At 38.1% G+C, this 72,089-nt stretch overlaps 2 long non-coding RNA genes across 2 annotated transcripts in view; both read right to left on the bottom strand.

Annotated features, from left to right (window-relative positions):
• Window positions 1-29,266: 29,266 nt before the first annotated feature.
• Window positions 29,267-51,697, bottom strand: LOC120616233 (uncharacterized). The gene is made up of 4 exons (XR_005656536.1): window positions 49,627-51,697; window positions 48,996-49,071; window positions 46,369-46,598; window positions 29,267-29,416 (listed from the first exon to the last, which is right to left on the bottom strand). It is a non-coding gene; the product is annotated as an uncharacterized LOC120616233 (long non-coding RNA).
• A 17,420-nt stretch (window positions 51,698-69,117) lies between these two features.
• LOC120616229 (uncharacterized) overlaps window positions 69,118-72,089 on the bottom strand; it is an 11,672-nt gene continuing 8,700 nt past the window's right edge. The window contains exon 3 of the long non-coding RNA XR_005656531.1: window positions 69,118-71,652. This is a non-coding gene — a long non-coding RNA (uncharacterized LOC120616229). The remainder of the gene's footprint in view (window positions 71,653-72,089) is intronic.

Raw genomic sequence — 72,089 nt, 5'->3', positions numbered from 1 at the left:
TCTTTTTCAGAGAAAATAAAAATACTTGAGGTTAATACAAAATTATATTTCTAAAATAAATCTTCAAAAACATGAAAAATCACTAAGTACAATATTAATGCACATTCTGGATAATGCACACAATTGAAAATAATGCAAACAGAATTTTTATAAACAATATGAAATTTTTAATGGTTTAGTCAACAGTTTTCACTTAAAAGTATGTCATTAGTATTTTAATTATTATGTTAATGGTTGAACAAAGTTTAACAAATTTTGCCAGAATTTATTGTTTCTCTATTTTTGGATTTTTAAGATTCTATCCAAATGTTTTCTATACTTAAATAGATTTCTATGCTAAAATAAAATTGCAAAAACACTATAGTTTTTTTGCTTTGATTTTAATAGACCACGTTTTTCTTTTTTAACTATAAAAGAAAAATGCACGCTGAAGAAAAATTAAAAGACATAAACAAAAATATTTAAATCATACATATTCCCACAGTCCAAAATAATTACTATTAATAATTTATCAAATGACTTGCCATTATCATATGCATGCATATGAATGTTTATAGAGATACATAATTTTAAGAAATTTTAGCTTTGTTGGGGGGAGCGTACCATAAACAAATATTTCCAAGTTTAAAAAACTTCCTGATAAGCGAATTTTGTACTTGTCACTCATTTCCAGAGACCTAACACTTCTGTCAAGAACACAGGCTTCTAAAATTTGCAAATAGAAAATTTCATATTATCAGATCTTTATAGCTTATTCTCAAGATTATTATAAAGAATGCATATTTTCTTGCTAATCTTCTTTAAACTGAAGAATGAAAATTTAAATGTCTTTATAAAATAAAAATTTAATTATACACACTATTTTCTCAGTTTTTTCACATAGTTCTGTATGCTGAATATTTTATATGTCATTTCTACAAATTATTTTATTAGTATTCAATGGCTATGTGATAATCTCTCAACAAGAGTCCTAAACTAGGTTTTTAGACATTATGAATTATTATGACTAATTCTGGATTAGCATCCTTGAGTTAAACATTTGTCCATATTCTTGATGGAATTCTCAATGTCTAAATGAAGTTCTGTGCATTTATACTACCTTCCTTATTTAAAGCATAACACATTTATTTAATTAATTAAGCATTAACATTCGACATTACACAAGCAGCATCTTTCTAAATAGCCACAATATTTATACAATTAACAAATAAAAATTTATGGATTTAACAAATTAAATTTCCCCATTGCAAAACCACTTAATCAAATTCTTCAAAAATTTAATTAAAACTTTAAATCTAGCATACCCATTTCTCTCAAATGCTTTAAACACCATAATTAATAGAAAAAAGCACAAATATTATTACATGGAAAGGTTACAAACTTCTTAATGTTAGGGGGATTTAATGTTTATTTTCATTATTTTAATTGTTTTTACTAACATTGGCTTTTTACATTTTTCTGGAGTTACCTTCCTAATAATGCAGTAATTCTACCAGACTCAAAAAAAATTCATACCATCTCAGAGTAGCCGATGCTACAGAATCCTCAGTGCCAACCTGTTGATTCTTGGTTGGGTAGGAATGTGAATGCAAGGTCTTGAGGCGATGCACATCTGAGCCTCTTAAACAGAAGTCTCTGGTGCTACCTCGTGGGACCTTTAAGTCTGTGCCTTTCACACAAAATTTAATTTTTAGAAGCTTGAGGCCTCTGAAGTGTTGCTGTAACTTTTAATTTTTTTTGACTGCCAAAACTAACTCATTGTTCTGCCCTATGCCATGTTGGTCTGGCTTGTTAGGATTATTGCAAACTTACCATGCCGTATCAGTATCTCATCACCATTTTCACCGACTGTGATGTTAGCTGTAAGGTTTTTGTAGATATCTTTTATCAAATTGATGAGGCTACCTTCTGATGTTAGATAGCTGAGGGTTTTTATTACAAACGAGTATTGAATTGTAGCAAATATTTTCACTCATTTATTGAGATGACTTTATGGTTTGTTTTTTTTATCCTGATAATGATATATATTACACTGCTCATTTTTTAATGTTTTATGGATCTTGCATTTGTCAGATAAAACCAGTCAGTTTGTATTGACTCATAAGAGCCAATTGTTCAATTTTCAGAAAATCTGCTAGCCAGTTTTTAAATAGAGATATCGTTAAATATTAAATTATATGAACTTATAAATAGAATATATTAAAAACACAGAACTAAATATTATATTTTACTGTTACCTATGCTCTTGTTTATTTATATCTATTTTTTCCATATGATGGAAATGCAGTATAATAGCATGCTTTACTATTCTGGTTCAGTGATGCCACATAGCTTAAACTCTCATGCTGAGAGTATTTATAGCATGAAAATAATGCTATGAATCAAAGTGTAGTTTACTGTTTTACTGATTGTCTATACTCATGAAAATGAGGGAGAAAAAGCTAATTGTGCTGATTTAACTTAAAAGTGTTTGTGGCCATTATATTATGAACAAGAGAAAAGTTGATCTAATTCTCTGCCAGTATTTGAAAACTATTAACTGATTCAACAAAACGTTGCCTGAATGAGTAAAGTCCAACTATTTATTTTTTTATTTCACTTTCGTCTTACTCATTAACATTTCAACCAAAGTATCAACTAACATTCATGGTGAAACTGTACTTATTCATCAATTGCAACCATAAATTGTCTGCAAATATAATTCATTGAAAATCAATAAAAGAATTTAATGAGACTAATTAGTTATCTGAAATTGACAATAACAAGTAAACCATACTTTATGATGTATAGATCGTGTAGTAAATGTCCATTTTATCAGTAATTACATAATGAAGTCAATGAAGTCATGCACATGTATAGAAAGAGCATACTTTTTATCTTTTAAGATGTTAAGTATTTGCCAGCATACCGCTGGTAAAACCCGATTCATCATTATGTATTACTGTTCTGTTAATGCAACTGGACTTTCTTGATTTTGGTATCATATTTATATTGGTCTAATCACATGAACTGGAAATATTACCCTTTTTATTTCTCTTAAAATATTAAGTGACCTTGTTATTATTTCTTTTATAAATGTACACTAGAATTAACCTGTCCAGCCACTAATGCCTGGAGTTTTCTTTGTGGAAAAGATTTTAATTATGGATTTAATTTCTACAATACATATCCATCTACTAACTTAAATTTTATATATCTTGTTGGATCATTTTTAGGAATTATTTATCAAAGAATTTGTCAATGTTATGTAAGTTAATAGCATCAACTTGCTCATAATATTCTTCTATTATCTTTAAGGTATAGAGTAATATCTATTTTATTCATTTTGGGGGATAAATTCTGGAGGGCCTTTTCTATTATTTTCTTGGTTAGTTTTCATTGGAATTTATCAATTTTATTAATCTTTTTAAAAAAACAAATGCTTGCCTTTGTTGATTTTCATTTTATGTTTGTATTTTACTGATTTCTGCTTTTACTCTTATTTATTTTCTATCTACACTCCTTTCATTTATCCTTTCTTTTCCAGTGTCTTGAGGTGAAAGCTTATCATTTAAAACCTTCCTGTTTTCTAATAGAAATATTTAAATCTTTATATTTTCCTGTAATCACTTCCTTAGCTATTCCCATAAATTTCGTCATCATTCAGTTCACATTTTTTTAAATTTCTATTGTGCAATCATCTTTGACTTATGTTAGTCTTAAGTATGTTGTTTAATCCAAGTATATTCAAAGTATTATTTCATTTTCCCCCAAAGCTACTAGCTAATAGATTTATATCTTAATCGCAATAACATCTCAATACAAAGTAAATACACCATACTAAAGTAATAAGATATTACAATCTTTTTCAATTATCTAATTTTCTTAGATATTATTCATTTCAAATTTTTAGAAACTCTGTGAAATTTCAAGTCCAGAGATTTCAAAGAGCAATTTGAGAAAAAAGTGTTTATTGGCTAATAGTAGAGATATTATATCTAGGTATGTCATATATTACCTTTCAAGTTAAAGAGCGCATATCTATAATAACACGCAAGATGTGCCATCTTCAAAGTAGCATCTCATTTAACCCTCACATCATTCTACATTTATTGTTTCCTACCTGTGAGTTACATTTATTGTTTTCTTCTGTTTTATTACCAAGAAAATTGAGATTTAGGGGAAAAAAGCGACTTTCTCAAGTGATAGATAGTAAATGACAGAACCAGGATTTACACCTGAGCCTTCTGAGTGCCACATACTTACAAACCATGTTGTGGTAAAGGTTACTCGAGATAATACATGTAAAGCAGAGCGCCCACTACATAGTGTGCGCTAAAAATCTGTTGTTGTTTTATAGGCATTCTGCCTTTTGTTTTTTCCAAAAGATGATTCTTTCCCAGAAAGCCATGAAGATAAATGCCTCAAGCTTTTAAGTTGTTATTTTACTTAAATCCGTATATTTCAACTTTTTTCAGGCCCAGTAGTCGCTTCTTTTTTTTTTTTTTTCGAAGTACAGTATCCACAAGTGGAAATTCCAAGTGTCACTGAATCTCTTTTAGTGTCAATTGCGTGAAAGAGAACGATGGGAGGGAAAGCACAGTGCATCTCTCAGTCAGAAGACAAGATCGTTGAACATTTTGATTTGACAGAAAAACTCCATAAAATATCTCCTAGCGAAAATAACCTCTGAAGAAATTGTACATGTACAAGAGATTTATGTCCGCGGATAGGCCAGTGGGAAAAAGTAGCCCACAGCTGGGGATCGAATTGTGCCCTCCCCACATTCATATACTGAAGCCCTGGCTCCTAACATGACTGAGTTTGGAAAAAGAACTTTTAAGGAGGTAACTGAGATTAGACGACGTCATGAGGGTGGGTCCCTAACCTGATGTGACTGTGTCCTTATAAGAAGAGAGGTACCAAAAATATGCATGCACAGAGGAAGGACCATGTGAGGACACAGCTAAAAGGCGTTCATCTGCACAGGAAGGACAGAGGCCTCAGGGGAAACCAAACCTACGGACACTTTGATCCTGAACTTCCAGCCTCCAGAACTATGAGAAAATAAAAATCTGTCGTGTAAGCTGCCCAGTCTTGGGTATTGTGTTAAGGCAGCTGTAGAAGCTAATACACCCCCCAAATCTAAAGTACATTTGAAATTAATAACAGAAAATAGTTTGGTTGAGTAAACATACAAAATGGGTTTCCTGTTTTGGGGTTAAGATTCCCTATCTTGTAATTAATCTTTACCATGGATAGATCTTTTGACAGGTCTCAGTATACAGATGATTTATGGCATAAGAATGTAGTAGCCAGGGACTTGGATTTGTGGCTAATTTAAATAATCAGTATTGACAAACTAACATTTCATCCCAATTCCTCATATATCTCAAAGCCTAGGCTTTTTTTTTTTTAAATCTTTAAGATATATTATTTTAACATGGATTCCCAGGTGCAGGATTTCTGATTTGAAGGATAAGTATATATTTCAAGCCTTGGCCATTACTGAAAGCAGAGTTATACAACCATTTAGACTGCTGAAACAAAGGGAAGATAGTTGGGCAGAAAATACTTTTCCTGGTGGCCAATGGCAATGGGAAATTGTCAAGCTGTTCTCTATGTGTCCAGCCCAGCAGGTGGCCTGGCCTAAGGCTTCTAGGCTTCCACATTGTCTGTTTTCAAAGAGAACAACTCTCTTTTGCAAAGGGCCCCAAACTAGCAGAATTAGGCCCCTTTGATGCATCTACTTCCTCTGGGTCATATCTACCTCAGAAATTTTATGTACAGAAAGGAAAGAACAAAGAGGATATTCAGCTACAGGACAAGAATGAGATTTGTCACTTCCTTTTAGGTACCTTAAAACATAGCTGAATGGAGAAAGATTATGGGGCAGTAAAATAATGTTTTAAATATTCAGTGAATGAATAGTATGAGACATTTATCATAAAAATAACAGTGAGCCAAAGAAACAATTCTTTCACTGAATACAATTATATTACCCTTACTACCGCTGTGAGCAATCTGCTAATAAATGGTGCTGTACTGGTCATAAACCTTTTTACTTGTTTGAATTTTCAAAAACTTTCCCTTCATAAAAGTAGTAATTATTTGTCACAAGCTTTATTGTTAACACTTGGCAGCAATTTTTTAGAAAAAGTCATTATGGTTTAATCATCTAACTTTAAGGTTTTTTATGGTTAATATAGTTTTGAACGTCTAAATCTTGAATGTGTTGATTTTATTCTTTAGGTCCAGAGAAAGCTATCACTTTTGTTATGAGATTCTAGTTTTCAGAGTCATGTCTGGGCAAGGTATGGATAGTATTTGGATTAGGTAGACTATTAGCCAACATACAAGAAGTAAAGAAGCTGTATGGTTTGTAATTTAAAAAAAAAAAAAAAAAAAAGAGAGATCTACAGTTAAAAACCTTGGATTCAGATCCCAAAGCACTTACTACCAACCAGATGGCATTAGAAAAGTTACTTCACTTCTTTGAATGTTCTTTGCCCATATATAAGTTTCTAGGATTGTGATGTCAATCTGCTGTGAAAACTTATCCATGTTTCGCTCATGGGAGAAAGCCTCACTAACGTGTTTGTTGAAGGAATGAAGTATATGCTGCTGAGGAGAAAGTGGGGTGAGCGTCTACCCTGGATCAAGAAGATGGGTGTTTGGCGAGGCAAAGCCACCAGGAAAGCTTTGCTACATATGACCCAAGAATCTCTGCAGAAAGAATTCCTCCTAAGAGAAGAGAAAGGCAGGTTCCTGAGGGGGCAGGACTGATCTCTCAGTGGGCATAGGAGACAAAGTCTGATTATATCTTTTCTGTCCATGAACTTGCTTCTCGATCTTAGCTGAAGAGTAGGCTATGTGGAAAAAACAGACGAAAAATGGTGGTTCCTCTGAAACCCCTGTGAAACATTTATGCTCTAAGTGATGTTTGTATGAAATAAGTATGACATACGGAGAAAGAGACACTTTCCCCCACTTCTGCATGAAAAATAGCATGGTTACCATGCACAAATGGCTCCAGCAAATACAAGATTGCTTAGTACACCCACAGTTCTGCCCACCAGCAGCAGCAAAGGACATGGGACATAGCCCAATGAGAACATAGCTTCCCTGGCATAGATACTCGGTTCTCATGGTGGACTTCCAGCGAAGTGACTTACAAATAAAGCACTTCAGGCAAGTGGTCTTAGAAAAAGCACTGGGAACAAGTTCGTTACACAATGTAGTTTTCCAGATATTTTTCAATTCTGAGTCTCAGAGCCAAGACAGGTGGTAGGGAGCAGGGAACAGGCAGGCATATCCCACCTCACAGAGCAGTTATGCTCTCGATTTCTGTTCCTCAAATTGTCTTCTATGGAGCATTAATTTCCCACAAATTAATGATGGAAAATTTAAGAGTTTGCCAAAATGTTAAGAAAAGACAAGAGGTTAAAAAAAAATCAAGATAAATGATAGACCTAAAAGACAGAAGAATGGAGAGAAAATTAAAAGGAAATTTTAATACCATTGCTGCCAGTGGAAATGAGGAATAAATTTGAGGGCAAGAGAGATGAAGAAAGGAGAAACATCAGACTGAAAATGTTCTCTACTTTTTAATGTATATATATATACCTATATGCTTCGGCCTCCCCTTCTGAATATTTTAAAAGCTGGATTATTCATTGAATTCCTCAAAATCTCTCTAGTTGGTTTGTGATAGTGAGAGATGTCAGTTTAAAGCAGAGGGAAAATGAATATAGGGAGATCTATTAAGTAGGTACTCACTCAAACTTCCTGCTCCACAACACTCATTAGCTGAGAGAATATTCTGTGTGTGATGGCAGCAAGTGATGACCATGATATTGACATTGATGATATGTGTGTGTGTATTATGCATGAATATTGAAAGAGCTTACCATAGACTCCAGGAAAAATTATTTATATCCAGATATAATTCAGTCACATTTTCATATGACTACACATAAAAGTAGTCAGAACTAGTATATTTATTATCAAAATAGTGGGCTGTCTCAAATGTCTTCTGTAAAACACAAAATACTAGAAAACAAATGGAGCAATAATTATGTAGTTTTGAGAGAAAAAGACAATAACCAATGGGTCTTTTGTATTTGAAGGCAACATACATGCAAAGAGTCATAAATATGTGACACAGGTAGTTTTTTAATATATGAGGACCTAGAGATGAATGAAAACTAAAAACTGAAGAATATGAATGATATATTTAAGAACAGTTAACCATATAGATGAATCTAAACAATTGTAAATCTAATTACAAAACTAAAAGCACAGGTTTTAAAAGCATATTAAAATAGAAAATACATAATTTCAAATTTAATAGTTTAGTATTCATCTGGATTTAAAATAATAAAGTTTCATATGTCATGTGCAAAAAGTCTAACCCTAATTTTTTATAGCACAAATTTCTTAAAAGTTACAGAGTAGTTAAAAGTTCAAGCCAGAGAAAGATTTATTAGTCAGAGGCAAAGGTTATGAAATCAATGCAGACAAAAGACATTTCAAGGTAAAAAATATATATGTACATATATTAAACAGGACAAAGGGGATTATCTAATACTGATAAGAAGAGATATAGCTATGTAAGTTTACAAGTAGGATAATATTTTTTAGAGATATACAAAATCAAAACTTACAAAATGAAATAAAATAAACTGACAAATATTATAGTGGCGACTTTAACATATATTTAAATCTTTTATGTTTTAAGTAGGCCCAAAATAAATGAAGACATAGATCTCTATATAATCTAAATAAGGTTGCTTCATAACAGATATGCATAAGACAGTACACTCCAAAGTGAATAAACTATTTACTGAGGTCCCATGGTACATTAAGAGATAATAGTCTATCACAGGAGAAAAAGGAAACCACAAATCCAAAAATGCTGAAAAAATACATATTTTCAAATAATACAGGAAAAATTTTAAAGTCATATATAAAATATTAACAACAAAATAGGCTGATACATATATTTAGAATTGAAAATAGTTCTCAAATAACTCGAGTGCAAAGGAAGTACATAAAATTACAGCTGAAATATATTTAGACACTAGGGTGTGAGTGCTACATTTCAGACGTATGGGTTACCTAAAGCTGTGTGGAGAGCTGAAACCATGTAAACGTTGGCTATTAAAGAACCCCTTGAATGGACAAATCCCTTGCAGTCCTGTTTCTGGCCCACTCTCACTCCCACCTCCCGCTGACTAGGTGATCCTCGTTGTTATAGGTAATGCCTTAACACCCGGATTTCCACTGAAATGTCATTTTCCCAAGGAAACCCCACCCTACTTCCCAAACCACTATCAGTTCTTGATTTTATATATTTTCATACCATTATTTGTAATATATTTTATTTATTTTGATTACTGATTCATAAAATAAGAACAGGTTACTATGAAAAAGGAGCAGGAAAAAGAGTCAGTAGAAAACTACTGCTACCAAAATGTAAAAGTAAACACAAGGGCTAGAAGATATGTTTGGGGGACTCGCTTGCAACAAAGAGCAAAAGGACGAAGTGAAAAAAAAGAGAGAATTCAATTCAGTTCAAAAATCTAACAATTGAGAGACCCTGAAAGAGGGAAAAGAAGAAAAAGGGTGGGGGAGAGGGCTTTATTAAAAGAATAATAAAACTGAAATTTTCCAAAACTGAAGAGAATAATTGATCTTACACTTAAAGTATTAGATGATTTCCTCTTGAGTGAGGAAAAAGAATTTTCATTTTATTTTTATTGTTCTGTATGATTTGATTTTTTTTCTCACACAAGATTAATTTTTAAAGTTGATTTTATATAAATTTGAAAACAACATGAATAAGAACATTAAAGATGAGATGAAAATTATGTACAGGAACTTTTTTGTTTTTTTGTATTTTTCAAAAAACTTTTTAATGTTTTCCAAGATGGTGCTTGGAAATTCCTGCCTCTCTCCCCTGCTCCAGTCCAAACACTCACCGTTCCCCTGAGCTCGGAGGGGCTCCAGAGCTGTGGAAGCAGGCAAGACCTGGGCAGAGCCTGCACCAGAGTGAGGCGAGTGAGGCCCTTACCTCAGGTATAAAAGTTAAGTAAGTGCCAAAAACTCAGTAACCATGATACCTAATGGTTAATGCATATTTAAAAAAATAATAACGATTAGCACATCAAATCCATGCCGAACAAAAATATCAAAAATTTTAATAAAGACATGATTAGTATTACTGAATTTTCTTTTTGCTTCAGGTTCCAATAGGGTTCAGCACAGCACTGCTGGTAAGCATGAATGAATTTTAAAACCTGTGGTGTCTCAGGAATGGGTTCAAGCTCATTACTTTCCTCACCAAATGGGCCTGAGGTGAAGGTCAGAACGGAGTACATCCTGGAGGGAGACTGGTCTGAAGAGATCTGTGGCCCCATGAGAGGAGGCAGGGTGCCGCCCCTTCCTGAGAGTTTGGTGAAGAGCCTGCTCCTGTGTGTGCCTCTACACACACTTTCATAGGAGTCTGGGCGGGTTGATTGAGGCAAGGAGAGTGTGAGCACTGGCAGCTATGAAGAACGAGGAACAGAGAGACTTCCTCAAGGGGCCTCAACAGTACACTGACCCATTCCTGACCAGCACATCACCTACCTCAACAGAAGGGACGGCTACCAACAGCCACAAGGTGTCGGCCACTCGTGGATCCAGCACTACTACGCCTGATGCGTAGGCACAGAGCACCTAAGGGGACCTAGGTGATCTTTGCAATGCACCAAAGAGGACACAGTAGCCAGCCAGAGGGAGAACTAGCACAGACCCTGAACAGGAGTCTCATACTGTCGGAGGAACTGTTGAGATGTTGGAGGAAAGAGAAGACAATTGGCCCATAAAATAATAACAAAAACACATAAAAGTTAATGACAGCATGTGCGCGCGCGCGCACACACACACACGTTCCAACCTTTCTGGGACTTAGAAAGCAACAACATGATTTTTAAATTTAAAGAAAATGGTGGTGAACTAAAAAGGGAACAATTAAAATGAAACTGAATGATCAAGTTGGGGAGAGATCTGATCATGTAGAGGAAGAAATACAAATATATGGCAATCACACAGGAAAATATACAAGAATGTGATGACAGATTCAGGAGCACATGACTACTGTGTTGATAGATATCCACAACTGGATAACTGACAGATCAGGCACAGAATCAAATAAGTTGTGTCTAACTAAAGGGTAGAGAAGAACGTCAGAAGAAGCAAGAGTATACAGCAGAGAGATCAGTAACATTCTCCAAAGAAGATGCAAACCTCCTGACCTCTGAAGGTCTTACTAAAGCCTACACAGTTGCAGTTAATGGCATCTGAGTGAGTCAAGTTCACATCAGACTGTCTGAGAGCACACCTATTCTCGCCTAGGCCTGGCCTGATATGCATAAGCCTAAAGCATTCCAGGAAGGACCTTGTCTGGCATGCCGGAGACCTCTTCACCTGTGCTGAGTGCACCTCATCAGTCTTGAGGCACACGGTGCACGCACGGTATGATGGCTTCAGCACCACACTCCATACTCTGGCTTGAAACAGCTTGTCACACATGTTCACGGCCACCACAGATCTAACACAGCTTGAGCGCATCACTTCCTTGAACACTTTGCAGTCACCCAGGGGTTTCTAGGAGACCCCAGCTACAGGGCCCATCCTGCAATGAGACCTAAAATAGGAAAGTGGGAGTTTCGGAAGGAGAAAAAGCAACAGCTCTTGGAAAGGAACTCATTAAGCCAATAACGTGGTAAATGTTCTCTGAGCAGAAGAAAGACTTGAATTTTCCTATTGGAAGGGCTCACTGAGTTCCAGGAAGGGCTCTTCAGAAAAGGCACGTGTTAATGACAACATATATCCTGATACAGTTTCTGAATTCCAAGGAGACATCTTAATGAACTTCCAAACAGAAGTGGTTCTTTGCAAGAAAAAAAAAACGATTACATGTAGCACTGAAATTCTTGTCTGTAACACAGGAAGTAAGAAGAGAATTGATCATCTGCCAATGTGTGTGTGCATTGGGTGGGGGGAAGTATGTGTGGATGTGCATATGATGCAGGAGTGGGCGAATCCCTGGGTGGAGACTCGAGTCCTACCCCAAGAGAGGGAGGGTCCTTGACTGTGCGCAGGAAAGAATTCAAGTGTAAGCCAGAGTCAGAGACAAAAGGAAAGCTTATTGGAGAAGGAACGACACTCCACAGATAGAGCTTGGTCTCTTCTCAAAGAAGAGAGTGAGAAAGACTCTGGATGTTCAAGGAATTCAGTTCATATGTGGTTCTTAGTTTCTATGAATTACAGTTTAAAGGCTTTGTTTCCACATTCTTCTTTGTTGGTATGGGTTGCTTCATGAAAGGTATGGCCATGCAGCATTAAAGGCGTGTTAGTAATCTCAGCCTTTGTTCTATAGGTTCCCTATGGCCTGGCCCTAAGGGATAAATGGTTATTTTGTGGAGGGCACAACTTACAGTCAGTTTTCCTGTTCTCCTTTAATGGTATGGGTGTCAACATTAAAGGTATGGGTAGATAGTTGAGATCTTCCTTTGTTCTGTAGGTTCCTTGCGGTCTGGCTGTAGGGCTGATCAGCATGCCGTAGGCAATGAATACAACATGGTTAAACATTTAGTCAATTTCTGTAGTTCTTATGCCTCTTCTTTGTATTACAAAATTATATTCAAAAAGTATAAAGGTGTACTCTATTGGAAGCAATTACTAGACAAAGGATCCTAACCAAACCAAAATATCAGAACAGAAACCCCAAGATAGGAGAAGACAATAAGAGAGAATTACTGAGAGCATGAACTCTGAAATTAGGGGTGGCTATGTTTAACTAAGTTCAGGCCATTAGGGTACAAGAAATTAAGATGTGCTCAAGTTCTGTGTCATCTTTTTAGAGGAAGTTACTTGCCCCAGGCCTCATCTTTCACTCTGCTTGATGGCTAGGAAAAGGCAAAAGTTAGAGCAAACTTGAAAAATGTATGTTGAGGATGAGAGAGTCACTCTATTAACCAGCAGCTGATCACATCTGACTGTTAAGTGATAGTGTTTGATCCTCTGCACATAAGGTCCCTTTGAAACAGCAGCTTAGCTCAACTAATACATTAGGTTTAACCATATGAAATTGCTGTTGTTCATTTAATACTGGTTGACCTTGGTGAAAATGTCAATTTTATGTAGTTTAATCTAATTTCTATTTCATAAATCAGTTGAATTCCTTTATTATAAACTCAAAAGGCTCCCAGTATGTCCCACTGTTTTCCTCAAGGAGGAAATAATAAGGCCCTAAATCAACTTTATACTCGCAGGACGGAGAATTTCTTTGTAAATAAGTGATTGAACAAAAAAAGTGATGAGAAGGAGGATTACTATGATTATGTTCTGCCAGAGGGTATAAAAAGTTAAGACAGGAAGCCTCTGAGAAATGCAGAGGGAGGGGGCTTACAGAAATGACCGAATCAGCCAGTTATAGATTAGTCACATCCTATAGATCTCTGAATGGCTTTCTGGAAACTCTTGTCATACCTACAAGAGAAACGATCTGTAAATAGATAGGACTGGTGGTCCAGGAATTCCTTCCCCCTTGCAACCCCCACCTGAAACTCCCCCTCCCCATCCTGAGTCAGGAGATGCACGTAGAACCTCAGACAAGGGAATCACTCGCCCCTTGCATGGATGCTCCAGGGTATCTAAGCTGTACAAAATCTAACCAAGGGGAGCTTGTGCTTTGGTGCTGTTAAAAGCCCCACACACTCCGCTGGCAATAAATTCTCCTTCCTCTAACAAAGTTGTCTGAGCATCCAATTTCCTCCGTAGAGTGTCGCTTCCTGCAACAGAGTAAGGCTTAGAGGATTCTTTTCTTTCTCATATTTGCTTCCAGAGGAGTAAAGGTGTTTTTGTACGTATCTTTGTGTTGTCTGTTCTTTCTCTTTGTTCTGCTCATGTGAATTTTTTTCCATGTATGCTTATTTTTCATTATGCGACATGCTCTTTTTTGTTGTTGTTTGTTTTTTTTTACTTTGTGACAATTTTAAAGCCTAAGCTGACGGTAGATTCCTCCAGAAAATATTCACATTTGCTTCTGCCAGGTACTTTGGAATACCAATCATTTTAAAGATTAAAGAATCATTTATAATTAAGTTCACAGTTTTAGTTGTGTCTGATAACACAGGTAGTATTAATTGGTACTGCAAATCCATGAGAGAGCTGGCATGGGGTTACAACTTCTCAAGGAGTTGTTTTCTCCTCTAGCTTGCCTCAGGGTTGAGGCAGATTCTTTGCATTTTTCTGGGGGGTAAAAAGAAAAGGAAATAGTTTAATTACTCTTCACCCTTATCCTGAAGACATAGCTTTTGGCTTCTGCTCTTTCCTGGGCAGGGCTGCCCCTTGACTCTCCACTCCAGGAAGAGCCTGAGCCTTGAATCCAGCCCTTTCTGTCCCAGTGCAGATCTCAAAACTGAAGGTTAAGTTCATCTCATTCAACAAAGGCCTTCAAAGTAAAAGTGGCTTCAGTCACTGACTTAACTGCTCCCAGTTCCTACCTTTGATTAGAAGTGTTCTGAGAATTCTTCTTATTTTATTTGGTTATTTGATGATTTTAGGAATTTTAAAAAATATACTTTACCCAGCATTTTTACTTTTCAGTAGGAGTGCTATTTCAAATAACTTATTCATATTGTCAGTAATTAAGGTCATCGATAAGTGTAAAAAATATTTTCAATATTAAATTTGCAAAAGTATCAAGGGAATTAGAGATGGATTTATCTGGCACACTAATGCTTACTTCACCTGCCTCTACCTCTCTCCCCACTATTTTATTTATATTCTCTAATTTACATGGGACTGATGAGCCAACTTGAACCATGTACTCAAAATGCAAATTGTGTTTTTTGAATTAAAATTCTAATGGCGCTTGATTTCCAGTCATTTTATTTGATACCTGAATATCTCTTCTCTGTAGCAAAATATTCCTTGATATCAAAATAAATTTTCAAAACTGTGTCAAATGCATTTTGCTTGATGATTAATATCTTTCAAAGACAAGAATTTGACAAAACATATGAGGTAATTATAACAGGAAAAACAATAAAATGAGTATATATCTCAAGCCATAAATACCAAAGAAAATGAGGATCCTCTTCTCAAAAATTTGTAGTGCAAAGTCAGATATTTGTCAATGATCAGGAATGCAAAATAACCCCGGTCTTTCTATGAGTACAATGTGAAGTTGTAGTATTTGCACGCCCTGTTTGTATCCTTTCTCATTAGTTCTTCCTTTGAGAACACTTACAAAAGAAATTCTTCGTACGTGATGTCTCCTTCATGGGCTCTTAAAAGTATTGGCACGATACATGCAGAATGTACCATGAAACATTCCTTTGTATTGTACAGAGTTTCATGGGAAAGAACTTATGCAAATTATAGTCACAGACAAAACATATCCTGGTGACATCATGAGATCACTGAAAACTTTCCAACACTAAAAAAAAAAATCTTTCTTCCATCTTTACCCTCCCCCACCAGTGGCAACAGGCACATCCAGCTGTTGTTTTTACAGAAGGGAGTCTGTTGCAGCACCGCCCTATTTTTGCTGGTCTCATCCTCCAGCATATTTTCAGAGGGCTAAAATCAGCTCCTCATGTTATGGTCTAGGCTGGAGTGCTTTGTTCTATAACTCCTTTCTGATTAAGATTTTCAAGAAGTTAGTAAAATAATAAACAAAGAATTTAGAGCAAATGTTGTTAAGGAATACACATATTCTTGCTTCCCATCCTGACAAAATACTAAACAGTTTCAAGCTGTTATAAAAATGGATATATAATTAAAATCATAAGCCAAACAAATTAGAACCATTAAGAATTTCATCATAATAAGATATATCAAATTCAAAACAAGATTTTAAAGTGATTTTGTTAGGAAATTGAAAATGTCATACTTCCTAGCTTCATCTTTGTGGTTTTAAACAAGTTATTTTGGCCGATGCAGATTTAAAAGAGTGAACGCAATTTTCTTCTTAGAGGAAAGTATTCCTACCAGTGCCATCACTATTATAGTACCTAGTAACAAAATCTTCACCACTTTGACCCAGAATCCCGAAGAAAATTAGTAGAAATGCAGAGAAATGTTTTCTGATTATATGACCAGGTAGTTGGTACTGCACCCTCCCAGGCACAAAAGAAATTTCTGAGCTCCCCAGAGAAGAGGCCACAGGCACCTGACACAGTGTCTGGCAGTTACAGTTTTGCAATACATGTTGTCACATAATAACACCCTACTTTGAATATGTAGGATTCTTGGAGAAATAGGTAAAATGTAGAGGTACATGTTATTTTTCAGTAATCTTTTGGCATGAACAAAACCTCAGTCTGAAATAACGTCTGTTGTGCAAAGATAATTTTAACTAAATATATATTATATAATAATTAATTAGACTAAAATTCAGGAGGAAAATTTCTAGTCCAAGCCCCTGAGTAGGGACATTTCTTTAAAGAACAGCCATAGCGATAGCTTCTTACCAGCCTGTTGAAGCTGAGTGGGTCGATGACTGGTGGGAATACCACGAAAAATGAATAAAAGTAAGGTTAAGCCTTTGATGTTCCTTTGAGCCTTCAGTCAATTTTTCTAACTTTTGCTGGGTTTCTTTCTCTGTACGATTAGAGAATTAGAATTAAATTGGTGGTTTTCCAGTTTTTTTAGCCATGCGACAGTTATTCAGAATGTCCTGATAGAAACCCTCACACGGCGGAGCTACTGTGCTTGAAGCATCGCCATGCTCAGAGCCTGGCTGCGGGTCCTGCTTCCCCGTGGCGGGGGCTGAGGATGCTCAGAACCCAGTTTGATAAGCCACGTGCTAGGCAATGAAAAGAGACAATACACATTTATATTTTAGAAGAAAAGAAGGAGGAGGGCAGGAAGAGAAAATGTGTGCCCGGTTAGTGCCTATCTCCAAGTTTAAAATGCTGCCATAAGTTTACCCTTTTATAATATTTTGAAACAATGGTTGAAATTTTTTATTGTCACTTTTTATAAATTACATTTTCATAAAATGGAACTGGAGGATTTTCATATTCTCCGAGTGGTAGTGGTTTCTTCATATCCATCCCAAGGAAGTAGCTGTGATAATACTGCTTGGTGCCAACCAACATCTATTCCTCCCTCTTCCTTTCTGGTAAAACTCTGACGTTTTTCAGGATGACAATGTGCCCAGTTAAAACTAATCACTTCCCAGACTCTCTCGCATGTTGATATGGTCCATGTGGCAGAATTCTGGCCAATGAGATGAAATTAGAATACTAGGTGGGGGTTTCATGAAAGCTGTTGTGTTCTTGATTTAAAAAAGACTCATTTGTGATTAATTTGTTGAATGAATTGGTGGCATATATCCTTTGCTCTCCAGCCTTCTTATTTCTGCATGGACTGTGGGCATGATGCTAGAGGCACATCAGCCACCCTGCAACCATGAGAACAAGAGTCATAACCTCCAGATGACAGACAAATGGAAAGAGCTTGGGTCCCAAAAGGCATTGTAGATCTACCACACTAGCCATGTTCTAGGTGAGAAAAATAAACCCTAACTATTTAAGGAGACACAATTCCTAACTGATATAGAAGTCAAGCTTTTCTTTACCCTCCTTCCTAGAAAAAAAAAAAGTCCTTGGGTGTGCTGAGATAGCACCACTGAAACCACTGGTTAATAACTTCTGAGTTACAGAACCAAAGCCGGTCACTGAAAGATGACAACACTCAGCCTTATATGGAAGGAAGTCAGAGTTGAGTGAGGCAGAGATTCACAAAGACAAAGGGATCCAGGTAGGTTGTGGGGGAAGATGGCAGTGGGGCCAGTGACCAAGACACAGTTGTGTATGGAGCCCCGTAAAAAAGACTTCAGCAGGGGTCCATAGATTTTGGACACTAGGAACTGTGGCTGGTCAAGAAACAGTGAAAGCAGCTGTGAGCACATCTGTAGGCGAGGGAATGGGTGACTCAGATGAGCATAGGGAGTACGAGTAGAGCAACTGCTTGAGGAATGGTCGAAAAGCAATAAAGGAGGTATGTTCAGTAGCACAAGGAATCAGAGAGAGGACAGGAGCCTCCAGTTATTACGGATTTAGACCTATTCCTGGGCCCTTAATAGTAGAAGTTCAAGATTCTCACGTGATTATGGAAATTGAGTTTTCAATTAGGAAATTAGAGGAAGCCTCAGAGAAAACTAAAATAGATTTTTTTTTTTCAAATTAAAGGAATGCGATACATCCTTCACCCTAGAAGAAATTCGTACATATTAGGCTCAAACATGTAACATGTAATTACTTTTATTTGCAAAGGAAATGTAGCTTTCTTATTTCTCTTTAATCCAACTATCATCTCGCTTTCCTGTGCAGCCTCCCTGACAGTCAATTGTTGGATTGATATTAATTATCTAGACAATGCTACTTCATAGAATTAGCTTAAATTACTGATTGGTCTTTAACTGTTTCAAATTCCCTAGTGCCTGGTCAGGTGTCTGTACAGTTTTGTCATTGCCAGTAATTCTTTGCTCTTTTTATTCTTTTTGATCCAGAGTATAAAACATGTGCTTTTTGTATGAAATATAATTCAGGAAAAGTACAAATGTTTACTAGCTTTATTCTATTCAGAATAAATACAGCTTTTTTTTTTTTTTTTTTTTTTAATTTACTCCCGGAAAATGTCGAATCTTCCACTATGTATACTGTCTACTTTATTCAATGGAAAAATTCCATTGAGAAGAGTGACAGGGCTTTCATGCATCATAATGTATTTAGCATTTTATTTGAGAATGAAAACATGAACACCGTGACGTAATATATATGTATTTTATATTGTATGTTATTTTATTATACATATATATGTAATTCCATGATTATGATTATATAACAACTTCCCATAGTCATAGAAAAAATGGAAATAAATTCATCAGATTTTTTTTCTGATGAATATAAGGCATTTATATTTCCTATTTTACTTGGCATCAGGCTTGGTAAGTTGTATGTTTTAAGGAATTTGTCAATTTTATTTATGTTGCCAAAAGTTATTCATAAATTCACATAAAGTTATTCATAGTATTGCTTTAAAATCCTTTCAGTTTCTATAATATCTATAGTAATATTCCATCTTTCTATCCTGATATTAGAATTTTGTAATTTCTCTCTTTTTATCTCTATTCATCTTACTAAAATTTATAAATTTCATTAACATTTTCAAAAACTGCCTTATGGTTTTGTGAAATTTTTCAGTTCTCTTTTCTATGTCTTTGATTTTTGCTCTTAATCGTTATTCTACCTTTTGAATTTAATTTTCTAATTTTTTTCTGGCTTCTTAAAATAATCTTATGATTATTTAAGGTAATTACAATGGCTTCTTAATGAGGAAACTTAGATCATTAATCTTAAGCTATTCTCCCTTTCTGATATAAGCATTTAAAGGTACAAGTTCCCCTCTAAGTATTATATTAGGTGCATGCCACAAATTTTGATATGTTTATTTTCATCAACATTCAGTTCAGAATATTTTAGAATATTTTAATGATCTCTTCTTTGATCTATAGGTCATTCAGAAGTTGGTTGTTAAATTTTCAAATATTGGAACTTTTCTAGATATTCTGTTGATTTACAACTCAATTCCATATGGTCACAAAATATAATTACTAGTATTATCTAGTCCTTTGAAATTTATTGAGATTTGTTTTATGGTTTAGTACATAGTACATCTATCTTGGTTCATAGTTCATGTGAACTTTAAAGAATGTAAATTCTGAACTTGTGTTAAATGTTCTATAAATGCCTGTGAGGTAAAGATGGTTGATTGTCATAATGGTCAGTTTTATATGTCACTTTGACTGGGCTAAGGAATGCACTGGTGGCTGGTAAAGCATGGTTTCTGGATGAGCCTGTGAGCATGTCTCTAGAAGAGATTAGAATTTGAATCAGTGGACTGAGAAAACAAAATCACCCTCACCAGTGTGCCATCCAATCGTTTGGTGACCCGAACAGAACAAAAGGCAGAGGAAAGGCAAATTTGCTTTCTCCGCTTGAGCTGAGACATCCATCTTCTGCCCTCAGTGTTCTGCACTTTCTGTTCTCAGGCTTTGGAACTCAGACAAGAACTTACGCCATCAGCCACCACCACTTTCTTCACTCCATCTCAGGCCATTAGAAGTGGAATGAATTCACCAGCTTTCCTGGTTCTCCACCTTGCAGACAGCAGATAGTGAGACTTCCTGGACTCTATAACCATGTGAGCCAGTTCCTCTAATAAATCTCTTCTCTCTCCCCCAAACCCCATCCCATAGGTTCTGTTTCTCTGGAGAACCTCGAATAATGCAATAATATTATTTAAATTTTCTCTTTTCTTACTGTGATTACTTTTGCTCAATTACTATAATTACTGGGAGAGGTATGTTAAAAATCTCCAAATATGATGTTGATTTGCCTGTATCTCCCTTTTTATCTACCGATTGTCACTTTATATATGTCAATCTGTTTTTAGGTACCACACATTTAAATTAGTTATTTCTAATGTATTCACCCTTGTGACTGATGTTACTTAGTTATTCAGCTTTATTATTAATTGTATCTACATGTATATAATTTTTTATCCTTTTTACTTGCAAATTATCCATGCCTTTTTTGTTAAAATGCATCTTTTAGAGACAGCATATAGTTGGGTCTTTCTGCTTTATACAGATTGACAGTTTCCCTTTTAACAGGAAAACTTAGTTCATTTACATTTAACGCAACTGTTGATACAGTTAGATCAACATTTTGCGCCTTTTTTATCTTTTTTTCTCATGTTTTTGTTGTTGCTACTCATTTGCTTCTTCTTTCTGCCTTCTTTTGAATTAATCGGTTATTTTTAGTATTCCGTTTTTATTTCTCTACTGGCTTTTCAGTATATCTCTGCGTTTTTTTAGTAATTGCTCTAAGAATTACAATACGTATCTTTAAGTTATTATGAACTGAGTCAATATTGAACTACTTTATATATAACATATAGGAACTTTGTAACAATAATTCAGTTTACCACTTTATGTTCTTATGTTTATTGACTTAATTTTTGCTTTATGTTTTCATATATCTTTCAAAGCAGTTGTATTCCACCAAAAGCTAGTTTGCCTCCCAGGAGATATTTCACAATATTTAGAGACATTTTTGATTTTCACAACTGTGAGAGAGACACTGCTGACAGCTAATGGATAGAGGCCAAGGATGCTGCTAAAAATCTGACAGTGTACAAGACAGTCCCTCAAAATAAAGAATTATCTATTACAGAATATCTATAGTGTGAGACAGTGAAGTTTAAACAGATAGAGCTTACTTCAGTTACTTAGATTTTCAGCTAATAAAGGACATTTCTTTACCATAGTCCAAGTTCCTCCAAACACCACATTTATATGCAAACCTAAAGTGTTAAACTCTCTAAATTCATACTAAGTACTTTTAGCCGATGATCAATCACCGAGTTTATTGCATGAATTAATCATATTGTGCAGCTCCACATGAAGCATTTAAATGCAACTGGAAAGGAGCCAGAGCCGAACAAGGGGTCTGCCTGACCAGCTGTCTTCCCTCCCCTTCCCCTCTTGGTGTGCAAATACCACCCCAGGAATCGTTGTTGGGGTGTCTTCCTTCACGAGAGAGATGAGAGGAGAACATAAAACTCTAACAAATTATGCTTGCATATTAAATAAACCCTAATAATTTAAACCCTTTTCTACAGAATTATTACACATTTCTTAAAGTACGATGTATGGTCGTTTTTCAAATGATCTTTATCAGCTTTATTAGACATACTGATAAAATGACAAAAATTTCAACTTTGACAAAGAACACAGGATTTCAAGCTAGGTCTGGGTATGAATCTCTAGATCTATCACTTTCTAAATTCACAATACCGTCCTCCCAGCCCTCCTCCAAGCCTCATCTTATTATCATTTTTTTAATCTGTAAAATGGAGATAATACCTATCTTGTAAGGTGGTTGAGAAACCACCGCGTCTAATGCAAAGAAAGAATTTAGCGAGTCTCAGGCCTTGCTCTGTCTCGGAAACTGGTTTGTCGGCCCTGTGACTTGGCACCGCTGCATGAAGCATATGCCCCTAGTAAAGTGGAGCCTGTGCTGAGCTGTGAGCTGCAGGAGACCGCACTCGTGTCCCTAGACACTCCAATCAGCACTGCTGAAAAAGCGGCCAGATGCACCCTGTCACAGATGACTCGTTTCAGTTAGCTCACGGTGAGCCTGGGATGGTGAGGGGCGGCCACTGTGCTCTTCCGCCATCTTCCAGGGAAATGCCATGAGTGCATGCTTAGGAGGGGCTGGGTGAGCAACAACCTGCTCAAGTCAACTCCTTTTCCAGGCGCCACTGAGACCTGCAGCTCCCAGACCTGATTTGCTCGAGGAAGGCCTGGCTGCCCAGGCCTTCTGAAGTCTGCATGGGAACATGGAGTCTAGGCCCGGGCAGTAGGCCCTGTGTTTTACATGGCAGCCTCAAATTTGGCAGCAATACTTAAGTCTCTTATTTTCCAACCAGCCTCAAAGGTTGATTAGAGGGGCCTTCTCTAGTCCCGAGAGAACCATCAAGTCAAAACACACACACACACACACACACACAGTCTCTCTCTGTCTCTGTCTCTGTCTCTCCCTCTCCCTCACCCTCTCCCTCTCCCTCTCCAATAAATGGCCTATCTTCCACCTCGTGCATTGACCGCCACAGCTGCCGTCCCGACAGGGCCTTCAATCACGCACATGTCTTCTGTTTGAAGGCCGTTTCCACCTCCAGTCAGGCAGGTTGTTTTCAGCACATCTGACAAAATAGGCCAGACCCGCACAGCAACCTTTGAGAGGAAGTGCAACAAAAGACATCCAGCTGTGCTGAATTAACCGGTCTTCATTCATCACCCTCAGTCAGAAAGCAAAAGGAGACTGACGTTATTTGTAAGAAATTTAAGGGTGTTATTATTCACCTGTAATTAAAAAGAATGGTTTGATTTGGCTTATAGCCTGGAGGAGAATGAATGCTTTCATTTTGCCAGGTTATGAATTTTTCCAAATACTGCATAGGCTCTGAGAATGAAGCAATGAGATGGAGAAACTTCGTAAAGTAGAATTGTCCTCAATCTACATTCACTTGCTTTTATTTAAAAAAATTCCATTGTTTTTTTTTTTTTTTGGCGAAGGGGGGGGGCGTTGAGGGATGTTTTTCATTGTTGCTGTTGTTGTTGTTTTAATCTTTGCTCTCTGCTTTAGAGAAGTGCTCCTAAGGAATCAAAATCAAGTGGATTTTGAGTCCATCAGCATAAGGACATTCATGTAAAAGATTTTAGATGTCCCAAGAAGAACAAATCTGAGGAATTTTATTATAGAAGCACATAGTTGCTTTTCCCAGATACGTTACATATCCAGAAAGAGTAAAGAAATCAGGGTTTCTGTGGTATATAGTGAAAAAGATATTCATGGCAAGAAAACTAGAGATAAGTCTTTAAATATTTTTACACATCCAGAGTTCTGGGGGACGGATATAAGGATTTGCCAAGTAATTTTTTTAAAACAAATTCTTCTCCAGCCATGCTCTTTATTCCAGGAAGAGTTTAAGGCAACTTGAAGATACATTAAGACATAAAGTTAAAATTCATTGGATGAGAAAAACAGAAAAAAAAGGAAAACAAAGTAAGAAATATGAGGCAAAGCTAGGATTGACCAGGGTAAGCCATGCAAATGGTAAGCTGCATATGTCGCCCTGAGTTTCCAGCAGCCAATGCAAAGAGGGACTGAAGACCAGTCATTTGATTTATAATATCCACAACATTGAAACAGGAGAGGCACGCACGTTTCTCAAGTATGCTAATTAGCGTGGACTGACAGGCCTCAGCTTTGGGGGAAAATAGTTCCCAAAATTATATGCCAGGAAAGTTAAAATTTTTCGGTAACAATTATGTTTTTGTATTTTTAGGGTATTTATGTTTTTATTCTAATATCAATAATGATGAAAACAAAATTTCCTTCTTAAGTGCCAAAATCGTTGTTGGAGGTTCATAGAGTATGCGGTCCTCGGGCGGGTCTCGTGAGTGTGAGCAGCGGTGGAGACAGTTTGGGGCAAGGGCCTGGGGGTGGGGGTAGCCATTTGGGGTTTGACTATAATCCGCCACCCTGAGCAGTGCACACCGAAAAGGATGAGGCTGCTGAAATTTAAGCTGCCTGGATGCTCTATATGATATTTGGTATTTTGAAAACACTTTATACTTGCCAGTAAGTCAGTCCAGATGGGATTCAAATAAGTTTAGCTGATATTATTATCCTGGCTTGCTGATGTGGAGTCAAGTCTGATTGATTTGCCTAAGGCCTTTTAATTCCTATGGAGCCACCATACAGCTTTTACCACTTCCTATACTCCAGCGGGCCAAAGAGCCCTGGAGGGAAGCAGAGACTTTCATATTTCCTGTCCCTGGCTCAGCCCAGCAGGTCGCAGAATCTTCCAAACAAAGGGAAAATGTCTGTCCTTATAGCCTGGCTGCTTCCTCTTTCAGCAGTTTCTTACAAAGCAGTCTGTGGCCAGTTTCTTCAAACGTACTGCCTAATTTCTGTTCAGAGGTTGTGATTAGTCTCAGGTTATTTTCCTGAACAGTTATGAAGAACAACTTTTCCTGATTTACTCATCAGAAAGAGAGCTATGTAAGAATCTGGAACCCAGCTCAGAGCATACACAATTTTAAGTTTGCATAGATGTTTTCTCATTTCTAAGCAAAATCAAAGTAAGTTGTTGTTTATTATTATTATTATTATTATTATTATTATTATTATTATTATTATTATTTTGCTATTTCCAGGACAGACATTATACATTTATTCCCTGTAGTAAGTTTCTCGAACTTTCCTGATGAGGAAAATCACCTCATTTGGGCTGTTTGTTAAATACATACATACATACATACATACATACATACATACATACATACAAATTCCTTAGCCCCACTAAGACTTCCTGAATCAGAATATTTCAAGAGGGCTGAGATCTGTTTATGTGAAATGATGACATCAAAGACTCTGGAACCTCGTGTAGCCGCTATTCAGATCTCACTCTGCTGCTTAACAGTTCTGTGACCTTGGGCAAGTAGCCTTTTCTCTCTGTACCTCTACCTTTCCATACGTGAAATGAGGACCTGCTCCTTGAGAAACCCCAAATTTAAAGGCTGCTTAATAAGGAAGGACCCAGCAAAGGAAAATTGGGAGGAGGCAACGAGAGTCTTTGGATCAGTCTATTTCTTAAAAAAACCATGTTAAAAAGTGCCTACCTTTTGATTAGATAGATACAGGCTCTAAAATGGCTGAGAACGAGACTAGTTTTCAAAACAACGGTGCATTCTCAGACTGCTTTTAGGAAGAAGATGACCGTCACCCCCAGTCACACCAAAATGGAACACAATTTAGAAAGAAGCGATTATAAATAAGTCACTCTAGCATTGGACCCTGTTCTTGCTCACAGATATTTCTAATTTTAAATCTAAACACCTAACAACAATGGGACTTTATGAAATGTTTTAAGTCGCTCATTTTTAAATACCTTACCAAATTACAGGAAAGATGTCCATTTGTTTCACATGAAAAGAATCTTCTACTCAAACGTACTGCAAAATTATCTTAAGTGGAAACTTTCACAGAAACGACATACTCAAGAAGACACAGGCAGGGTTTTGATCTTGACTAAACAGTGAAAACATTGGGTAAATATATCAAAATGAGTGATAGAGCCAAAATACATAAATAATGACTACATTTCTTAACAACTTCACTAAAACTGGCTGCTGACAAGCCAGATGGCACAGGTCATTAGTGCCTTTTGGTTTTGGTGTCCCCACTAAGGGAACTCAGGACTGCAGACTCTGGGCTGGAAAAGCACCACTATTGTTAGGGACCCTCAAAGCAAAATACACTAAAAGACCCTCCTGTAGCTAGGGAACAATGCCTCAAAATTCTTTTGTTATTCTGCAGTGCCTCAAAATTCATGTTAAGTCTTGTCCTCTGTCACCCTAAGGCACTTTAGGGACTTAAGTTATTGTTTGCAGACATGGGATAAATTCAGTCGCATCACAAAAGAAATAAATTTAGTTCCAAATGTTAATACACACCTCCCTCTAAATTGTAAATCAAGATTCCTGTTGTTTCTGGAACAGCAATATAATTGTAGGGTCTCTTTTTAAATAAAGGAGCCAAAATAATACTTTTTTGAAAAAGCAGGAATCTATAAGTTAACTTTATTATGCAACTTGTTTACCAAGCTCTGATAACTTCTGTTTAAAGTATAAAAACAGTTGATAATTATTGGCAAAATAGAAGGCACTTTAAGTGCAAGATAGTTAGATCCCAAAGGTAAATCTTGGGATCAGGGCACCCTTGTCCCCATCTTAGTGAAGTCTCTGCCCTAATACTGAGCCTCCTTTGGATGTCCTCCAGAACCCCTCGTGCTCAGTGCAGATTGCACTGCTAGGGAGCTCTAAAACGTATCAAATCACTACATTATGATAAAGGCTCCTGTTCCTCTTATTAAGTTAGCAATAAAATCTGCACTCTGATTTGAGAGAGTTCATTCTTTGTGTCTTGAAAAAATCTCATGCTGTAGTTCGTTGATGTGATGAGCAAACCCAGGGCAACATGGAACTTTGGTGGGAAGTGAGGCTCGGGCGAGTGCAGGTCTCATGAATCCCAGGTTATTCTTTCCCGCTTCCCTCTGTCGGCTGCAAAGTCAGGTCAAAGCGGCCGCAAACAGTGCCTCCTACCTAGCGCTGGCACTGAAGTGTCCTGCAAATTTGACTGGAAAATGTGGCAAACAGCCAACAGTGCCTAAGCCTGTTGCGTCTGTGCAAGAAGGCTCTCTGTATGAACTCCACGTGGGCTCATGGATAGTCACATATAAACCATTTGAAACCAAGTTTATACCTTGGCTAACTCAGGTCTGCATGGTCCTTGCACATTTTCTCAGGCCACCCCAGCCCTCTCAGCTGATGTTTTTTCGTGCCAAAGTTCTGAAGACCTTCCTGTGTTTGCATAGGCTTGCCCCTTTCTTGAGGCCTGCTCCTTCGCTTAAGGCCTGCCACCTCCATGGAGATTGATACTTGCCTGTAAAACAGTGTCACTTAGCATAAACTACAATAATCTTTCAAGGTGAAAATCTTATAACGCTTATGCCTAAATCCTAAAACCACCTGAAAACCCAGCCATGCTCCGTAACACAATCCAAATTATAGGTGTAGAGTCTCTTACTCAAATGCGAGGCTCGAAGCTCTGACTCTTCCCCAGCTCTCTCCATTTGCACTTTTATCTACAAATTAAATGCCCCATCTTCTATTTCACAAAGTTCCAAATGAATGAATCAAATATGCCAAGATGGGGTTAAGGTGGTCTGATAAGAAGCGTCCTTCTCATCCACCTAGCTTCTATAGCAATGGTGAAATTAGACAGAAGACTTGGCAGATGAGACCCAAACTCTTGTCATATTAATGTTAAGCAGGAGGCAGTCGCTTGGTGAGGCAGAGCTGGCTCCCAGTTTGACTGGTTTGGTCTTGAAACATTTATCCAAAGGAGTTTTTGAATTTATAGAGTAAACACGTTCACCCAGGCCATTGCCCCTCTCTCGACCTGGTAGAGCGAAAAGGGGCAATAAGAGACCAACCCCCCTCCCACCCCCCCCATTCTCAAGAATCTAACAGATCAGTCCCATCCGGCTGAGAAGCAGTGTAGCAATGACAGATGACCGACAATTGGGTAATCCCTGTGGCCTCCCTGGGTTGGGCTGAGGTTCTAGGAATGTGAACCAGTGGCTGTCCCTCCACTCGGATAGAAACATTAAGCATCGGAGTTAAGTATTTCTGCCCAAATACTTAAGATCCATTTTTTTAAAGTGTTTCTTTGATTCTAATTAGAGAATTAGTTCTGCAGTCTATTATATTTTAGCATTTTCCAGAACTTCTGAGAAGCTTAAAGCTAAGTGTATTTGCTCAATTATAAATAATAGTTGTTTTTATCCTCTATGGCCATTTGAACTTAAATACAAATAATGCATCAGATAATTTAGAATTATTGTTTTCTTTTATAAAATTTAAGCCTTCAAGATCTTATAAGACTTGTTCCACTCTGAATAATCAATCAAATGTGTGGTTTATTATGATGGCACATTACAGGATAACCCTTCAGGGACACGGGTATTTTGTCGGTACAAACAAAGCCCACTGATTTTCATAAAAAAAAAAAAAAAAAAATATTGATATTGACAAGTCTTAAAATAAATAGGTGCTTTTTTTTTTTTTGAAATTTAGACTTCGTGTTGTCAGGAATCAAGGAAAAGTCAGAGGGGTGATCAACAGTGATGAGTTAAAAGATAGTTTCAGAAGTGTTTTCTGATTTGAAATATCTGCAAAGTTTCTCTGAAGATGATAAGAAACACGCAGGTGAATCAAAGATACAAAAATACTTTTTCATCACAGATCAGTTTTACACACCAAAGCTCATTTTTTTCTGAGAATGGCTCAAATTATTTGATTAAAATCAGCAACATAAATAGAGGGGATAAAAAAGGAAATTGTCTTGAAATGAGTATATTTTATTTAAGTCCTTCATATTGGTCAAATGTCAGCGTAGATAGCAATATTTAGTCTTTTTAAAAATCTTACAGTTTGGTCCACCAACACCACAGTTTTCTTAATTTCCTGACCAATGGCGCTGTATGGGATTGCTCTGCAAAGCCAGCAGCTTGTGCCTTTAACCCAGCAGATGTTTTTGTGTCTCAGTTGAAATCATCCTATAGGCAGAGGCCAGGATTTTGTTTTTCCTCACACCCTTCTCCCACATGCAGGAACTTCCTTCAGAAGACAAAGGGAGTGTGCATAACGCACACCACAGGGTGTGGATGAGTTTAATAAACTCCATCTCCGGTGTATAAAAAGCCCAACGCTCTCCTAGTACAGTAGGATTACTCAACATCCACTGAAGTAATTTGAAATGGTTCCTATAAGACCAAAACCCACAGCCAACAGAATCACATAATCATCGAATATTGAACTTGGATAGGACCAGTACAGTGTGCGTCAAAACTGAGTAACATATGGGCACTTTTAAAGGAAAAAGTTATTTAAGCACACTCTCCCCCTCATGTTGATTTACACTATTTTTGTTTAAATGTTGCTTAAATATGTGCCACCAGAAAGCAAAGTGTAAACTTCTCATGCCTCTAGCTGCTTCACCTCCTGATGGGGCAGAGATTATAATAAGTTTCACTTCCTGTAAGTTGCGATGATCTTTCAAGGTGAACATCAAGCCAAGGTGACAGCATGCCTTGATGTGGTCTCAACCTCACCGGCTGTGTCACTTCAAACAGTTGCTCAGCCAACATGGTCCTCGTCTATAACAGGAGACTCCACCTGATAGGTTGTAAAGCGAAATCAATTAATATATATGTAACAGAACATACCATACAGTTAGTACCCAGTAAGTGACAGCGATTGTTGTCATTATCTTTGTTTTCAAAATCACGCAACTACCTACATTCAAAGTTTAATTTAATTTTACAAACGATGTGATCTTTTTAATGAAAGTATATGTAGAGAAGGTGGTTCACATACCATTTTTTTAACAGAACGGTATTAAGAACTTCAAGAATGTATTCTCAAGTTGAGAAAAACCAGACCCCATATACAATCAAGACTCTGCCGCTTAACAATTTTAAAACCAATTTTAATAAAGTGACACTCTAAAGTTGTTTTGTCACTTGAAGTTCAGGTAGATATCATCCCATTATTGAAATCTGCATTAAATGTATCGTTTAACTATTTCAAGAGTGAAGAGGAAAATGACATACTGCATGTTTAGTGTTACTTTTAGAGCCCAAGAAAACAAAAAATCTGGTAGATTTTTAAATTAGACTTAATAGAACGAAACTATCCATGATGTCAATATCTGAGACCTTGAAAAACCACCAAAAAAGTTAAAGCATATCTGATACCCCAAATCCTTTCTAAAGTTTTTTTCTTCTATGAAAGGCTGAAAAACAATTTGATAACTTTCTGATATGTCGCAAAATAGTCAAGTTGGCTTTCTTCCTGTGGTGGTGAAGGAAACTTTCCTACCTACCACAAGGTGGTAACAACATCTTTTTAAATTAATACTGACCTCTGTGTCTAATGTTTTCTCCTGATAAATCTTATTGTGCATGAAAATAAACCATTCACTTATTTCAGACTGTACATGTGAGATCTAAAACTAATCGGAAAGCTAATATGAACACAATGCCTTTCCTTATAGTCAGATATATAAAGCATCCCTTACATTTTCAGCAGTTTTCGTTATGTCAAGTTGTATTATAATGTTCAGATTTATAAATAGATGTTTTTAATTAACAATATGCATCAATGATTCCCACATCGAAGCTTTCCAATTGTGAAATCTCTCCCTAGCTACTTGGGTATATCTATTGCTTACATTTTGAAAGCATTTCCATATTTCTAATCACTGATATGTACATCTGATTTTATTAATGCTCTTTAAGCACCAACTAAGAATACCAAAAAAAAAAAAATTCAGTGAAAAATTTTCAATAAATGAAGATCAATTAGAAAATAAACCTTAAAAGAAAAACATGTTAGGCTAATAGAATTAATGCATGCTTACTGCCTTACAAGAAGATGGTCATGCAGTCATTTCAAAACACAGATATTATTGAAGCCCTTGAAAAGCTTTCCCTTATGTAAGGATAAAAACTCAAGTCCTTACTATGGCCTATGAGGCCCCCTGAGGTCCATTTCCCATACTCAAATATATGTGGCCTCCCACAATAGTGAGTAAAAAAACATACAAAGGAAGGAGGGCATGTGTCTAGAGACCTGGCCCAGCCTGAAAGGTTCTCTCAAAAAAGGAAATTCAGGCTGAAGTTCGAAAGATCTGTGACTGCAATGAGTCGAGAAAAGGGGGTGCATATTTGCATCAGTTGTAATTTCACATCTATTTGCCTGAATCGTTCTTGTTGAAGGCTGAGATCACATTTGTTTTTCTCACGATTAAATCCTTGGTGCCTAGCAATGTGACTGGCGAGTGCTTTAGCCCAGTGAGAAATTCTAAGACAAGATTAACTTCTGGACACCTATGGAAAAACTAAAATGTCAGACCTGTATGAACATTGCAATATTTCGGAATCACACTTAATGTGTGAAACCATTATGTTTAAGACATATGACATATGTTTCTGGGTTTTATATCAGGGTCAAGGAAATCAGGGTTCTAGGACTAATTCGCCCCCGACCCATCTGTTTAACATGCATGGCCTCAGTTTCCTCATCAGTATAGTGAGAAAATCTGTGGGAATGGTATCTAAACGTCCTTCCAATTTTGTAACGTTACGTGACGTGATTCTGAGACTTGAAATAAGCAGAAAATTTTAGCATGGGGTACTCTCCTGTCAGAAGTGAACACATCATACATTTATCTTTATTTTCTTTATATTTATAATGTGTCTTCAATTTAAGTAGCCGGAAGATATAATTATATATATAAATCAAATTGCTCAAAACGTTAAGTGTAGAGACTTTTTAAAAACCCAGACAAAATAAAAAACAAAGCATAGAAGAGTAAACATATAACATATAAACAATAGAATGAAACAAAATTAAACAGCAGTCTCTTCATCCCAGCTAATAGACTAATGGCCCTAAATCTGGGAACTTCTTAGATGCCTCACATTGAGAAATATGCTGAATTTCCACAAATTTTAACACATGGGACCTGCTTATAAAGCGTCTGCAAAATCCCAAAGTCAAAACAGGCGCTCGCTTCAGCGGGAAAGTTTCAAAAGAGTATATAACCCAGAGGCTATGTCCGCGAGCTGAGTGCGTCAGGAAGTAGATGTGCCCCTGCGTGTCAGGACAGAGCTTCTGTGGCACTTCTCAATAGGACATTTAAAAAGAGAAAAGCAAATAGGCAACACAGCAGTAGGTATTTTTTTAATATATTTCAGATTTTGCTCAAACAAAAACAACATATGGGATTCTGAAGTGATTCTGTAATGAATAAAATAAGAAATTTTGAACCTCTTTATACCCCAAATAATGGATTTTATCTTCATGATGTTATGAGGCTTCTGAGGGAAGTTCCATTTTATTCAGGAATGTACCTGACCTGGGGCATCAGAAAAGTAAGGTTCAAGTTCAGCTATGTGATGTGACCTTAATTTCTCAATCTGCAAATGGAAATGGAAATAGGTGTAAAAGAATAAACTCTGGAGGCTGACTGTCTGGTTTTTAATCCCAACTCCCCCTCAGAAAAAAATGTACTGAATAACTTCGTCTTTGATAAATGAAGTGTCAAGAATTTATTAGAGTAGCCACTAAAGAATAAAAGGTTATAAATTCCAACTAGAGTATGGGGAAAAAATTCAATGACAAAAAATAACACAATCACAAAGGAAAGCAGAAAAATAAGAAAGAGCAATATGAAACAGGGTATACAATCACACAAAAAAGATGGTAGAATGTAAGACAAAATATATCAGTAATTACATTAAATATAAATGAGCCATTTGTTATAATTAAAAGGCAAAGATAGATTAAAAGTGCAAAAACAAACACTTTTTAGTAAAGAGGCATATTAAAATACAGAAAGAATAAAAATTTTAAACTTGGAAATATTAATTCCCCTCCCCCTCAAAACTTGAGTTTTAGTTACAGCAATGTCAGAAGAAAAGATGTTATGACAAATGCATGATTGTATTTCAACAGGGTCACTTCACAGTGAGAAAAGATATAATAGACCACAGATCACCAAGAGCTTATAAAAATTTTAAATTTTAATCCATCTGACAAAATGGACTGGAGTGCTTCATGGAGGAGCTAGGCTGGGAAGGATAGAGAGAGAAAGATGTTCTATGCTGAGGTGTGGATAGAGGGCCAGAGGTGGGGCAGGCGGGCTGGAGTCTGGCTGACAGAGAGGGATGGTGCTGTGAAGAGCATCACGTACTCTTCGCCTGACCTTAACTTGAAGGAATTGCAGCATCCCACAGCAGTTGTTTTGTTTATGTGGTCGGTGCGCACACGTATCAGTTTCAGCTGACCCCTCCCAACAGTATGCTGACCTCGTCTTGCCCAGCTCGTCGGATGTCTGAGGAGCGCCTCCTGGGCCCAGAGTCCCCCCAAACCCTGTAAATCAGGGCCCCAGAGTAAGAAATAGGAGTGCCTTCTATTAACATGGGGCCGAGCGTAGCACACGGAATTTGTTCTCATAAAATAGAAAACAAATGTTCACTACAGCAATGAGTTTGATCTAACCAGCTTAAAGGAATGGAGGGAAAGCCAGTCCAGGGCGGTGGTGACTATCCTGGACTCTGCAGCCATGCTCCGGGCTTCAGAACGCCAGTGCTCTCACTTCCGGAAGATGTGACACTGGACAAATCTCTGTGCCCAAAGGCTCTTGTCTGTGGACCTGAGGTAGTAACGGCACCTCACAGCGTGGCTGTGGGGGTCGAAGTAGCTAATACCGCCAAAGCACTTCGAGCAAGTCCATGTGAGTGGCTGTAATATTACTATTAATAATCTGAGTTTTATTACTGAGAGAGCTGAAAAAATAGTCATATGGCTTATACAAAAAAAAAAAAAAAAAATTTCATTCCATCAGAACTTCTTCAGTTTTTAACATTTATTTAAAATTCATTTTGTTTGCCAAAGGTAATTACTTTAACATGAATCTTCAGCACATGCCAGCAAATAGTTAGAATTCACAGAGACCTTCAGGTCGCCAAAAAGCCGAAAAGCATCCTTGCCCTGTCTGCAGACCCCGGGCAGGCCTGGGACTCTGCTCATCGCCCACGGCTCTGATCCATATTCAGGGCAGAAGACACTCCTATGACCTTTAGGCAATTGGGAATGTAAAGATTTTTTTACTGTGCCTGAAACTTTGGGAGTAAATATGCTTGGGACTTTTCTGGCTGCCCAAAATGCAGGTCCACCGAACGCTAGAGACTTATTTCCAAGGTGGTTTGTCACGCGAGTGCACACGTCATAAGTGCCTGTAGCTCCAGAGTTAAGTGTCACACAGAGGTTGCAGAGAGGTTGCTAACTGCCCAGATGTCTATGCTTCTCCTCCTTCGTGAGCAGCTGGTGCTGAAGAAGCTTTCTGGCAAGGAGAGACTTTTCCAACACCTCTGACGTTGGGCAGGGCCCTGAGACTCAGTTCCGATGTGTGGAAAGTTGACCGAAGCGGTATTTTTTTTTTTTTTTAATTCTCCCGTGAGATTCTCCACTCTCTCTTCTCTTGCTTGAAGGCTGGATTTTGAGGCTGAGCATCATTCTGGACACTGAGTGTTTCCTAAAGCTGATCCCTATGTGCTTCAGAGAGGGGACCCTGACTGCCACATAGACCTGACATGAGTGAAAAGTAAATTTCCATTATGTTAAGCCACAGAGAATCTGCTGTCCTTGTTTCAGCTGCTCACATTACATTGCTAATAAAAGGGTAAAAAGAGAGAGCAGCCCTGCCCAGGAGCAATGACGGTCTAGCCGCAAGGCCCAGCTCCGCACTTGGCCACGGTCTTAAACAAACAATGAACATGTCGATGTCTCATCAGACAGGATGAGGAGAAAGCATCAGACTACTATGAAAAGTGACCAAGAGGTCTGGTTTCATTGTCTCCCAAAGTGACCCAAAGCTACAAATCTTTGCAAGAAGCTACAAAAGGATCACGAATTTAAGTGTCTTCCAGACCAATGAGGTTCAGATAAACTTTGAATAAACATCCAAATGTCTGGGTGCTTATTTAAAAGCGAAATAAATCTCGAACCCTTTCTAGGCCTTTATGTTAATAACAACTATTATTATAGTGGTTATGGGATGAAATCATCTATAACTAGAGGAGTTATAAAGCGGTAGCTATACCATTTCTCAGTAGAGGGGATGTCGTTGGGCTGTCATCCTCAGGTCACTTTCTCTTTGTAATTATGTCTAAATCATTACCTCATGTCACCCTTCACTACAACAGAAACCCAATTCTGCATGACTTTAAAAGAGATAGAGTACTTGTCAAAAACAATTATGGGGGTTGAGAAAGAGCAAATATCTGATTTTAGTAAGAGAAAATGTTTATGAAAAGGGAAAAGACTATAAGAATTTAATAGATTTAGTGCTATAATAAAGAATGATTATACAAGACCAATGTCTGCAAAATCTAGTAAAACATGTAGTCCCCCTTCCTTAGTAGACCCTGTCTCCATATAAATGCTTAGTAAAAAGTCAAAGCACTTGAAAGGAAAGATCTTTACTATCCTCCTGCTAAATCAGCTTTATGAGCCATTTGCTGGGCTTGTCCTGTGTCTTGTCAGGTGTGTATCATGTTCATCACACTTGTCAGCGTTTCTTCTCACCTTTCACTCAGTCGTACCTTTTAATGCAGCGACAGCTTCCTTCATCAAATTTAATGGCTTCTTTCAGACAAAGGGGTAATTGACTAATCAGATCTTCTTATTCGCAATAACCCGAAGGAACTAATTTCTTAGCAGTCCCCCAGACAGTTAAAAACATGCCCCAGGCCTATAAATGATGGCGATGCAGAAATCACCAGGTATTTGTCACACCCTCAGAGCAGAGGCCTGCACACAGGGGTGACCCTTGATTGAAAAAATGCTCCCTCACGCCCTCCTGCTCTTTGTGGTCCCCTCGTTATTTTCACCTGATACAAATATCTTATTTTATTGCAAGTTAGTTGGTCTTTTTCTTGAAGACTATCATAAGATTTAATTATTACAATGTAAAAAGGCAGCCACCTTACAAATATCATGTCAATATATGTATTCGGAAACGTTTCAGACTTAAGCTCTATAACATTTTATTTCTAGAGCACAAGAATGCCTCAATTTCCTGACAATGAAGACTAGAACCAGGCCTCTCCCACTGCATTGAATGGCCATTTGTTGGTTCATGCTCCCCAATTCTGCTAACAATGTTCCAAATGTGTCCTAGATTAATCACACCCCTCCCCACTCCCTATCCATGGAATGCACATAAAATTGACACTATTCAGTTTTAAGGATAGGCTGAACAAAGCGTTCTTTCTCTCTAGGAATAAAAACTGGTTAAGGCAACACTTTCCAAATATCGTCCATAGTATCACTCACCAAAAAAAAAAAAAAAAAAAAAAAAAAAGATAATGACAATAATAGAATGCCACATTGAGATAAAAGAATGAAGCTGTTCACAGCAGTGAAAGATGGAAGAAAGACATTTAAGGAATAGTTAGATTCCCTACAGGCCAAGATGCCTTCATCTACTCCATGACTTTGGGTAGCTGCTCTTTCTGCATCCCTGAAGAAATCCTAAGTTTTAATGTCTGAAGAAGGTAAAATGGAAATCTGAAAAGGAGGATTCCAGGTATAGTTAAGCACCTGAGTCCTTAATAAAAACATGGAATTACATGACATATAAGCCATCATTAGTCCTTCTAGATCACCTTACAGTGGGAAGTTCAAAACTGGCCATCTCATCTACATGCCCAGTTCGATGAATCCCATTTTACTCTGCCATTTGTAATCATGACTGGAGACCTAGAAATGCCATCTGAAAAAAGCTTCTCCCATATAATAAGATAGAAACGAAACCAACCAAAGGAATAAACAAAATTTGGAAAGAATGGAAAATACGCAGCAATATTTTTAAAAGATAGTTCTTAAAATAACTCAATATCAGCAGAGAGATAAAATAATAAATTATATCCATGAAGCAAGGTGGACATCCTCGAAGAAAATAAATATTTAGAGAACAAAAACGAACTCGTAAGATGTAAGGCACTATAGAAAAAAAGTGTTTTAAAATATATAGACAAACAATTAAATAAAAAAATTTTAAATTTATAAACAACACGAAGTTAAGGAAATTATCCCAGAATGCAGGTCCCGTGCAAAGGATGGAGAATCAGAATGTCTTCCGCTCTCTAACATCGCCACCAGGAGCTAACGATGATATGGCAACGCTCTCAAAATACTGAAGGGAAATTACTTTCAACCTGGATTCCTATCCTCATCCAAAATAGCAATCAAATAGAGGAAGATTAGAATAGAGGTATTTTAAGACCTAAAACTTATCCTCGAAAGGTTATCTCTCCTCCCTCTCCCAGGAAGCATCGGTGGGGTGCTCCACCTAAACAAAGTTGACCACGAAAGAGAAATACGTGAGCACTAGAACGCGGATTCAAGAGAAGAGAGTGGTAAGGGAAGGGGACCAACACCCTGGAGGACTGTAAAAGGAGCAGTAGTCCAGATGGCATGTCAAAGCCACCCCCTCTTCGTACATGCCAACATTCGAGGGCATGAAAATCGATAGTCCTCGCTGTTATTGACGAGACTCACATTGGCCATGGCCTAAGACTGAGACTAAGTAGTGGAGAATAAAGGGTGGAGTTGTGCCTGCTGTCTCTCTTTTAACCAACAACTTGGCAGAATCTTTTGATCCCCAAAGACTACAACACAGAAGAAAACACAAATCTTCCCACTGAATGAAATTCTCTTACGTAGCACATTACATCCAATCTAAGGGGCTGAGTCATCAAATCCCTACATCTTCGCTGAACAGTAAATGTTGGTTCCCTTCCTCACCACTCTCTTGAATCTGCGTTCTAGTGCTCACATATTTCTCTTCGGTGGTCAACTTCATTTAGGTGGAGCACCCTGCAGCGATGAGCAGGAAAGCCAGCATGTCTCGAACTTGACACTGCTTGGACAGAAGAAAAATGACCTCCGCTTGGCATTCCAAGCACAGACCAGTACTCATGCAGGTTTGCAGGGTGAATCCACATTATCGGTGCAGTTCAAAAAACAGACATCACCTAGATCATTTAATTTGGGGCAGTCTCAGGCTGGAAGCGCTTCAGGTGATGGGCAGTAGTGCGTGCAAATCCTCTAGAATAACTCAGTTTTAAGAACCTTTGATTTTAAGATGTGTCCCAATTTCACAGTTAAAAAAGGGCAGGGGGGTGGGGAATGCACCTTAGAACCCATGACACATGGTACACAAATGCTTGTAAATTCAAAGCATGTCTCTGAAAGCTGAGAAGAAGCTGAGAAATGGTTCCATCTGCTGAGAAGAAGGAGTTAAGAGACTTAGGAGAAGGGGCGCATGGGGAGTTACTCTCCTTTTGCCCCCTTCATTAGTTTTCTATGCCGCCTTAACAAACTGCCACAAACTTAGGGGTTTAAAACGACACAGGTTTATTATCTCATGATGCCGCAGGTCAGAAGTCTGACAAAGGTCTCGCTGAGCTCAGGGCAAGGCATCCAGAGAGAATCCATTTCCTTGCCTCTTCCAGCTTCTAAAGGTTGTACATGTTCCTCGGCTTGTGGCCCCCTTTCTCCATCTTCAAAGATAGCGTCACATCTCTCTGGCTCTCCATCTGTCTTCACCTCTCTCTTACTGTAGCCGGGCAATGTTCTTCTCTACTTCAAGATTTATATGATTGGACCAGACCCATCCAAATAATCCAGGGTAATCTTCGCATCTCAAGGCCCTGAACTTTAGTCACATCTGCACGTTTGAGGTTTCAAGTAAGGATTCTCTTCAGTTCCTCCTCCTGCCTCTCTTCCACTCTGAAAAAATATAAGGAATGCAGATTTCCCGGCAAGAAAATACTTAGGATCCTAGCCCTTTGTCCAAAATGCACACATACACCCTTAACTGAGAAAGCTGCTTGGGAAAGCAGTTGGGAGAAGTTATTGGTGTACTTGTATTTGTCTTTGAAAGTCTAAACTTAAGATAGCAATCCAGTCCTGAGGATTCAATAATTTTAGGAAGTGTGCTTAATAGGCTACTGTGTGCCCAATCATATTGACCAAAGCTTACTAGGAATTCATGCCAAATGTGATACAAAGAAAGAATCTAATAAACATTGAGTGCCTTTCGTAGTTCAAGCAAAACCCTAATTGCTTTTCATATCTTGTCTCATTTAACTCTCAAGAAAACTTTTAGGTCCACTTGACAATTGAAGAAACCGTATGTTAGAAAACCTTTAATCCGCCTTAGGGTGCAACGATAGACAAAGCTAGAGATTTTAACCCCATTCTGTTTAAGTCCAAAGCCTGTATTTTTCCTTCTTGAATCAATCTCATATTTATTGTCATTTTTAAATACGTGTTGCTTTTTCCATCAGTCATCTTTTTTTCTAGAGAAGCTTCTTGTTTTTTTAACGTATTTTATTTATTTCATTCTATAGACCTTGATTAGGGCATTTGGTCTCTTAAGATCCCTACTTTATCTCTCAGCTGTTACTAAGATTTATTTCCTGTTAGAAAAGCAGAGACAGATGTCAAAGGGCTTCTGTGGTGCGTGCTGGCTGTTTCTGGAGGGAAATAATTATTGAGTGCCTTTGCGATGCATTTCACATCTGTTTATAAAAGTAAAATTGCAGTAATTCTTGTTTTTAAATGGGCTTTCTTTCAACAAATGATGTGTTCTAGTCTGTTTCTCCTTTCCTGAGTTTTAATGGCCACATCCTTCAAGAGACCAATGTAGAATTATGCTCCAAACTCCATTTTCCAGTCTATTGCCAGCTTCCCTGCCTTTTCTTTAGCTCTGCAGAAAATGTGATGTGTTCTCTCTAAATCCTTAAAAGTCTCAAATAATTTCACTTAGAGGATATCCAAAATGAGGGATGGATGATAGATGGACAAGATAGATAGACAAATGGATGGACGAATCTGGTATACATTCACAAACTATTTTGACCATGCACAAAGATTCAAGATTATTAATGAAAATCTAGCAACTATAAATATTGAGTACCAATACAAAAAAATGTTCTATCTTAAATATATTTTTTCTTCAAGTGTAGGAAACATATGAACTCATGAATATATTTTGATAAATGACATGGAATTTTTATATTGAGCCATAGGTTCAATTTTCAGTGTGCTGTGCACGTGAGAAATTCTCACTCTGGAAAGCAACTAATCTTATTAATATAACTAAAAATAAATGTGTAGCTGAGACTATGAGTAAGTTTGGCTTTTTAAGTAGTGTCTTTCCTGTTTGGAAGAAATGTTCCCTCCATTAAGGTAGAGACAAGAATCTCTTTTTCAAGGATTGCTTTGAAAACCATTTCCTCAACAGCTTGGTACAGGTGTTAACAGGAAAAAGAACATTGCTGGAAGCAATTCTCCACTGAACACGGGGAGGTGTAACAGGATTCTTCGTAAATAAAATATGGTCTTGATCCAGCGGCAGGAAGGGAACTATGAATCATCGAAACCGCAGGTGAGAAAACTGGAATTTGCTCATTAAGTTGTTGAAAAGTGGCATCATCAGACAGGCCAATCCATGATGCTAAAGCACTCACAGTTATCTCATTGTAAAATATACACGCGTGTTTTTTTGTTGTTTTTTTTTTTCTAGGGCATTTTTGGTACTAAACTTAAGCTACAATCAGCGAGTGATGTTACGAATTTCCATCCATTAGGGTAACAACTGAAAGCAATTGACATTTTAGAAAAAACAGAAGCAATTGTGAAATGGCACATCAGGGAATTAAACATGTAAAACGATGTTAATTGAGTGTGGTTTCCTCGGGAAGCTGGGATGGAGAGGATATTAAGTATATTTGTTTCAAAATAGATGTTTATGCTTTTTTGGTTTTATTGCAATGAAAAACAGCAGGAATCAGTATAGCATCTCTAATAAATGCAGGTGAGACATAATTCATGAATCTGGTGAAACTGGCAATATTTGGCCATTTTGTACCTACAAAAAAGGCAATTTCTGTAGTAGCCTAATGTATCTTATAGTGAATTTTATAAATACAGAAACGACATGCATACCCACTTCTAAAAAGATATATATTAGTTATTTCTATTTTGGGTGGAAATTCAGTAACATTTTTCGTGTACCCAGCACCCGTGGAAGCACTGGACGGGGGGAAATCTGCATTCTATGACGAACTAGGATAAGAATTATAGGCATTTTACTTGCCCCAAGAGAAAGAATCAGGGATAAAAATAGAGATAAGAGGAAGAAGGGGAATAAGAAAATCAGAAGAGTTTATGGACAATAACTTCATCTTAATATATAAGATTTTTATAAATATAGGAAAGGAAGAGCTCATGACTGGTGTTGATACTAAGATTTAAAGGAAACTCAAAAGAAAGTCTCAAAAGAACTTTGAAGGACATTCAGGAGCAAACCTGGACACTTAGGCAGTGATTCTTTTCAAGCTGTGTCCACTTGTCCCTAGAGAATTTTGGGGTTTGTGACTTAAGGCTATTATTTCTTTACAAGCCCCATGAGATTAAAATATAATCGAGCCCAAGAAAGAAGAAGCCTGAGAGATAGGAATACGCCCTCATTCCCAGCCACCCCAACGGGAAGAGCGCCTGGATGTTTGAGCCATTTCACAGAGCACACCACAAAATACGGAATTATTAAACCAAATAAGCATTGAACTTAACCTAAATGTGTGTCTGTGCCAAATCAAATACTGCATTAGATTTACTGTAGAAAAATGAAAAAAAAAAAGTTATTGCAAAAAGCAAATTGGAAAAAAGTACATTTTTGATATTGCCTGTTCTTTTACTTGACTTTCACAGTAAAAAAAAAACAGACTTGACCTGTTTCTATGGCATGTGAGTTCCAGAACAACTACCCCAAAACATCCTTCATAGGATTGTGTGGATTTGTAACATAATAATTTGTAAAAAAAAAAAAAAAATGCTTTCCATCTTTAATGGCCTGTCATAGATTTTGTTTAGAATTTTGCAATCTTTGTATTAATTGCAAAGAAGATTCCCCTGTGAAAATATCACCTTTTAATAAGGTTTTGAGTTCTAAACAGATATTAATCATAGAGGTATTTTGATAGCTAACTGTAAGACAAAAGCAAGGCCCCCTTATGATATATCTCTTCCCTTTGCGGACTTTAAATTGGATCAGAAGGTTTATTTTACTTAGAGGTTCCATTCTAGTTTCTTCTCCATTCACTTCCTAATTTATAGCCCTACTCTGAAAAGCTGGCTGCTCGACTAGCTATTTTTAATGTGAAGGAAACTAAACAAAAGCCCTCACAGTCCTGCTCAAATATCTAAAATATTAAACAAAAGTCTATTGACACAGAAAAATAACCAAACAACTGCTAATGAGTTTCCTATAATTTCCGTGTTTTTATCCTGGTTTTCCTAAGGCACTAGCCAGATTTTGGGGGGCGTTTGGGTGCACTGGCCCGGCCATTGGACCGGTCCGGGGGTGCAGCTGCTGCTGGTTTTCAGCGGGGTGTCCACACACCCTTTGACCGAGCAGGGGCGCTGCTCCTCCAAGATTTTTCTGGAACTAGTTTAATCAGCACATGAAAAAGCAGCTCTCCTGGGGTGGTTGTAAGGGGGCGGAATGGCAGTGGTCTGTGGGCAATTCTCTGAGACACGTGAAGGATCTCCACCGTCCCGCGGGGGTTTACTGCTGGCTGACAGCAGTCGCCGTGAGCCGAGGCACATGCGGAGCAGTGGGACACATTCTCACATCGAGGGGCAAAAGGCAGTCATGCTGCAGTGTCCTGAAGTGGGCACCAACGTGTCTTGATTTGGCAGATACACGTAACCATTCCTATTTCTAATTAAGTTTTGGAAGAATCAAAGCGCTCGCCTTGAAGCTGACTCTGTTTTCCTTCTTTCAAGTACCTTGCAAGCCCGAGCCTAAATGTTTTCTTTTCTGCTGTTCTGCTTTGTAACAGTAAATGCTTCTCTCTGCGGACAAGGGCCTGCATTTCAATGTGTCATACCAAAAAAAAAAAAAAAAAGAACAATCTCACTATTGTCACCTGGGTGTGGACCAGACGCTCTCTGTACCCAGTTTTGACTCCTGCTCTCAGGCTTAGCCACCGTCTTCAGTACATGAACCGTAATGGAGAAGGGGAGGTGCAGAACAGTCAGGAGTGTGGGTCTGTCCTGCTCTCCCCACAGCCTCAGCTCTGCTCATTCGGCGGCCCGGCGGTGGCCCATCACCAGCATCGTGGCTCCCGCAGCACCGTCCTTGGTAGAGCCTTACCATGGCTGCTGGCCAGCCTGTGGATTGCAGCCACATTATGGCTGACACTGGGTGCCCTCAGAGAAACTTCACATTAATAAAACCTACAAAGCACAGTTCTGTTCCTTTGAAGTTGCTACTAAACATGTAATATTAGCTTGTGAAGCATTAGATGAGGAAATGAGCTCGATAAGGACTCTTGTAGTAATAGCTCTAAATTGATTATTTCCTTCCCAAAATAAACTTGCCAGGCAGCCCTGTGGGCTTACGTCCGAATACTTGCTCTGCCCAGGAATCTTATCACAAGGAAGCGAACAGCAGAAATGCAGACACAAGGTGATAAGGCACATTCACCAGATATTAATACAATAATGAGATGCAGTCTTTTCTAAATGAACCTAAGATCTCTTGAGCACTGCCACAAATTAAATATTCATTGATGGCTTCCTCAATGTGGAGAGAAGAAAGAACAATGTCTTTTAATGTTATTATGTTAAATAGCCAAGCACAGCAGATCTCTAGTTAAGGAGGAGGGCAGGCTACTTCAAGCTCTGTGCATTGGAGTGTGCAAAGCTTCACATTTAGAAGTCATATAAAAAGCAATGTAAAGATCAATCTTTCAAAAGACATCCACAGCACGCATCCTTGAATTTAACGTTATTTGGATTCATTCAGCTGCATCTTCTGTTTGAAATCAGAGGCCAAAAATTACATTTGCTCTTAATAATCCATTTTTAAAACTCTATTTTGATCTTTCGGGTATGTAACTACATAAAAAATAAATATTCTTTTAAAATTAAAAAGAAATAAGCCTATTTAGAAAATAGCGTTTTCTGCATTCCTTGGACTTCTTCAATCAGTATTAGCCACAAAAGAAAAAGAAAGAATTTGGAACTGAGAATTCTTGTGGTTTTCATTTCTATGAAAAGAAGGCCCTTTCTTACTCAGAATTACTATATGACAACGTTAGCTCTAAGTACATTGTTGCTACAATTGTTTTGTGGATCAATGTATAAATATTGATTTATATAATTCAGATTGCCTGACTTTTGATCTAAATTTATAGTTTTCTCCACATTTATTCTGGTCCAAATTGAATCCAGTTTGCTATTAGGTCATTTAAAGAGAATCATTACTCTAATAAAAAAACACAGTTGAGATCATTGGAATAATTATCACTTTTCTCTTTTCATAAAATGTATTTGTGGCACTCTAGAAACATAATTTTAATTACAAAAAAATATGTTTAAATAAAGCAAACCTGGATACGAACCCCTGCAATTCCCATTGAAAAAGACTGACAATCACCATGGCTTTCTGTTTGCATTTTAGACTTTGAAGAAGAATCAAGAAGCCGAAGCCATGTCTTTCTTGCACTGTATAATTTTGTAATCCTTTCTGTAGACCTTAAAACATGCAGTTGGCTAAAGCAGCAGTTACTGAATATTTTTTATTCTATTAGCCTGCATTTCAATAAATCCCTAGCAGAGGTTCCTTTATGTGTTCTTATTTGCCAGTGCCTATGTTCTCCTTACTACACTCTTGCTTCCCAGAAGGCTCGCCAGCTACCAATTCCACACCTTCCCACCAAGGAAACTCAGCCTGTGACGCATAAGCAAAGTCCAGGTTGCTGAGCCCGAGAGTGGAGTCCACCCAGGTCAGAACCACTGGGCAGGAGGAACTAGGCTCCCTCTCGAAGGAAAAGTCGTACTTGCCAGCAGACCTTGAAGATGGTCTCCAAGATAGAAAACATATCCCCTTACTAGAAATCCTCCATCAACCATTAATAATTTTGAGTTTGACACATTCAAGTCTCCTGAGCAAGATAATACGTAGGAAATAAGCAAACCTGTGCTATAATCTGATCTTTAATTCAAATAATCGTATGTTAAATATTGCCAGTAATGAACCTTCTCTAGAGATACGTCCGCTCCTCCTCACATCCTGAAGATAGTCAAGGCAATACCATCAGCCTCATTTGTTAGATGTAGAAAATGAAGTGTTTTGCCCAACATAACAGCCAGCAAATGGAGGTCTAGGAATTTAACCCATAATTTCTAACAGCCAATTTCAACCTTTTCTATTCAAGTAGCACGTATCAAATTTACCTTGATAAGATTCAGTTATCCATTTAACAAATATTAACTAACCACCTATCATGTGCCAAGCAATCAGGATAGAGCAGTGGAAAAAAAAAAAAAAAAACTAAACTAAAACTCTTATCTCCAAGTTTTCATTCTGATGTATAAATGAGATATATAAATAAAATGTATAGTATGTTAGATTGTAATAAAGACTCAGAGGAAAATAAATCAAGAAGAAGGATAGAAAGTATAAAATGTTAGATAGGCTGGTAGAGAAAGATGTGCCTTAGGGAAAGTAGCCTTTGAATATCTACGTAAAGAACGTTCCAGGCAAAGGGAAAAGCAGATGCAGAAGTGAAGAACATTCCTGGCAAAGAGAAGAAAGGTAGGAACAAAGCTGTGAGGCAGGAGCACGCCGAGGCTGCGGGAGGAATGGGGGAGCCCTTTCGGGGTGACAGGGAGAGCAAACGTCAACCAGGGCAGAAGGGACGATGCCGATGTGTGTGAAAGACACGCAGTAATGAGGATGCAGCCCACAGAGCCTCCCTGAACTGAATGCAGTCAGTCTCTTTAGCTACAGACTTTCCATATTAGTTCTACATTTTTCTTAATTGGTGTGAATGCTATTCCGTGGGAAATGTTTTCATCAGACAAACTGGGCACTTAATTCTGAAATCCTAGTAGGCAGAACTGTCCTTTTTTTCCCATCATACACAGCACTTTCATTGAAAATTCATTTCCAGTTCACTATAATGTTATCAATTTTAAGAATCCCTTGGAATTAATATCTTTATAAACTAATATTCAAACATATGCCATTTTATCCCTCTAGTTTTATTGGCATTTATCTGTCTATGCTGAAATAGAAATTTTCTCTGTATTCTGGTCTGCTGGACCCTGGTGCCTGTAGCTCCCCACCAACCACTGCATCAAGGGGAAAAACAACTCTTCTGAAACTTTCCAGTTCCTACTGTAGAGACTTCATTTCCCTGGGTAAGACCCATTGGCCTACAAGATATTAACAAAATCTTTATTACTGGAGCCAAAGTTCTGATTCTAATTTTTAAGCAGTGTTTTTAAATTTTTTGGCAGGGTGAGGGAATGTTAAAGACAACTTTAGGAAACTTATAAAAGCATTAGACTCTGTTCCCCAGGGAAAAAAAGAAATAAACAGAAAAAAAGAACACCAAATGTTTGCATAAAATCGTAGGGTGTACTGGGTCTCCCAGACGACATCTGTGAGTCTGTGAGTGCACACTCCTTACCCCAAGGGTGGAGATTTCAGAGATGGAATAGGAAGACGATAAGGCAGCCGCACACACACTGGGGAAGTTTCTTTGAAAACGGAGAGTCTGTGTTCTTCTAATAACTCCTTGCAGATAGAGCCCAGGCAACCAGCTCCTAATCAGCCAGCCACCAGCTAATGAAGCTTCCTCTCTGGTGCTCCATTTCTGCCTGGGAAGGGTCTGAGAAACTGAGGAAGCTTGAGAAGATTCTTAAAGATAATGAAAGAGTAATTACAATCATCTCTGTTTTACCAAAAGTCTAATTAAAACCAGTTATAGAGAAAACATGTGTTTCTTATTCTTTAGTTGTTTTGTAATCAGCAACAAAAATGAGAAAGTAGCAACTCAGAAGATTAAGGAAGCAGGGACTTTTTTTTTTGGTATTATATCAATAGAGGACATTTTAAAGAAAGCAGTCCGAGGTACAAAGTAAAATCTTTGGCACATAATCTGCAACACAAAGCAAAAATGATAAAAAGGAACATTATTAACATTTTTAGGGACCTTCTTTTTTCATGGTCCATGATTATTTTGTTAAATATATACTCTTAATTCATTGCTCATTTAAATGATCTTATTTTGACTGCAATGATGATACTTATTTGAGCTCTTTGTAAATCAAGGAAATTAGACTTTTTTCTGCCAATTGCAATATTCCCCCCCCCCAAAAAAAGTCAGTTGTGTTCTCTTTGTTGACAGTTCTTTTCACCAAACAGAAGTTTACTTCGTTGAGACAAATGGTTTTCTTTGGATTCTCATGGACACTTTACGAATCTTGGGTTTAAGAACCCTTAAGAAGTCCCTTAGTGCTCTTAAACTAATTAAGCTGTCATTATTTTCTTCTAGAATTTTTCTGTTTTTATTTTAAATGCTTAAATATTTGGTATAAGGAGTAAGCTAAAGATCCAAGTTTACTTAATTTTTTTTCTAAATATTTAGTCAATTTGTTATAAATTAAATTCCATATGTGTTTGGGACTGTTCCTAGATTGTGTTTTGCTGCTATTCATTTATAAAGACCAAGAAATTTTAACTTTTCTTGCTTTATTATATATATTTTAGAAACAGTAAGGCTAGTTCCTTGTTTCTAATTTTCTCTTTCAGAATCCTGAATATTCTTGCATGACAATCCCCCCAGATGAGTTTTATATATATTATCACTAAAAATATCATGTAAGCATTATATTAATAATGGGGATCATGTTGAATTTATAAATAAATTTAGATAGACTGATATCTTTACAATACTGATTCTTCCTGCTCAAGAATATAGAGTAATTTTATATCTATTCCAGTGACCCTTTATGTCTCAGAAAAGTTTTCATCTTTATTTAGGTACTACACATCTCATATTTGGCATATTTCTAGATATTTTAGTTTGGGATTGGAAATGTAAAGGAAAAAATTCCTTCAATCTTAATTTCTGCCAGGCTTTTTTATGCAGGTAGAGTAACTTCTCTTTAATTAACAATTTTGAAAGGAGCTGTTACTCTGAATTTTCCTAGTGACTAAATATTTTACTGATTCTGTTAGATTTTTTTGGTTAACATCCAATTTTGTGATCTGGGAGGTACACACACACACACACACACACACACGTACGGATATATAGATATGTATCTTTACGAGATATATATATCTTGTAAATATACTTCTTTTAGTTTTATTCTTTCGAACTGAATCATCGTAAAAGCTAACATAATTAACGAGCATTAAATGTTCACTTTCCTTTTGAGGCAAAACTTTTTTATATTAAAACCATAAAAATCACTCATTTTAAGCAAACGATGATTTTTTCAGAAATTTACAGTTTTGTAAACATCATCACGATTTAGTTTTAGAGCATCCCCATCACTTCTGGAAGATCTCTCATGCCCATTCGCAATCAGCCCCCTTTCCCACCACCTTTTGGGCAACCACTGATCTGTATTCCAACTCTGTAGATTTGCTCTTCTGGACTTTTCATATAAATGGAATTATATACTGTGCAACATTTTGCATCTGGCTTCTTTTACTTAACAGAATGTTTTTGAAGTTTGTCCGTGTTATATAGCATGTTTCAGTACATCGTTCTTTATTATTGTCAAATAATGGTCTATATATGGCTATATCATGTTTTATTAATTCATTCAAAGGTATATCTTAGTAGTTGCCTAAATTTTAGCTTTTACAGATGTTTTTATTATAATTCATTTATTAGTTACTAAACAACTATTTACAGAATTATTATGTAAGACTTTAACTAAAAGTTCACAGTGCTAGGTAGCTATGGAAACTCTTGAATTAATGGTGCTTTTGTTCTTTTTTATACTTTATAGTTATTTTATTTATTTTCGTTGTTTGTATTTCCTTCTATTTTTATTTTTTCCTTTTTTTCTTTTGGTTCATCTTTAATTACTCTGTTTTTAATTTCTTTGTATTTTTAAGCTACATGTTTATCCATATGAAATTCAATTTTAAAATCTGTCCATTATTATTTACTTCATTTTATGAAATTTATTAAAAGTAATTTTATTAAATAGAGGAAGGGATGTGAAAAACTGATTCACTTCAGATGTCAAATACATTAGGCATGCCAATGAAATTTGATAACTAAAGGGAACCAACCCTTATTTGATGATCAAAAGCCATTTGTCCCAAGGTGCCTCTTCTACTCTGCACAGACATCGAGCACTGCCCGCTCCTTTTAATGAAAAGAAAAAAACAGAGAACCATTAAGAGTCATACCACATAGCAGAGTGGAAAACCAGTATAATGGAAGGTAGAGAAGACTGAGAGGGAAGAAAAGGAAAAGTTGAGTATGGGGAAATGCCAGCTTAAGGAGGTGAATCTGGTAGAAGTGACTGCCCAGCCCCCTGAAGTGAGGTCAGTGGAGAGCACCAGTTTCTGGCTCCTGCCTGGTCTTCAGCTATGGGGACCTGCCGAAGTCACCATCACTCCCAGTTGGTAGCAGCTACTGTGATGACTGAGTGAGGCAGAAATACAAAGGCCTGACATTCAGCCCCAAAGAGGGCAAAGGCCCAGCCATTTTGGCCCCAAAGGGACACTGTCTGGATGGCAGTTCCTACTTGAGAGCAGCATCCTGCAATTTGCATCACGGCCGTGCTTCTTCCTCTGCCAACCCCGTTTCTCCCACCTTCCTTTCACAGATACGAATCCAGAGACGCTACCGTCTGAACTCAGTGGGGTGTAGATGTGTGGTAAATGGGAGAGCATTACACAAAATGACAGGACTTACCTGATGCAGAAGTCAGCAGCATATGAAAATATCTCGGTTAAATTCAAGGATGACCATGTTGAAAGACCTAATGTGCAGGTGACTATTAGTTAAGGTAAGTGATACCTACTTGCTGCTACAACCAGTAAACCTCTCAACCTCCCTTAATCTGATCTTTCTTGCAGGACAGTCACTCTGTTTAACTGAAAAATCTTACTGAATCACTTTCAATAAATTTTTTAAGTTTATCTCTTACTACAGTGGGTCAGAAGCAGTCTTTGACCCCTGAACCTTCTGCGTTTCCTTTCATTTCTATTTGAAAACCAGTCAGTTCCTTCTGATAATAAATCACCAAAGGCAGCCAGTGTGGCCAGCCCACATCATTACCATGACCATTACGAATCGGGTTTCCCACCAGGCATGTGGCTTGTCCTCTAAGTCATCAGCAGGCATCAGTGTTGACAAATGCATTCTCCAGCAATCCTGCGTCTGCAGCGTTACCCTTGGAATCTGACTACTACCTGCTCTAGAGTTTTCATCATTTCAGCTGTCCGCTTCAAGCTACTGACTTTTGACTTAGTTGAGGTAAGCGAGGCTAACTGCTATTCCGGGTGACCTCCTAGCTCTCAGCGAGTCTGTGTAGTAGTTTATTTCTCACGTGCAGTCAGCTCGGTGGTCCCGGCGCGCGGGCAGCTGTGCCCACGGCCACGCAGGTACCGAGACGCCGTCCACCGGTGGCTCCATGCGCGTTTAGGACACTGAGAGTCTCCGCCTTCGGCTGGTAGAAGCAGGAAGAAAACGAGGAATTGCGAATGAAGATTTTTATAAGCCAGACCTAGAAGTAACGGTGTCACTTCTATTCATATTCTGTTCTCAAAAGCCAAACACGTGGCCGCAGGCAAAGGAAGCGGAGAAACGCAGTGGAGCTGGCCCTCGGGGAGGGCGCAGGATGGGACCGCGACAGCCGGCGGACCCTGCGTGGGGGACGAGCGGGCAGGACGAGAAGACGGGGCCGGCGATGGGCCGCTTAGACCGGGCAGGGCTTCCGAAGAGCCCGGGCACAGCAAAACCCGGACGGGGTCCTCCCTGAGAGCACGAACAGCGGACGCGAGGGGATATTGTCGCAGGACCTGTCGACCAGCAGCGCGAGCTTGCCGATCAAGCAGAGGAAGCGGCACAAGGCGGGGTCCTTCCCACCAGGGTCTTGGCTGGCTCCGCTCCCGCCAGGCTGCAGAGAATCTTCTCTCGTGAGGTCTGAGAGAGGAAGCGTCATCTATCTATATTTAGAGAACTACAATTTAGGAAAAATATCTGTTAATCTTTTCAATAAAGATTTCAAGACAGTACGAGTAATTTAAGTAAGATCTACGAAAAATAATAAGCAAGAATTACAAAATGAATCATTTTTTAAAGTAATTCATTTTAAAGCAATTCATTGGAGGAAATAAAAGGAAATCGGTTGGGTCATTTAGCTACTGCTGTTTAACCAACCATCCCAATAAGAGTAGTATTTTCTTATTGTTGGTACATCTACAAATCTGCTGGCCTAGACTTGGCTCAACTGGGGAGCTCAGTTTGTCGCTGCGTGTCTGCTATTTAGCTGCGTTGGCTCTGCTCCACATCTTTCTTTTATCCTCGTCCGGGACCAGCAGGCTATCCAAAAATATCCATGGTATATTCTTCTCATGGCACTGGAAGAGATGCAAGAGAAAAAGCAAAACATGTGGGGTCTTCAAGGCTTGGTCTTGGAATACACACTGTGACTTTCACCCATCTGTCATCGGCCAAAGTAGGTCACACAGCCAAGCCTAGAGATGAGATGGAGGGCTTCCACTCCATCTACGAGGATGAGGCCATACAAGGGAATTGAGGCAAGATGAAGAATTGAGAACAATAATGCAATTCATCAAATTTCTTTCAGCAAAATTCAAGTAACTTAGCTCCAAAACAAAAGACAGAAGAGATAAAGGGATTGTCTTTCTCTTTTCACCAGGGTATTTCCAGATGTTGGTGTGGGGCTCTTTATATGTAACCCCTTTAAGTTTTTGGATTATTTCAAAAATTTTTTTCTACTAATGTTTCTTCTGTTCAGTATGTGGTCAGTATGTTGAGTGAAATGAGACAAAGAAGGGCTGGCAAACAGGAAAAAATAAGAAAGACCAAACAAAAAAGGGGAAAAAAATGCTATAATTATAAATTTTCAATTTAAAATTAATTATAAATTATAACAATACAGAGAAAACTCATCAACAGTCATTAATATAGAAAATTAACTTAGATGAACCACTTTTAAGTTCTCTACCAAATTGCAGAGGAAAGAAAAAGAACATGAAACAACAGTGAAGGTATCACATTGGAAGACAACAGACCAGGTTCCATATTTGATAGATGATTCTGAAAAGGGGAACAGAAAAGTACTGAGAAGAAGGATTAATAAAAGAATTGAACTGAAAGATTTAAAGAGGTAACATCTGAGGGGTAAAATACCAACATCTGGATAAACTCTGGTAGAAAGAGAAAGAAGACAAGGCGCCTGAAGCCTGGAAAAAAATGTAACCTAAAACGGAAGACAAATTAAACTGAGGCAGGGCCTCCTCTATCACACTGAAAGCCCGAAGACATGAGAAAACATATCTACAAACGCATCAGGGGAACAAACTTTAAGCTACATGTTCTATATCCACCCAAGTTTTGCTTCGTGTGTATAAGTGACTGAAAAGATATCATCCATTTATTTGTCCTGAAAAAGAACAACCAAAAAAGCCACTCGTGAAAGTATTCTACTAAGCTACATCTGAACATAAGAAGGGGGAAATGATGATGTAAGAACATTAAAACATAGTATTAGGTGTAAACGGTTGTTTTAACAATATGCCAGAAAGTACATCGTATCAATATTTGAAAGAAAAGTAATTGAGCCATTACATAACATGAAAATAATACTTTAAAATAAGAACCTGGGTACAAATTATAGGTTATTTTTTTTAAAAGATAGGGTAGGACAGAAGAAATAAATTTGACATGAAATTATAACTCATAAACCTTTGAGTTGAATAATAAAATACAGAGTTATAGAAATCAAAATCTGATTTAAAAAGAAAAACAAAGGAAAACAGCAATAGTAACAGGATACTCCATCATAGCTCCTGGTCTTCGTTAAATCAAGCAAAACAAAAATGAATAAAGGTATGGGGAGAGAATCAGGATTCTTTGGCCAATAACAGAAAGCAGAACTCAAAACGATGTAAAAATCGGGGAAAACATTTCTTTCTTTTTTCTTGGTATTTAATAAGAGGAAGTTTGAAAGAAAGGCCGTGACTCTGTGATATCAGAATAGACCAACATGTCTTTAATCTTCTACGCTGAAATTTTCCCTGTGGCTAACTCCCCTCTCGGTTGCAAGATTAAAATCACGCTGCTCATCCGCACAAGCAGACATGGCAATGTCCTGGGGCAGGAAAGGAATAATCAATTCCTTATTCATCCTTTTTTTCTTTCTTTGTCTGAAAATATCTTTCATAGTCAAAATCCTTTCTGCAGGTCACTCTTCAACTTGATCACTCCTGTAGCAGGGACAACTTACTATATTATACAGTAAAAATAAATTAAGAGAGCATTCTGCTCGTGGTTAGGAAAATAAACCAAAATAAGCTTAAGAAAAGGAGACTAAGAAAAAATAAAACAAAATAAGCTTAAGGAAAAGGAGACTAAGTTAATAGAGACTAAAGTGAATATTGATTTTTTTAAATTGTAAATCAGTGGAATCGATAAATAAGCACCTTAGATATTTTGCTAGAAATCAAACCAATAATAGATAAGACTATTGGTATAATAAAAATGTATAAGTTCACAAAATTAGGAATAAAGATGGAGATATAAACAGGGAGTAGAGCATTTTTTTTAAGTGTAAGAGATACTTAGCAGAATACATATAATGAACAAACATAGAGAAAGAAAATTTCTGTATATCAGTAACTCTTAGTTTCAAAACACAAGGACTTAAGTTCCAGATCAACCGAACTCCTAAGTTGCAGTGAAGTGTAGAACCGTGTACAGTCAGTCGCTTTGGAAGTCTGGGATGTGTGCTAGAGCTGACACGTGCTTCCCCAGCAATTCTGCTCCTAAGTACAGAGCTAACAGAATTCTACACGTCAAGAGACAAATAACAGTATGTTGATAACATTGTTTGTAATAGCCCCAAACTGAAAACAACCCAGATGCCCTCTGCTGTCAAATGGAAAACTGTGGTTTATACGTAAAGGGACAAACTGGAGCTAAACCCAACAACAAATCAGAAATATAATGTGGAGCAAAAGAAGCCAGACAAAGTGTACACGCCCCATGATTCCAGCCATGTGACGTTCAAAATCAGCATCCAGCTTATGGTGGTGAAAATTAGACTGGAGCGATTCATGACTGTTTGTAAATGGATGTACATTACAGGAGTATGTTTATTTTGTAGAAATTCACGGAGCTATACATTTGTTATTTTATACATTTTTCTACATACATTATACTTCAATAAAAAATTTTTACTTAAAAAAAAATCTCCAAATAGCTTGGTTTCAAAACCTTCCACCACTCTTCAAGCCTCAGTTTCCTGATCTGTATATCAAGGATAATAACTACTTCCTCTTTATATGGTTGTTGTGAAAGTTAGGTAAAATCATTCAGGTAAAACGCTGAGCACAGTGTTTGGCATCTAGTGAGCACTAAGTAATAGATATTATAATTGAAAATTGTTAACAACTGATGTACGGAACCTATAAGGAAATAAAGGACTTAAATGACTGGAATACATTCAGAATTACATGTTTACAGACAATATGTAGATAGATATTTTTAGATGATATGTAACCTGCTATTAAAAGGCTCAGGAATCGTGAGGAAAGCTCGGTATTTTGCAGGTGTCAGTAGCAGAGGTGCTAGGAGACTGGACTGGCACGGGCCATCGTCCATCATCTGGCTTCCGTTTAAGACGGAAACTAAAACAAGCATGACAAATTCATCCTAATCTTCACCTTAAAGATCTCCCAAATCTGATGGCTTGATTTATTGGGTATCCATTTTCACATTCTCATTTTCTGGAATGAGTGAATGCTACACTGAGCCCTAAGAAGACATGTCTTCGGTATGAAATTGGAGTGTATTAATAACAGTAAAGCTCTTGCTATCCGATTCAAATAATCAAAAACTTTTAAAGCCATCTTCCTGTTTTCTGTTCCTTTTATACTTTACCAATGAAGTCTTCAAAAGAACAGAAGGATATTCTTTGGATTTTTAATTTAGGGCGTGTTATGACATGATCTTTCATTTTAACTATTCTTATTTTGTAAATGATGCAAAAATATACATTGTATTCAGCCATAATAATTGTATTCAGCTATAATAACGCCAGTTTTTAAAATCTATCACAATTTCTTCATCATTTATTCAATAGGGTTACTTTCCTTGTTCCTAGATGAAATTCTACTTGATCCACAGCCTTCCTCCTTCCTCTTAGATAATAAACAGTCATGGTGTCAGTTCAGAAGTTGAAATTTTACTCCAAAATATTAATCAGAATTGAGAACTTGGTTTAATGCATTTAAAGATTTAATCCTCGCCTTCGTCACTTAGACCTGCTTCTTTCTCAAGGAAGTCTAGGAGACCGAAGTGGGAAGCGGAGGTGTGAACATCTCTTCCTGCCCTCGGAGTCCACGAGGAGGGACACGGGATGTGCTAAGAAGCTTTGTTCCCACTCTCCGGGCGTGACTGTATTGCAGAGACTCTGGGAGAATCTCTCCCACAATTCCCTTCTAGTCCGATGCCATTCTAGTCCAGGTATTCTCTTTCGATCCCTTCGGCCTCCATCAAGGCTCCAGGTGCTCGCTCTCCCAGTGGCCCATCCCTTCCCCGTGAAATTCTCACTTCAGATTTCCCCGCCGGCAAGCCAATGCCAGTGCAGCCACTTTCACTGCCGAGGCCACTTTCCTTTTTCTCGGCCCAGAGCCAGGCTCCAGTCCCGTCTCCCACCTCTTCCAGACTCTCTGAGAGTTTCCATGGTAACCGGGTTTGAAGAAGAGGAGGTACCATTCTACCAGTCCTCAGCTCGGAAGGGGATCCTTCTCAAGTCGTGTATCTCTTCTGTCCTCTCTTGATAACTTTCATAATCATGGAGTTAGAGTTAGCGGAATCTGTTCTTGATCAAATTCTTTGCAGTTTAGCAGCACGACATGGCCTGCGCGCGGGCAGTAGCTGGAAGCCTCTTTCTATTATTCCTTAACCGTCCATAAACCTTGTTAAAAATTAGATCCGGTCTCGTTTGTGGGGAAATACGGAAGAGGGTGCTGTGCTAGGGGATAACGGCGTTTCTTTCTCTAAGGTCAGGGTAGCCGTCACTCTGGTGGTCAGTGACGGAAGCTTTCCCAGCAAAACGCCAAACTCGCAAGAGGAACTAGTGGCCGCCTAGAGGGCTGATAAAGCGGGAGCTCGGCGGGTTAGGGGTCTGCTCCGAGCCCAGACAAAGCCACGCACTGAGGAACTATCAGACTTCCCTGGGGGACGTTTGGTGAGGGTTCACCTCTAACGGCAAAACTAGCAGACATTCGGATAGCGGTGGCTTGGACTAGACGCTAAGAAGACAGACAATGGGAGGAAGCGGCAGTGACGGCGATGCGGGGAGCGATGTGTCGGTCTCCCCACACCCGCCTCCCCTACCCCGCCGCGCAAGCACGGCTGCCACTCACAAACGTTTCCCCATCGGTTTTTTCCTGTACATTTTCCCCAAATGAATGCCAGCCTAGCTATTTCAGAATGAATCATGACTTTTCCTGCGTTTAAGTCCACAACCCTGCCCTTTCGATTTATCAGTGAGAAACGCAGACTATTTACAATGCGACACGGCTGCTCCCCCCCAGGGTCATCGTTCGTTTTCGAAGCGGCAGCCTTTGATAAAAGCAGATTTGGTAAAGCACAACACAGATACTTTTATCTGCCAGATCCAGTGTAGTAATTTAATAGCCATCAGATGATAGAAATAAGTAAAGTTTGTAAAAATATCACTAGGAAGCCATTAGTTTCCGCATTTACTCAGAAAGTAACATTGATTCTGACAGAAACAGTGGTCTGGGACTTGTATGAAAATTACGTTCTCATTCCCGGGAAGAAGTTCTGCCCGCTGCCCGTTGTAGAGAAGGGAAAGCACAGGAGTCAGTGATGACTTACGAGTCAATATCGCAAGGATTCCACAGGCATATGTACCAGCTGATTTCTATGCAGATAGATGTTTATGATTATATCTTTCCTCCTTTACTAGACAGTCCGTTTTCTTTAACGGAAAACTCATATTCCGAACTAAGATCTTTACAAATTTTCCACCCCCAGTGGAGCTTTTTATACTTCAGAACACTACACAACCCTGAGGCCCCGCTAGAGGATTTCATTGTACGATCTCTCATACTGTGTTTATTGTTCACATGAGTTTAGTCGTTCATACTGTGTTTATTGTTCACATGAGTTTGTTAGACTTGCCTCCAGTGTCGTTAAAAGGTATCTGACAGGGATGCTTAGGTCTTATCAGGTCTTACTGACCCATGTAGAATACAAGCCTATATGCTATTATAAAAATCAGATACTATTTTTATAAGATTTCTTTGTAAAAAGCCAGACTACTGGTGTATATATTTCATTGTTAAAAAACTAAAAAAGAGCTGCCCTAGGCACCAACATAGTCCGAGTCACTTGACCAGCCCCACTCCCCAAAAATACAATGATGATAACGACACCTACCACTTGTGGGTGCCTGCAGTGCCACACAGTGTCGAGCACAGCAGGCAGCTCATTCGGCGTTCACAACAGCCGGTGAGTTGGTTTCTGTTCATAATTTTTGTTATTAGGCACACCTACTTAGAAATTCATATCCTGATCAGGCGATTTGTACCTGAGTTTATAGTGATAACCGCCTGCAGCATGAGTGGTCAGGCCCGACGTCAGTATGGCGTCCTCTTTCCCTTGGCCGCGAACAGGACGACCTGACCTGAGCTTCCTAAATAGAAAACCAAGACACGGCAAGTGACGCGAAATTTTAGAACAAAGACGCTTCTACAGTCTCACAGCTGAGGGCCACAGGGAGAGATGCGCCGATCGATCTAACTCACAGCAGAGACGGTCTCGCCGATGACAGCAGAGGATTCGGAGTCCACGCCTCCTTCCTCCTGTGTGTTTCCACGTTAGGGAAAGCTTTGCCGGTCAATACTTATTATCAATAATCGATGGAAAGTGAGCGACTAATAAAAAAAAAAAGAGAGAGAGAAAAGAGTCTTATTTAATATTTAAAGTAAAAAAATGAGAAAAAGTAATATTTTTAAAGGAATCGAAGTAGCATAATAGGAAAAGATAGTCTCAAAATACGGATGCTAAACAGAACATGTTCAGAAAAACACATAAGGAAGGACCATAGTGTTTCTCACATGGCAGAGCACAGCACAGCACAGAGAAAAGCAAACCAACTAGCAAAAGACGCAGAGCTTCATAGTATCTCGAAGCACAGTCCAAAGCCTTGTCACCCAGGGTTAGAGGACAGCGCCTCCGCTGGCCGTCAACATGGCCCTGCGCAAGTCACTCGATTTCTCTAGGCCTTCGTTTCCTCGTGTATGCAGTAGGACTAATAATAATACCTACTTCTTCGAGTTTCTGTGAGAAGTAAATGTGTATGTTTCTAGAACAATACAGAGAACACAGCAAGCACTGTTACCTGTTATTTAAGGTTGTTATTTAAGGGTTGTTATTTAAGGGTGTTACCTGTTATTTAAGTTGTCTTGCATTTTAAAAATGTTGCCATGTTTTCATGTTTAAAATGTTTACAGATGTGTCAAAATCATTTCGACATACCGAATGATGTGAGACTCTAATTTTGGTTTTGCCTGACATTCCCTAAGTCTTACTATTAGCCATTAAAACTATACCTTTCTCCAAAATAATAAATAAAACAAAATAAAATAAAGCGTTTTTGCTATTTTCAAGATTCCCTTTAAACAGAGGTTATCTTTTCCTTTCCTAATGAATAAATTCTTAAAAGTGAAAATACAGGTTTGCTAATCAACTTCAGCTTCAACTATACTGGGCAACTGCTAGTAGCACAGCCTGTGAGAAACAATTAACGCTCCAGTTCTTAGCGGCCACGGTGCTTGAAGACGCCCCTTTGCTTTCTTAAGACCTTTCCTTGAGTGTTTAATGTTTTTTATTCCCATATTTAGGATAATTTAAGATTAATGAACGCTCAAAAGCTAGAAGAAGCCGGGTTTTAGTCGTCTTAGCGTGGGCTGTCGTAACAAATACCACAGGCTGTGTGGCTTAAACAATAGAAATTTGTTTTCTCACAGTTTTAGAAACTGCATGGTCTGGTTCTGGTGGGGGCTCTCTTCCTGGCTTTTGGGTGTCTTCACATGGGAGGAGGGAGACGGAGGGAGGGAGGGAGGGTAAGCACTAGTTCTCTGGTGTCCCTTCATGTATATAGACATAGTCCCATGACCTCATGCAACCCTAATTACCTGCATAAGGCCCCATCTCCAAATATCATCACGGCAGGGGTAGGGTGTCAGCATATGAATTGGGGGGTGGGGGACAAACATTCGGTCCACACGGGGGTAAACTGAGCAGAGATTAGGAGTACATGTGTCATACGTGATACTGGCCTTAGGCTGGTGGACACAGCTTAGTCCTTTTCGCCTCTCTTCAGAGAAAAACCAATTAGCTGACTCCACGTAGTGATATTTGATGGTAGAAGAGACATGGAAAGCCTATATCAAAAATCTAGGTACAGGTTGGAGAATTAAGATCGTAAAAATGTACTAGGCTGTGTCCATATAGAGAACATTTTGGAAAACCTGTTTGTGTAAGAATGTACACTTATGTGTTCGGTTTTAGAGTGAAAAACAAGGGCTGTCTACATACGCCCTGTGAAAAATTATAAAGGAATTTAAGGAATTTACGAAATCCCGTTATTCCAACTAACTTGCAAATTCAAGTTCAATGGAGTCGAATAAAACTTTTTTAAAAACAAAACTATTTAAACATTTAAAATGTTAATATTTAAAATATTTTACTTGAAAAGGAGCATGCAAAATCATATTAATTATTTAACCATGTTGCAGTTATTAAAAATAAATGCATATCAACCTCACATTATGAAAATTACAAAGATTCTTCGATCTTTCAGCATCATGTATATTATGAATTAGAGCCAAATTATTTTCCGCAGGAAAACATTTCTCAATTTACAATAGAAATAAATGAAAGAATACAGTCTAATGTAGGCAGAATAATTTTATACAAAATGTTTTCAATAACCCCTCTTATTTAAAACATGGAATTAACGTAGCCAGAAGCAGTCAAGACGCTGTGGTGTCACGTAGTGGTTCCCACGCGTTCAATCATTAGGCTGATGCCTATCCAGAAAAGAATTCTCAGCAGGATCTATAAAAATAAGAACTATGGACAATGTATTGAGTGACCATAAAGTTAAATATATTCAGTTATATGAAGATCTGATTATAAATTAAAAGCTAGATATATTCAGTTTATTCTGAGGTTATAATTGGTGATTTTTAAAACTATCTTGACCCAGGCTTATGAAGAACTCTAAAATTGCTTTGAAATTTTAAAGACCTGTGAAATATAAAATTATAGAAACCTTTGGTATAGTAGAAAATACATGAGGTTTCTTGGTCATACAAGACCGGACTCAAATCCCGACTCTCTTATTTGGATGATTTGGGATTAATAACTTAACAGCTCTGATCCTTAATTTTATCACCCCAAATGGGCTTATTAGTGACTACTTCAAGAGTTCCTATAATGATTACGTGAAATTATATTTCAAACACTCTTAACATCCGCCTATCACAGTAACCGCTTAATCAACCAAAGCTATCACTGTTAGAGTGTTGGTTGGCTAGAAGTAGTAGTAACAAAGATAATAATATTAATGGATATGCCTTTTCTGCTACTGTGGGAAAAAGTGAAACTTTTGAGTTGCTAGTTACATAGAGAATTACAGAAACAAAAACTGCACGTAACATTCTTTCTCAGTAACCTACTTCTTTTTGTCAATGAATGCTATGGCCAGTCACCGTTGCACACATGAATGCATCGTGACTTCTGATTAACTCTTTCCAAATAAGTTCAACTCATATCAAGAGATTAAGCTAACTCATATGTGATTAAGCTAAAACATATGGAATGCTGGTTTCTTCTCTCAGCCCAATTTCAAACTGCTAAACCCGCTCCAGCTGCCTTCATAAACCAGCAATTCTAGTCATCCAGTATCACTCCTCGAGGCATGAGAGATTGCAGAAGGAATGCGATAAACCAACACGAATTTTAGGTTTTCAGCAGATTTATTTTAATTTCTAATCAAACTCATTCCCAGAGTTTTTCCTGAGCACTTAGGCAAAGAGATTAAAGAAAATTGAGTTCAGAGAATTTAACAGATGAAGACTTTATGTTGAAAATCCCAAACCATCTCCTTTTGTTTCTAATATGTATAAAACTCCTCCAAATGATCGTCTTATCTCCATAATTTCAATAATTTTTGAAAAGCACCTGCCGCTCAGTTCAAAATATAAAAATGAAGAAATATCAAAGAAATGCCTTAATGCATGTAAATTCCTTATGAAGAAAAAAATATTCAATTCTGAAGAAAGGGACAATAATATACACTGCATTGTGAGACTTCATCTAAAAATAATAAAATGACTCAGATAATACTTACTATATCGTAAGTGCTATTTCCCAAGACTTGACACGAATCAACTCATTTAAAGCACACGATAAAATGAAGAGACAGGTGATATCATTATACCCCACTTTTCAGATGAGAAAACTAAGGCATAGGAAGTTAAGTGTCCTGAGATGGTAAGTGGCAAATCGAGATTCACATCCAACAGTTTGTCTCCTTGACTACTCGCTCTTAATGCTTATTTTATGATGGTTTTTTAAAAGATTAAAATCAAGACAATCAAGCGATCATAAATCTTATTTTTTGTATAGCGACAAGGTAGCTAAAAAAATCACAAGGTTATTAGTCCCACTAACACGTTACAAACAAAGCCACTCCTTAATAAAGTAACTTGAGCCTATCCTAAAATTTCATCTTTTTTGATTTCATTCCCTCTCTAGTCCTCACCCTTTTCTTCCCAAAGGGGTCTTTGAGTGTCTGTTTCAAATTTCTTCTATGTTCCTACTCTTAACTGTCTTCTTGTGTTTGCTGGTTTTCGGTTGCTCTGGATGTATGTTATTTTCTTTTGGAAATTTTATTTCGACTCCTCTTAGTCTCTTTCTTAGTCTTTCCTATGGTTTGTTCCAATTGTCTCCGTTTCAGTAAGTGCATTTGTTTAGCTAGCTTAGGTTTACTGTAAGTGCATTTATTTAGCTAGCTTAGGTGAATCTTAGAATGTCTGAATGAAGAACCCGGGTCATCATTCCAGAAAAAAGTACAAGATATTTAAAGAAGAAAAGATCCTGTATTTGCTACTTTCCTTATTCACTCTACTCTTACCCCAGTCCTGAACCCTCATTCCTGGGTTTAGGGTCAGGGAATGTGCTGACGAGAGCCTCGACCCAACTGCAAACACCGGAAAGGAGGAATAATTTCTGTGTTTGCATTGCCATTGGAGCCTGAATATTCAAAGGTGTCTGGCTATTACATGTGCTTGACTCAGGTTAAAACTGCTCTAGTTAAATATAAACCATATTCAAAGGAAACCTAATCAAGAGAAGTTTTTAACCCAAAAGAAGGGCCACGTCTCCAATATGTAGATCACGTGACGATGGACATGCCCAAGTGAGAAAATGCCAAATCTTCTTTTATAATATAAAGTGACAGTGTGCAAAAGCATTTACTGAATTCGATCTGTTAGATTCATTATCTTACATAATGATCTTTCCAGGTAAATCAGCAGAGGGAAACAAATTGCATAAATTTGTTCACCAGGTTGTAAATGTGCCAGAGGAGCTGTTTTTCAGGTATCTGAGTTGACTCAAAAGCTGAATGCTCACTTCTGTTAGTACGTAATAAAATACTCATGCCTGGACCTCTGGTCAGATGCCAAACTAATTATCTATTACCTGATATTATCCAGGAGTTCTCCTTACGTCCTTCTGATGTAAGCAGGTAAAATACTTAATCCTTCCTCCAAATACACTAATCCACAATCAGCCTAGATAAAAACAAAACTGAATAATAACCGTAGTTTTAAACAAGATCACCAAATAAGTTCACTGACATAAATCCTGAGGCATTGTAGTGGAATGTTCATTCTGTTATTTCTCACACTTGGAGGCAATCTGTGGAAAGGAAGGATGGACAAAACAATAAGGTTAATTGATCCATCAGCGTGATTACTGAGATAAGAAGAAAACAGGTATTATGTTGTGTTCTTTGTTATTTAAAAAAAAAAAAGGTCCAAGACTACAGAATTGGGGGTGAGGGAACCCAGAAGAGATTTGAATATGTGACTTATTACATTGCTTTTTTCCAACCTTTATTTTACTAAATAGATGTTTCTTTTTAAACTCTACTGAGTACTGCAGTGTTTATAACTAGAAATTGTGACCTGAATATCTTTTTATTACAATATTACTTATGCAAAAGGAAGAAATCCTAAGGAGATTCCAATAAGCCTGTTATTCATTTGCTTACTTATTACTGAACAAACACGAATGCTATCTCTTTTTTCTCTTAGGTGTAACAAATTTGGAGGAAAATTTGAGTCCTGGAAATATACTGTCTGTTACACTTATAACACTTAGAACAGTAGACTTCCAGGCAGTGCCTATTAGAGACTTCACAGTGCTTAGATGACACTGAACAAGCCCTGAACAAACAGTAAGATCCTCCATGGGTGTGTCCCTTAGTCCTAGCTCCCCATGGACCAGGAAGTGCTTGTAGCACCTGAATTTTGCAACTTCCTGAAGTAAACATCCTATTTTATTTTCAATACTAATCATTTTGTATTGTTTATATTATACAAGTACTACTTGATTCCTCATTCTTTATCTTTTAATCTCTTGAACTTGTATCAATTTAATCCTAGACACCAAGTAATATACAATACTGCAGTAACTCTAGACTTGCAAGTAATCCTCTAATGATTCAGCTGAACTGGAGATTTAAATAATAAAAGCAGACTTAAAGGTATTAAGAGATTGGTAGAATGATAACATAAACTCATAAAAGGGCACTGGTTTAACCAATTTACTTAGCTAGATGATACCCAGGGATAGGAAATAATATTTAAGATGCATTTTGTGTGTTTGCGTCACTTTTAACACAGTTTTATCAATACGAATTTTCTTTTTGAATGGCAGTAAGAAAAGAGGACACATCTAAGTATGTGTACTCTTAGTTAATCACTTTTGAAGTAAATTGACAATAAATAAATGTCATTTAAATTTAATAAATATTTATAGAGGCACTGTTGAAGATACATGCTGGGGAGTTGATTGTAGGAGGTGACATTAAAAAAAAGAGTCATAATCACTGAAACACTAGAGAATCATGTACTTTTATGATTCAGTTTGAGTTGGATGTTAATTCATTCACTCACGTTTATTGAATAGCGCCTCTCCTTCAGACCCCTCGCTAGGCCTGGGGGCCACAGCAGTGCGGGGAACTCAGAATAGTTGACTACACAAGTAAATTCAGGTCTGTACTCAACAGAAAAATGACATAAGAAACATTTAGATGCGGGCGAAGTCAGGAAAGAGCTGGAAATGTACCGACAAGAGCAACTTACTTCTGCAAAAAGCGACTGTGGCTCGATTTGTCATTTCCGTGCGCCTGCTCAGTCCTGTCACCTCTTATCTATTGAGCCGCCTAGCGACACTGCCCATTCGGGCATTGCAGAACTAAGCAAACCTGGATGCTAAGCCTCCCCTCTGTTTGGTCAGACCCCGCCCCCGTGGCTGACTTTGTTCAGACTGCTCCAAAAAATCCTGCCCCAACCTGACCTGTCCAGGGGGTCCCTCTCCCTCCTCACTGGAACGTTGCCTGAACACGACCCCCTGATTTCTCTGTCCTTCTCTTCGGCTTATGAATCTGCTGCTTTGCCCAGTTTGATGGCTCAACATATCGCTCCATCCACCTATGAAAGTAAGAAAACCACTTTGTACCTTTACCAGCAGGAGATTTGCTTAAGGTCACTAGGTCTGTTTCATAATCTGTGAATGAAAATGTTGGACTATAAGCCATGGTTACATTTTCTGTCTGATAAAACACCCCTAATTTATTAAGATAAAACAACAACCATTTTAGTGTGCTCGTGGAAGACATGATAGATTTTATATTTCTAAAAGAACCTTATTTTGGAAAAAAAAAAAGTACACCCTAATATTTACATTCATCTCATTTCTGTAACTCTGACTTTTAGTCATGGCTTTATTGAATTGTTTCAGGGTACGTAATTGTGCACTAGGCTTGGGACACATGAGACGCTGGTTCTCAAGGATCGCTACTTAGTAGATGAGAAAAACATCATGAACAGAAATATAAATATATAAAGACAAGAGCATAGAAGTCATTTTCTTTTAAACGACTTAAGGAAAGGGAAGGCTAATAGCCAAAAAAGCTTTAGTGGAGTGGGAGGATCGTAAACCGAGATTTGATGGAGAGACCGTGTGGCAGACTGAACGAACGGAGGGAGGAATCTTGTGCAAAGGCGACTTACTGACCTGCAGGATCCAGTCTCCCTTTTTTCCTTAGCTACAGAGCCCTCGGGTTTTTGCTGGGTCACGTGGTCACCTGGAACAAAGACTACATTTCCCAGGCTCCATTGCAGCCAGGTAGGGGCTCGTGGTTCCGTTTTAGCACATAGGATGTCAATGAAAACATCGTGTGCAATTCCCTGGAATTGTCCATAGGGGGAGGGCACCTGTCTTTCTCCAGCCTTCCCTTCTTCTTGCTGGCTGGAATGCTTACTAGATGGCAGCAGCAAGAACGCTGAAACATGAGGCAGAAACACGAGGGCGATGGGACAGCGAGACCGAAGGAGGCTGGGCTCAGTCACCACGCAGTGCCACCCAGCTCACCCTAAGTGCTTCACTTCCATAGTTGAGACATGAACATCTGTCCCATGGAAGCCCTGCCTTGGGGATTTTATACAAAATAAAATGGTATCTACTCATTGCAGATATATAACTTAACAGCAAAGTCAACTGCTTAATAGGAAATCAAAACTATGGGTACCAGAATATATTTCCAAAAAGGAGTGATCCGATAATGCAGTTAGATGCTTGTTATCCCCCAGGGCCATCCAGGCAGGTTTCCAGCCGAAGACCAAGGCAATGGGGAAAATATCCGAGACCAACTGTAAATGAGCTTGTCATTGAAGAGATTTATTTTCAAGGAGAGATCATCGGGTCAGAAAAGAAAAATATGGATTGTTTGCATTGAAATAGCTCCAGCTAATTCCTACCAAATCAGGCTGAAAATAAGTACAAGTCGAAATTGCAGTGAAATTCAATGTAACTTCTAGGCAGTCTCTCCTAGCCCTTAAAGATGGCCATCACTGAGTCGTGGGATAGCCAGGGGCCAGCTCACGTGGCAGCCACGCCATGTTCTTGAATATCAGTCTACACAATGAAAAGATAATTAAATTATGGTACTTTCGACAAAACCTAATTTGCTGGAAATTTAACATGTTCTTTTCTTCCCTTCTGACAAAGGCCAAAATTTATAAAATTGAGCATGACTTATCAATTTGAAAAAAAAAAAATATTAGTATTATTTCAAACAAAATTTATTTGCAGATATTCGTATTACCATTATTAAGCCATTGATAGCATCCTCCAATCAAATCATTCTAAAAAGCACAGAATAAATATTTCTTAGTTAATCTTTCTTTTTGCTCTTGCTTTTAAAGTTGCATTAATTTATTAGACTGGTATTTTAAACCTCTTAAATGGTATCATATTTTTTTCGTTAATTTCTACCTAGATCCACAAAAACATTTTACAGAAAGTTGGAAACTTTTACTCCAATAACATACTTCATGTTATGGTTTTGTATTCATGAAAGGTAAGTATTTCCATGGCTCACATTGGGAGATCTTTCTGGTGGGAGGCCAGTCCAGGCCGTTCTGGCAAGCCATAGGCCAGGGTGGAGCTGGTAATGGTCTTTGCACTTCCTCTCACGTGCAGTGAACACGGCGGGCCACACTGACTCTGCTACATCTGGGACAGAGGCAATCAATGGAATCAATGAAAGGAGATGTTGGAAAACAGATCCGCAAATTAAACCCTGCTGTAAGCCTGTGATTCACATAGTTCCATCTTAATATGAAGTCTGCTGTTGAAGTCTGTTCAGCTTACTATTTTTTTTCAAAAGGTAAGAAAGCAAAATAATAAACCAAGTAGACAAATAGAGAACCCTAAGATGCCGTTTCATTTATATATTCTTTACACGTCCATTTATATAACACTAACCAAGCCTCTCGCTGACACACAGCATCTCCGCTCGGTCCCCATTTCAACTCCATCAAATCACTCCGCACTCCTGAGGAGGGGTTATCAATAATGGCTAAATCATGAAATCCACCAGTTTATTAGTTCTGGTTCAACATGACCTTTCTGTGGCCTCTGACAATGATGAATACATCCTACTTCCAGAAAAAAATCTCTTCGCTCTTGGTTTCTGTAGCACTGTTTTCTCTTGCTTCACCTCTTACGCCTCTGAGCGATCCTGGATCTGCTCTGCCGCAGTCCCCGAAGTGTCGGTGTCCCTGACGACCCGATGGTGGCATTTGCTCGCCCTGCACATTCTCACGGTTCCAGTACTAGTCAGCCGTTAAAGAATCCTAATTCTATAATGTTATCAGTCTCAGCACACTCTCCCAGGATTCACTGATATAATATCTGTTGTATTCTGGATTTTTTTTTTACTTGAATGCTCCAAAGAAATACATCCGTTCAAAGCTAGTCTTACTCCTTAAATCTCTCCCCTCCTTCACCCCATCTTCATCCAGCCACAAAATCCTATTCATTCTATGGGTCAAACATCCTTCATTTCCACTGTTTTCCCTTAATCTCCATTCCCACTGACTCCTATTCAGCAATCAGCTAGACAATCGCAATGATCAAAAGAGAAACAAACACAAAACCTTTAAATAGCCTTCCTGCTTTTAATTTCATCCCGTTTCCATTATACAACAGCTTAATATGATTCTTCTAAAATATCTACTATAGCCACTTTCCTGTTCAAAATCTGACAATGGCTTTTTTTCACCTAAAGGTCAACATCCATATCCTTAGCAGGGTGTCAGAAGCTGTTCATACTCTTCTGGGGAACAAAGGGAATGTTTCCTCTCTCTACAAAGAGGAAATGAAGAATAGGGAAGAAGAGTTCTCATATACTTGCAAGAGCAACGTCATATTGCTAAGCGACCTCTTAGTATACGATAGGCTTTAAATAATAGGAAACATATTCCTGCCTCTTTGGAATTTTGAAAGAATAAAAAGTTAGCAGCTGCACTGGATACCAAGCTCTTCCCTTAGAATGGCTTGTTTTACTGTGTACTCGTGCACCCGTGCATCCAACAAACGTTTAGTAAACACCCGCCATGCCCCTGGTTCTTTTCTGTTAGCGATCAAAGACAAATAAGCCTCTGTGTCCTTCAAGAGCTCTAGCTGGAGAAATAACCTATTAAATAATAATAATAATGTGATACATGGGATAATAGAGGCAGGAATATTATACTATGAACCCAGAGGTGAAGGAGCAATTAATTACTGGAAGAGAGGAAATGATACATGGTGGTAAAATTGTCAGCACTGCAGTGTGTCCCGACTCGGGCGTTGAGAGACGAACAGACATTCGCCAGGAGAACGTTTGTGGGAACGTCCCTTGAAAAAGAATGTCCGTGGGCAGAGACACAAACATCTGAATGCGCAGAGCTTCAGAAAGCATTCAACTAAAAAGAAAGCAGGGCACGACATTCGATATATGTAAAATATTTTCACATTTAACGTCAAGTTTGTTTTTTTTTTTCATTTGACCTATAACATGAAGTTGTCTGCAACCACTTGACAACAGGAATCCAAAAATGTTGGTGAAAAACCCAAAGTGCACACTAGATCTAATACTCATACACAACCAGGTGTTGCAATGTTGGGGGATCCCTTTTGAAAGTCTCTGTGTGTAACTTGTTTATGCCATTATAAGTTTATTTGGCAACAATCAGTTATCTACAGCTATGAGTCTGTTTCTGTTTTGTTTATTCATTTATTTTAGATTCCACATATAAATGAGATCATGTTATTTGTCTTTCTTTGACTGATTTCACTTAGCATAATACCCTCTCTATCCATCTATGTTGTCAAAAATGGCAAGATTACATTCTTTTTCATCACTGAATAATATTCCATTATATATATACATGCTACATCTTCTTTATCCGTTCACCTATTGATGGACACTTCGGTTGCTTCCATATCTTGGCTATTATTAGTAGTGCTACAATGAACTTAGGAGTGCATATATGTTTTCGAATTAATGTTTTTGTTTTCTTAGGATAAATACACAGAAGTGGAATTGCTGGGTCGTATGGCAGCTCTATTTTTAATTTGTTGAGGCACTTCCATACTGTTTCCACAGTGGTTCCACTAATTCGCCATCCTATCAACAATGTTTGAGGGTTCCCTTCAATCGACTCGAAGTTTAAGTTTATTGAAGCAAGAAAACTTGGACATAATTTAATATGGTTACAAGAACCTAGAGGTGAAGTATTTTGAACTAGTTAATAATAACCAAATGATCTAGGGGATTATGCATTAACCATTAACAACAACAACAAAATCACTGGATCCCTCCTCTTTGGTTGATTTCCAAAATCATATCTCAGAGGTCTTGGCACTTGATGTCTGAATTTAAATATTTGTCTCTACAATTTAAGGACCCAAAATATTTTGTTCTGGGTCATTAAAATCTTTAGAATACTAAGCTATTCTCTCTCAGCCTCTCTGTTCAGGAGAATGTCACTCAGGAATGCATCCCTATCTGAATTCATGGGGGAGATAAAGCAGAACTTTTATTAAGGAAATCCATTTCCTCCAAAAGGGCAAGGTGTGAGAAGGACCATTCTGCCAGCTTAATGTAAATCTCGTAGCATCGGTGTGCCCTGTGCCATGCAAACTGCCAAATGGAAAGGCACTTGCAGGCTCTCTCCGCAGAATACCCGGGCTCAGAAAGGACAGGTGTTCTGTCTGCCTCGGCTGGGCACATCCTCCATGCAGCAACTTAAGGTCTACACTGCCGAATCTACCCGTGGCTCCTGGAGTCTAGTCTCTGTTGGCTGCCTTCTCTCAGGATGGCTAACATCATGAGAATGTTCTTGTTTTCCTTTCCCATCTCTCTCTCTCTCTTCACAGATGCAGCACCAGCGGTGGAAAAGCCTGACCTGACACCCACCGCCACCTTATCAAGGACAATCTCGGAGGACAAGGTCGACTTTATCTCAGCCCGCATCCTGTGCAATTATGGTATTTGGCTGGCGTTGCCGAACAGAGGCTGAAATCCATCAGGTTCTAGTTAATCGGCCTTGAGTAACCACAGCTGGTTGGCCGGAAGAAAACGATTATGAAATAAAGTTGTTTTGTCTTAGTAATAAAGATTACTGATACGCAGGGCAACATGGATCTCAGCGAGGTTAACCTTTTCCTATATATAAAGGCTCTGTATGATGTGAGGGAAAAGGAATTATTTCTGTAAAGCCTTCTTCATTTCATAGTTTGTGTCTTGTCCTTTCTTTTCACCCTTACTTAATTTCTCACCAGTCTTGAATTTTTATTACTCCTCAGTGAAACACATATTAACCCTTTGGATGTTTTCCAAACGGACCAAACTAAAAATTTAATGGACGTGAGATCAGCTTCCTTCTTTTTAATTAGTCTTCAGACTTAATCTTGTCTTGTTTTATTAAAAATCAGTTTATCTTGCTCATGGTGAGGCTGTGAGTTATTCACATTGCAGACAGGAGGATGACGGTGACAGCAGATGGTATGTCTTGTGATGTGTGGTGTAGTGTGAACTGTATGTACAGCCCACGAAAGAGGCTTGCAGGGTGTGGGGGACGCCCCCTCACTGTCTGCACAACACAAGCGACAGCACACTTCTCATCCCATAATTTTGACTCCTTCCAACAACGAAAGGTGATCGTGATTTATCTGGCAACTGTGGGAAGGCATGGATGGTGGTGTGGTAGTTAACAACACAGATTCCAGAGTCCGACCCAAATCTGCCACTCACTAGCTGTGTGCCCTTGGGAAAATTGCTTAACTACTCTGTAGCTAGGTTTTCTCAAATTTAAAATGAAGATGATAATAATATCTGCCTCATGTGATTATCATGAGAATTAAATGAGTTAACACATAAAACGCTTAGAACAGTGCCTAACCATTTAATGAGCACAGTAATGGTCACTGTTGATTACACTAAAATGGCTAAAAAAAACAGGGTTGGCCAGGTCGTGATCCCATCGGATAGTCAGTAAGCACAGCTGGCAAGGTTTTCAGCTCTGAATGCTTCTACGTGAAACTTGACTTCGGGCTATGACCATCTAACCAGAGGCTCATAAATAAGATGGACTGTGGTCAAACCTGTCACGATGATGTGTCTTCTCATGAGAAAATAAATAAGAATGCGCATAAAAGTAGGTTTCGTTTGGCAGGGTAGCATGAGAGCGAGAGCAACCAAAGGAAAATGATTTGTCAGAGGCCAGTGAGCCCGACAAGGAGGCTTCCAGGGTCTGCCTGTGCCACAGCTGTCGCGGCCCCGACAGCGCGTGGCCACAGTGCCTGCAAGTTCCTCCCACGAAGGGACGCGTTTCAGCTTCTGGGTTTCCAAGCTCACTCCAGCATCCATGCCTTGGCTGTTGCGCTGGCTCCTCTGTGTTCATAATTACATCATTAATGTAAATGTACCACCAACGATCCTTAATTACATCCTCTTAATTACACACCGATGCAGACATATGCCAACTCCCTGCTGTCAACGTTCAAGTCAACTGGTCAACACTAAGCAAAACAAACACAGAGAGAGACAGGGAAAATGATCGGTGGCGGCCCGGAATCAAAGGCGTGCTGAGGAATGTGTAGTCGTAATAATTTCTCTTAATTTTTTGGTGTGCGTTTAAGTTTTTGGAATTGGTTTTCAGGCGTCACAACACCTCTTTTTCATTTTTATGACTCTTCTCTGACTTTCTGAAAGATGACAGAGGAAGAAGTTTCAGGACAGACTCTAGGTGTCCACTGTGTGTTTGCTTATGAAATTTCGCGATATCATGCATACATTTGTGTATTTTCGTTGATCTTGCAGTATCTTCTTTTATTTTAGCTGAATACATAAAAGTCAAACATGTCAAAACACATAGATCCTCTTTAAATGCAAAAAATGGCGACAATCCATTATTATGAGTCATTATGATGTATTTTATAATCTAAAGTGAATTTCT

The sequence above is a fragment of the Pteropus medius genome, unplaced genomic scaffold (assembly GCF_902729225.1).
Source record: "Pteropus medius unplaced genomic scaffold, Ma_sr-lr_union100, whole genome shotgun sequence".
In the NCBI taxonomy this organism is placed as follows: domain Eukaryota; kingdom Metazoa; phylum Chordata; class Mammalia; order Chiroptera; family Pteropodidae; genus Pteropus; species Pteropus medius.
The sequence above is the reverse complement of the archived record's forward strand: the minus strand, read 5'-3'. Positions and strand labels throughout refer to the sequence as shown.